Source organism: Loxodonta africana, chromosome 2 (assembly GCF_030014295.1).
Source record: "Loxodonta africana isolate mLoxAfr1 chromosome 2, mLoxAfr1.hap2, whole genome shotgun sequence".
NCBI classification, from domain to species: Eukaryota; Metazoa; Chordata; class Mammalia; order Proboscidea; family Elephantidae; genus Loxodonta; species Loxodonta africana.
In genome coordinates, this window is record NC_087343.1 from 205,066,825 (window position 1) to 205,138,913 (window position 72,089).

At 37.8% G+C, this 72,089-nt stretch overlaps 3 protein-coding genes across 3 annotated transcripts in view; 2 read left to right on the forward strand and 1 right to left on the reverse strand.

The window, feature by feature from the left end:
* Positions 1-15,876: 15,876 nt before the first annotated feature.
* On the forward strand, positions 15,877-18,286 carry LOC100666417 (olfactory receptor 2L13-like). Its single transcript, XM_003404963.3, has one exon. The coding sequence runs from the start codon at positions 17,348-17,350 to the stop codon at positions 18,284-18,286; it is 939 nt and encodes a 312-aa protein (XP_003405011.2). The 5' UTR covers positions 15,877-17,347.
* Positions 18,287-38,924: 20,638 nt separating this feature from the next.
* LOC100657979 (olfactory receptor 2T33-like) lies at positions 38,925-40,892 on the reverse strand. The gene has a single exon (XM_003404716.3). It carries the CDS (start codon positions 40,173-40,175, stop codon positions 39,240-39,242), a length of 936 nt encoding a protein of 311 aa, XP_003404764.2. The 5' UTR covers positions 40,176-40,892; the 3' UTR covers positions 38,925-39,239.
* A 19,829-nt stretch (positions 40,893-60,721) lies between these two features.
* LOC135230437 (olfactory receptor 2T6-like) overlaps positions 60,722-72,089 on the forward strand; it is a 16,686-nt gene continuing 5,318 nt past the window's right edge. The window contains exon 1 of the mRNA XM_064279733.1: positions 60,722-60,890. Coding sequence (XP_064135803.1) covers positions 60,722-60,890 — 169 coding nt within the window. The remainder of the gene's footprint in view (positions 60,891-72,089) is intronic.

The following is a 72,089-nucleotide window of genomic DNA, read 5'->3' on the forward strand; positions in this document are numbered from 1 at the left end:
TTATGGGCTAATAGAGATTCAGGGGCCATGTCCTCTGGGGTCTCAGTCAGACCATCAAGTCTGGTCTTTTTACTAGAATTTTGAATTCTGCACCTCACTTTTCTCCTGCTCCATCAGGGATTCTCTGTTGTGTTCCCTGTCAGGGCAGTCATTGGATGTGGCTGGGCAGTATCTAGTTCTTCCGGTCTCAGGCTGGTAGAGTCTCTGGTTTAAGGGGCCCTCTTTATCTCTTAGGCTCATATTTTCCTTGTGTCTTTGATGTTCTTCATTATCCTTTGCTCCAGGTGGGTTGGGACCAGTTGATGCATCTTATACGGCTGCTGGCTACCTTTTAAGATCACAGACACTACTCACCAAAGTGGGATGCAGAACATTTTCTTAATACACTTTGTTGTGGCAATTGACATAGATGTCCCCCGAAATCATGGTTTCCAGACTTCTGACCCTGCTTCTCTATCCCTCAAAATGTTTGGTTGTATTCAGGAAACTTCTTAGCTTTTGGTTTAGTCCAGTTGTGCTGACTTCCCCTGTATTGTGTGTTGTCCTCTCCTTCATCTAAGATGATTCTTATTCACTATCTAGTTAGTGAATTCCCTCTCTCTCCCCACCCCACCTTTGTAACCATCAAAGAATGTTTTCTTCTGTGTTTAAACCTTTTCTTGAGTTCTTATAATAGTGGTCTCATACAATATTTGTCCTTTTGTGACTGACTAATTTCACTTAGCATCATGCCTTCCAGATTCATCCATGTTATGAGATGTTTCACGGATTCATCGTTGTTCTTTATCATTGAGTAGTATTCCGTTGTGTGAATATACCATACTTTTTTTTATCCATTCATCCCTTAATGGGCACCTAGGTTGTTTCCATCTTTTTGCTATTGTAAACAGTGCTGCAATGAACATGGGTGTGCATATATGTATTCATGTGAGGGTTTTTATTTCTTTGGGTATATTCCAAGGTGTGGGATTGCTGGATCATATGGTAGTTCCTTTTCTAGCTTTTTAAGGAAGTTCCAAATTGATTTCCAAAGCAGTTGTACCATTTTACATTCCCACCAGCAGTGTATATATAAGTGTTCCAGTCTCTCCACAACCTCTCCAATATTTATAATTTTGTGTTTTTTTTGATTAATGCTAATCACTTTGGGGTGAGATTGTATCTCATTATAGTTTTGATTTGCATTTCTCTAATGGCTAATGATATTGAGCATTTTCTTATGCATCTGTTAGCCACTTGAATGTCCTCTTTGGTGAAGTGTCTTTTCATATCCATCACCCATTTTTAATTGGGTTATTTTTCTTTTTGTTGTTCATGTTTTGCAGCATCTTGTAGATTTTAGAGATTAGACCCTGATCGGATTTGTAGTAGCCAAAAATTTGTTCCCAGCCTGTAGCTTCTCTTTTTACTCTTTTGGTGAAGTCTTTGGATAAGCATAAGCGTTTGACTTTTAGGAGCTTCCAGTTTTCTAGTTTCTCTTTTGGTTTTTCTGTACTGTTTTGTTTTTGTATACTGTTTATGCCATATAGTTTGTATACTGTTTATGCCACATGTTTTTTTTTGGGTTTTGGGTTAGGACTCCTGGCATTTTCCCTATTTTTTCTTCCATAATCTTTATCATTTTAGATTTTATATTTAGGACTTTGATCCATTTTGAGTTAGTTTTTGTGCATGGTGTGAGGTATGGGTCTTGTTTTTTTGCAGATGGATATCCACTTATGCCAGCACCATTTGTTAAAGAAACTCTCTTTTCTCCAATTAAAGGACTTTGGGCTTTTGTCAAATATCACCTGCCCATAAGTGAATGAATTTCTATCTGGATTCCTAATTCTGTTCCATTGGTCTATGTATCTGTTGTTGTACCAGCACCAGGATGTTTTAACTGTTGTGGCAGTATAGTAGGTTCTAAAATCAAGTAACATGAGGTCTCCCACTGTGTTCTTCTTCTTCAGTAATGCGTTACTTATCAGGGGCCTCTTCCCTTTCCATACGAAGTTGATGATTTGTTTCTCCATCTCATAGAAAAAAATGCCATTGGAATTTGGATCCACATTGCATTGTACCTGTAGATCACTTTGGGTGGAATAGACATTTTCACAATGTTGAGTCTTCCTATCCATGAGTAAGGTAGGTTTTTCCACTTATGTAGGTCTCTTTTGGTTTCTTGCAGTAGTGTCTTGTAGTTTTCTTTATATAGGTCTTTTACATCTCTGGTTAGATTTATTCCTAAGTATTTTATCTTCTTGGGGGCTGTTGTTAATGGTACTGAATTGGTGATTTCCTCTTTGGTGTTCTCTTTGTTGGTGTAGAGGAATCCAACCGATTTTTGAATGTTTAGCTTGTATCCTAATACTTCGCTGAACCCGTCTATTAGTTCCAGTATTTTCCTTGTGGATTCTATAGGGTTTTCTGCATATAAGGGCATATCATCTGCAAATAGACAAACTTTTATTTCTTCCTTACCAATTTGGAAGCCCTTTATTTCTTTTTCTAGCCTAATTGCTCTGGCTAGGACCTCCAGCACAATGTTGAAGAAGAGCGGTGGTAAATGGCTTCCTTGTCTGGTTCCCGTTCTCAAGGGGGAATGCTTTCAGACTCTCTCCATTTAGGATAATGTTGGCTGTTGGCTTTGCATCAATGCCCTTTCTTATGTTGAGGAATTTCCCCTCTATTCTTACATTGCTGAGAGTTTTTATCTGGAATGGGTGTTGGACTTTGTCAATACCTTTTCTGCATCAATTGATAAAATCATGTGGTTCTTGTCTTTTGTTTTATTCATGTGATAGATAACATTGATTGTTTTTCTAATGTGGAACCATCCCTGCATACCTGTTGTGAATCCCACTTGGTCATGGTGAATTTTTTTTTGTTGTTGATATTTTGCTGAATTCTGTTGGCTAGAATTTTGTTGAGGATTTTTGCATCTAGGTTCATGAGGGATATAGGTCTGTAATTTTCTTTTTTTGTGAAGTCTTCCTGAATTTGGTATCAGGGTTATGCTCGCTTCATAGATTGAGTTTGAGAGCATTCCATCCTTTTCTATGCTCTGAAATACCTTTAGTAGTAGTGGTGTTAACTCTTCTCTGAAAGTTTGGTAGAGCTTTGCAGTGAAGCCATCTGGGCCAGGGCTTTTTTCGGGGGGGAGAGCAGTTTTTTGATTACCTTTCAATCTCTACTTTTGTTATGGGTCTATTTAGTTGTTCTACTTCTGTTTGTGTTAGTTTAGGTAGGTAGAGTGTTTCTAGGAATTCATCCTTCTAGGTACAATTTTTCAGAATAGTCTATCATTCTTTCAATTTCAGTTGGGTCTGTTGTGATATCACCCATCTCATTTCTTATTTGGGTTATTTGCTTCCTTTCCTGTTTTTCTTTTGTCAGTCTAGCCAACGGTTTATCAATTTTTAAATTTTTTCAAAGAACCAACTTTTGATCTTGTTAATTCTTTCAATTATTTTTGTTTTCTATTTTTTTATTTCATTTAGTTCTGCTCTAATTTTTATTATTTCCTTTCTTCTAGAGCCTGAGGGCTTCTTTTGTTGCTCTTTTTCTATTTGTTCAAGTTGTAGGGATAATTCTTTGATTTTGGCCCTTTCTTCTTTTTGTATATGTGCATTTATTGATTTAAATTGACCTTTGAGCACTGCTTTCTCTCTGTCCCAAAGGCTCTGATAGGAAGTGTTTTCATTCTCATTGGATTCTAAGAATTTCTTTATTCCATCCTTAATGTCTTCTATAATCTCATCTTTTTGAGCAGGGTATTATTCAGTTTCCAAGTGTTAGATTTCTTTTCCCTGCTTTTTCTGTTATTGATTTCTACCTTTATGGCCTTATGGTCAGAGAAGATGCTTTGTAGTATTTCAATGTTATGGATTCTGCTAAGGCTTGCTTTATGACCTAATATGTGGTCTATTCCAGGGAATGTTCCATGTGCACTAGAAAAGAAAGTATACTTGGCTGCTGCTGGGTGGAGTCTTCTGTATATGTTCTGTATGTGTCTGTGAGGTCAAGTTGGTTTATTGTGGCATTTAGATCTTCTGTGTCTTTATTGAACTTCTTTCTGGATGGTCTGTCCTCACCAAAAATGGTGTGTTGAAGTCCCATACTATACTTGTGGTGTTATCTCACTTTTCAATTCTGTTAGAGATTGTTTTATGTATCTTGCAGCCCTATCATTGAGTGCATAAATATTTAATATGGTTATATCCTCCTGGTATATTGTCCCCTTAACCATTATATAGTGTCCTTTCTTATCCTTTGTGGTGGATTTAACTTTAAATTCTATCTTGTCAGAAATTAATATTGCCACTCCTCTCTTTTTTGATTGTTGTTTGCTGTTATATATTTTTTCCCATCCTTTGAATTTTAGTTTGTTTGTGTCTCTACATCTAAGATGTGTGTCTTGTAGGCAGATATAGACCAATCTTGTTTTTTAATCCATTCTGCTACTCTCTGTCTCTTTATTGGTGCGTTTAGTCTATTTACATTCAGTGTAATTATGGATAGGTATGAGTTTACTGCTGTCATTTTGATGTCTTTTTGCGTGTGTGTGTGTTGTTGACAGTTTCTTTTTCCCACTTAATTTTTTGTACTGAGTAGTTTATCTTTATATGTTGTCTTTTCCTCGTATTCATTGATGATTTTGTTTCTGCTGAGTAGCTATTTTTTCTTGTATTTTATTTTGATGAGTAGAATTGTTTGTCTCCTTTGTGGTTGCCTGAATATTTACTGCTATTTTTCTCTGTTTAAACCTAACTTTTATTTGTTTATATCTCTTTGTCTTCCTGTCCATATAAAAGATGTATGACTACATTTCTCAGTCCCTCTTTGTTGTTTAATGTTGTCTTCTTTTACATAATGATATCTCTGTTCCCCTGTTTTGTGCATTTTTTTTTCTTGATTTATTTTTGTGATTTCCCTATCTGGGTTGACATTTGATTGCTCTGTGCATTGTTCTAGTCTTGGGTTGATATCGGACAGTATTGATTTTCTAACCAGAGAACTCCCTTTAGAATTTCGTGTAGTTTTGTTTAAGTTTTTATGAATTCCCTAAGCTTCTGTTCATCTGGAAATGTCCTAATTTCACCTTCATATTTAAGAGACAGTTTCCACTTATTTACTTTTTTGCTGGGTATATGATTCTTGGCTGGCAATTTTTTTTCCTTTAATTCTTTATACAAGTCATCCCACTGTCTTCTTGCCTTTATGATTTCTGCTGAGTAGTCCATGGTTATTCTTATTGACTCTTCTTTGTAGATGACTTCTCATTTATCCTTAGCTACTCTTAAAATTCTCTCTTATCTTTGATTTTGGCAAGTTTAATTATAATATGTCTTGGTGACTTTCTTTTAAGATCTACCTTATGTTGCATTCTGTGAGCATCTTAGATAGATATCTTCTCATCTTTCACTATATCAGGGAAGTTTTCTGCCAACTAATCTTTAACAACTCTCTCCATATTTTCTGTTATCCGTCCCTGTTCTGGTATCCCATTCACTCGGAGGTTATTTGTCTTGATAGAGTCCCACATGATCCTTAAGGTTTCTTCATTTCTTTAAATTCTTTTACCTGGTTTTTCTTCAAATATATTGGTGCCAAGTGCTTTATCTTCAATGTTCCCAGTTCTGCCTTCCACTTGCTCAATTCTGCTTCTCTGACTTTCTATTAAGTTGTCTACCTCTGTAATTTTATTGTTAATCTTCTGAATTTCTGATTGCTGCCTCTCTGGGGATTCTTGCAGCTTATTAAATTTTTCATTATGTTCTTGAATAACTTTTTAATTTCTTCTACTGCTTTATCTGTGTGTTCCTTGGCTTGTTCTGTGTATTGCCTGATCTCTTTCCTGATGATTTGAAGAGTTCTGTATATTAACATTTTGTATTCTGCATCCAGTAATTTCAGGAATGAATCTTCATCCAGAAGATACCTTGATCCTTTGTTTTGAGAGCTCGTTGAAGCTATCATGGTCTGTTTCTTTATATGATTTGATGAATGTTTCTGAGCCATCTATAAGTTATTTATTTTGCCTATTGTATCCTTGCTTCTTGCTTTGTTTTGTTTTGATATCTCCAAATAGGTTGATGAGTGAGGTATCTTATTTTCACCTTTGAACCTCTAATGTCCCTTCACCAGATGGCTAGAACTATTATCATGTATATGAGCCTAGGAGTCCATTCTGTTTTGTTGTATGGATTCAGCTCAGGTCTCCAGGTACTTGGTCATCTGCTGTGTGGTATACGTTCTGTCCTACAGTCTTAGAGGGGTGGGGTGATTGGTGTAGGTATTGGTATCTGGTTGCAGCAGGGGTTCATGCTCTGAACAAGGTAGGGGGCTGAGAACTGTCACCTGAGTGTCTGTAAGGAAAGCGCATCCCTGTTCCCTAGAGCGCACAGTTGGGTGTGTTCTGCAGATGAACCATGCACACCCAGTGATTTTGGTGGTAAGGACTGGGAGGTACCAGTTATCCTTTGACCCCTGTCACAGGTGGCTGGGTGACATGAGTGGAGCTACCAGTCCTTAGGCCCCTGATGTGGGTAGGTGAGGACCCTGTTTAATAGGCAAAGAGGTGTCAAACATCAAACACCCACCTCTCCACCACACAGCTGAAACAGGTGCAGTCTGCCAACAAGTGTTTATTCTCCTGAAATAGGCTCACACTGGTCCATGCAGAGGGGAAAGTTATTCAAAGCCCACAGACCTTTTATGCTTTGACAGGGCTGCTTCTGTCCTGAGCTCCCTGGTTTAGTAGACGTGGCAGATTATCTTTTCCTCAGTTGTGAATTTATTCCTTCTCCAAGGCTGGGAGAATGGCTCAGGGAATGCAGCAGGACCTATCTCTGTCTCAAGGAAATCAACAGCCACCGAAGCTGGCTTGGGGGCTGCTGACATGTTAAAATATACACAAGTATGTAGTTTCTTCTCTGGTTCTGGAGATGTGAGTAGGCTGCATGTATGGCTGTTTCTCCCTGAGGAAACTGCAGCCGAACGCTACAACCAGCCCACTGCAGCCTGAGGGGTCTGGGCGATTCAGGTCCGGCAACTCCTCTCCACTTCTGAACCGTCTTTCCCTTCCCCTGCCACTCGGTCTGTTTTCTAACTTTGCCTTTGATGTTCAAGGCTCCCAGCTTGTTATAAATATGATAGTTTCACTTTTTTTTTCGGGTCTTTGTTGTAAGAGGGTTCACCAGAAGCATCTGACTACTCCACCATCTTGGCCCCGCCTCCCTCATTGTTGTTTTGATTTGCATTTCTCTATTGGCTAGTGATAGTGAGTATTTCATCATATGTCTGTTAGCCTCCTGAATATCATGACCTTACCTTGTACAGGTTGTGCTGGCTTCCCCAGCATTCTGTACTGGCTTACTCTTCACCAAGGTTACTACTTATCTATTGCAGAAGCTTAATCTGAGCATATCTCAATTTGGCTCAGATTTAAAGTTGTTCTGGTGACACAGTAAGTAAACAAATGCATAAACCTAGTAAACTAACATCTCCCTACACTATATTCCTTACACAGAATCCTGGTGCCATCTAATATCCCTTCTACCTCAGACTCCACATAGAATATTCAGAACATGAGATAAAACAGCACAGACATGATGTTAGGAATACCACATGGGAACTGGGTTAGATGGATTAAAGAAGGTGGTTTCATGAACTAGGTGACTATGGTCAGGAGGGAGGAACACGTGAAGACAGCTTTGGCCTCATCTTTATCTGAAGTCATCTGGAGGATCACAGTGAATCTCACAACTCAAACATAGTACTTAAAGGGAGGAAAGAATGATGAGGGATTTAAAAAATACTGTTTTAAGATCTCTTTGCAAGCTGGAGATAAGCTATATGAAGTCGCCAAAATAAGATGCTCCAAGATCCAACAAGCAAAAGGTCAGAGTACAGAGAACAAACCTATCAAGTAATAAAAGGATCACTGATTCATGAAACAATACTTACTGATCTACCCTGTGGGAAGTCACTGGTGGTTCAGTGATAAAATTCTTGTCTTCCTTGTGGGAAACCTGGAATCAATTTCCAGTCAATGCACCTTACGTGTAGATATGCCCATCTGTCAGTGGGGGCTTACATGTGTCTATGATGCAGAATATGTTTCAGCAGGGTTTCCAGATTGAAAGGAAATAAGAAGAAACCCCTGGAAATCTACTCATGAATATCATTCAGTGAAAATTCTATGGATCGCAAAGGTCGGATCTGTAATAAAGCATGAGAATGGCACTGTTTCATTTGATTGTGCATTTGCTCAGTATGAGTTGGGACCAAATCGAAGGAAGCTAACAATAACATACCCCTTTGAGAGTCCTCAGAAATGTATGAGGGATGCTTGGTTGTCACAATGACAGGGAATAGGTGCAAGTTTAGTGGTTGTTGCTAAACATCCTACACATAGAACTATCCTATTCATAATTCTAAGTATTACTATTCTACTCTAGATCTCTTGGATTAGAAATTGGTAATTTTTAGCATTTATACATCTAAAAATTGAAAAACTAAGTTAAATGTCCCTATTATTCCAAACGCTTATATTTTTCCTTTTTTTTTTTAATAGGTAGTTAAAAAGCAAAATAGAGATATGAACAGAAGTGGTGATAGCGGATATGATTTTCTTGCTTCTATTAAAGAAAGTTTTTGAACTTAAAAATATTTAATTATCCATTTCTTCCAAAAACTCCTTTCCAACATTTTTTCTGATAAAATTTTAGTCATGTCTTATTTATTTAATTTATTTTATGTAGTCCATGTCTACTTTACTCTCTGGTTTTCTTAAGAGTATTTTGTCTTTGTGTTCATGTACCAAAGCTTCACTAGATTATATCTGGGTTCCGATTTATTTTTCCTTTGCCTTTTTGGGATATCTTTGACATCCCAAATCTAAGGTCTCAGATGTTTCATTACTTTTAGTCATGAATTCTTTGAATTTTCTCTTGTATATTTTGAAGACAGAATTCCTCCACACTTTTGAGAATATATGTACGTCATATTTAGAATCAAGTTCTGACGGATCATTTGTTTTTAGTAAATTGATTGTGCTTTCCCAACTGAGTATAAGAGTTGTGGAAGTATGTTGGAGTCTTTGGGAGAGAGAGGAGGTGAGGAGTACTAGTTAGGAAAGAGAACATCTACAGAGATTAAGAGCATAGAGTGGTATTTGAGAAGTGCCAATTTAAGACCTGTGGTCACGAACTGAGATTGAGATGAGTCAGCATGGCTGGGCTTTTCTCCAGCTTGTTTCATTGACCTGTGTGGTGCTTTCAGGTGTGGTAACTGGTTGGGAAAAGAGTTGTCAGGTCACTGCAAGGAGCTCCACACTGCAGGGGAAAATGTAAACATTATCAATAAAAAAGTGACAATATCAATGAAAGAATCTGCATGTGAGTATCACTTATTCTTTGCCAAAATTGAAAGCAATGGAACCAATCTGTTTAGTTTTGTATTTCATATATATATATATATATACATATAATTTGTTGTATGATTAGCTGTCATCCAGTCAGCCCCCAACTCATGGCGGGCCCATGCACAACAGGTGTAAATACTGTTTAGTTGTGTGTCAACCCTATGATCAGTTGTGGATGCAACAGTGGTGACCCATAGGGTTTACACTGATTGATTTTCAAAAGCAAAAGCAGATTGCCTGGACATTTTTTCCTTGTCCATCTTAGTCTGGAGGACTCTGCTGAAACCTTTTCAGCATCATAACAACACACAAGCCTGTACTGACAGAGGGGGAGTTGCTGCCCATGAGGTGTATTGATGACATGCATTGGCAGGGAATCAAACAGTGTCTCTCACATGGAATGAAAGAATTGTATCAGTGAACCACAACTGCCATACACACACACACACACACAGAAGGCACTAATATTTTATTGAATATAATCTTGTTAAATAATATTCTACCATCTCTTTCTGGGATAAGTGACAACATTTTAAATAAATACAAATGAAAGTGTCATGGATTGAATCATGTCCCTAAAATATATGTATATCAGTTTGGCTTGGCCATGATTCCCAGTATTGTGTGATTGTCCACCAGTTGTCACCTGATGTGATTTTCCTGTGTTGTCAATCCTACATCTGTAATGTTATTGAGGTAGTATTAGAGGCAGTTATCTTAATGAGGCCGGACTGAATCTACAAGATTAGGTTGTGTTTTAAGCCAATCTCTTTTGAAATATAAAAGATAGAGGTGAACAAAGAGACATGGGGACCTCATACCACCAAAGAAGAAGCACTGGGAGCATAGTGCATCTTTTGGATCCAGGGTCTCTGTGCAGAGAAGTATCTCAATGAGGGGAATATTGATGACAGAGACCTTTTCTCAGTACTGACATAGAGAAAGCCTTCCTCTGGAGCTGGCACACTGAATTTGGACTTCTAGCCTCCTAGACTGTGAGAGAATAAATTTCTCTTTGTTAAAGCCATCAGCTTGTGGTATTTCCGTTACAGCAGCAGCAGATAACTAAGACGGCAAGAGTCCAAAATTGGGAGTCAAAAATAGGTTTAAATATATGCTTCTCTGGTTTTGCAAATCTATGGTTTCAGCAGGATGGTAAGAAGTCTTAAAATTCTTTGAGCCCGTTCACTCTCTCAGATGCTATCTAAACATTTAACATACACTATCTCAGTTAATTCTTATAGTATACCTTAACCCAGGTTTGTAGGTATGGAAACAAACTAGAATATTAACTAATTTCCCTAAAATCACCTTTCCAATTAGTGTCGGATCAGTGCTCTTTAATCCTTAGTTTTCTAACATACAAAATGAGTTGATTTTAATAATATAATCTAATATCCCTTATAGCTCTCAAATAATATCCTGGAGTAATAAAGCCCATCGTCTTTTGTCTAACTGTAGGTACCACACAAATGAAACAGAGTTCTCCAAGTAGATTGCTTTGCTTAAAGTGCATGTCTGATGTGATCTCCAATAAACAGAGTCAAGAGAAATGACCAGAGTTTTGGCCCCCATGGACTTGGACATTGGGGGTTAATTAAAGGACAAAAAAAAAAAAACAAAAAAAAAACTAAGGCTTGAGGATGCAAGGCTCGAGAATGCAAGGCTCTACATATAAAATGTAGCAACTCACCCTTCTGTCTTTCAACAGTAGGACCTATGGGAATTTGGTTAGATTAGATGTGAAATGGCTTATTGTACTTTCACTGGAACAAGATAACAACAAAGCAAGATCTTGGAACTATAAGCAGTTCCCAGGATATGAACTTCTGCGGTATGTACAACACGTAGTTATGAACCAACTCCTAAATCCTATTATGTTAAAAATGTGAGGTATATACACAATGGTTCGTAATAACAAATGGGTGCTCCTTTGTGACGCTCATCAAAACATTATTATCATTACTGTATTATTGCATTAAAGATGTTTTGGTGCATCTAGAAGTGTTTCTTTAATTTTTTTTATGCCTAGAAATGTAGATTTTTTACTATATACTAAGGAAACATTTGACGAACTGATGGTGGATATGAATCATGCCTAACTGTTCTGACTAACATACAAATTTGACTCAAAGACACTCGGGAACAGAACTCGTTCTTAATCCAGGAATGGCCTATAGTCAATACATATGCAAATGTAGGAATATTGCAAAAAAAAAAAAAAGTTATTTTCTAATTCAAAAATTCCTAAAAAAAGAACCTTCAAATGTGGTCATAGGTTTTATGTTATAGAGTATGACCAGAGGTTTAGGTTATGACCAGTGATAGGAGGAGAAAGTTACAAAGTATCCATAAAAATTCCTTCCCTGTAAATTTTAGCTGATAAAGAAGAGATTCTCACATCAGAAAGAGGTTTCGATTTAATGCAGAGCATATTGATTAGTGACGTGATTTCTCAGTATAGTCTGAGAGTCTATGTGAGGAGAGTTTGATGCTTAAAGTTTTTTAAAGAGTTCAATGGATTCGCAATAGGAAGTTTTGCCATTATAAAACTACTTCCTCCCAAAATACAAACTCGAGCACTTTGAAAAAGGTGAGTCATCATGATGTTATTGAAGCTAGTTGATTTTGGTTAGCTCTAACCTCAAGGAGATAATTTGAGTATGCAGTTTTCCACTTTTTGCTGCACAGAGAAAAGATCAGTTCTACAGCAAACTGGAAAAGCTAAAAATGACTGTAAAGCGTAGAAAGAGGTAATCTGAACCTATGAAAATTCTACAATGTGCTGCTCTGGTGTGATGTGACCTTAATTAAGATAGTTAACCTTTCTGGGCCTGAAGCCACTTAATGGTTAAACGAATGGAATAGACAAATTGACAGCTACTGAGGAACTACTATGTGCTGAAAACTGTGCTCATCATGCACACAGAGCTCACTTACTTCCATCTTCATTAACCCCAACTTCCTATCAAGTTGTTGCAGTTGATTTCGCTGAGGCAAAATTACCAATTTGTTCATTGATCTTGGCCTGATTGACTGTGAGACTTTTTAAAAGTGTACATTATCTTTACCTTTTTCAAAATAAATTCAGAACACTGCAATTGCTGCACTTACATATATTACGCCCACTAGATTTTTTTTTTTTTTAACTCTAAAAATTTCAGCCATACGGTTCTTCTGATGATCAAGAGAGATGGTCATGTTAGTCCCACCTTGTAGCAACAGGGACAATATTCTATAGGTTATAATGTAACCCAGGGGGCCATGCTTCAGGTATTGACAGGGCTTCAAATAGGGCCCCATAACAATGAAGAAAACTGATGGCATCAATGGAAATAGACCCAAAACTCTAAGTTAACTCGTGTGTTTAATGTCCTTAAGCTTTCAGTCTTGGATTTATAGAATCCTGATAGTAACATTATCTTCCATTATCTAACAACGTACATATTTTCAATATAGAAAATAAAATATTCATTGTAACTAGCAACAAATAATCTCTACAATGCTCTCAGTGATGACGCAGCAGGGAATCAAACTAGAAGTATGTGTATCCCTCAAAATGATTGGCCCATGGCACGACATATGTCCAATGCTTGCTACTGGAAAAACACCACCAAATTGACTTAACACCTTTGTTCTTCATTTAAGCCTGATTTTTTTTTTTTTTTTTTTAAACAACAGAATGAGGAAAATACCCTGAGAGGTTTTTCATTTCTAATTCCTTGACAAGGTATGTCAAAGAGTGATTTTTGCATGGAACTAAAAACATTTTATCAGTGTGAACTATTGTTGATTAATTAACTTAGACAAATATTTTGTTCATTTCAGCAAGCAAACAAAATATTGAGAGCCTACTATATGAGTCATCAGAAGAGATATGAGAGGCAGATGAAATAGAATGATACATCAGATATGAACCTACCTCCAAATGTGTTGGCCAACTGTCCTGATTTGCCCAGTACTGACAGCTGGGGTTCTTGAGTTGTGAGAATTTCATTTTTAAAACCAAAACTGTCCCCAGAGTACCAGAACAAGCTGGTGATCCTACCCTCAAAGGTCAAGTGAGGAAGCCAAGCACGCAAATTCAATTAAATATGCAGTCGTTTCACTGACATTCCTATATCAGCACCCTTGTTCAAGGTTATAATAAACCAGTAAACAAGTTATCCTCGAGTTGACTCTGACTCATAGTTACTTCATGTGTGTCAAAGTAGAACTGTGCTCCAAAGAGTACCTCAGAAGAAAGTCTGGTGATCTAATTCCAAAAAGACCAGGCATTAGAAACCCTATGGAGCACAGATCTGCTTTGACACAATTGGGGTCTCCATAAATCAGAGCTGACTCAATGGTAACTAGTTTTAAGGTTATATTAAGGTTATCATAATGACAGTTAGGTTCCATGGAGGAAAAACCATATGCTTACTTGAAGAGTTTTACATTTATTACTTAATTCTCACAAAAAGAAGGATTAGCATCAAATGCCTGTGGAATCTGACCCCTGTGGATAACTGTGGTACTGGCACCTAGAAAAGCCACTGCTCCCTTCTCTTCCTGGGGCTGTTTCAGTTCCCTCCAATCCAGTCTCCTACAGGTGTATTTGCTTGAAACTCTCTGCTCACTTCAGAGTATCCTGTGTAATATCTAGAACATACATAAGATCAGTCCATACTCTAATGGCATCTCATTCACCCAGACGCAAATCTAAATCCTTATCATGGCCTGGCATTTGCCACACAAATGCCCGCATACCCTACCCCATTCCCACTTACAACCGGTGCTTTGGAACACTAGTTTCCTCATTGTTTTCCTGGGGTGGGGTTGGGGGGGTGGGGCGGTGATAAATGTGTTCTTACTTCAAGCCTTTTCACTCACTATTCATTTTGGGTAGAATATTCTTCAACCAAGCTTGTTCTAATATTGCTTCCTCATAGATGCTTTCTCTGAAATCTTTTATGTAGCTGAAAGTGCTCTATCTCCTTACTTTATTTTGTTCATTTTTACATAACATTATATAGTATTTATTAGTTTACTCTATCACCCATTAAATTTTAACTACATGATTACAGGGACCTGTATGTTTTAATCATCAGTTCATCCCAGTACCAATAGCACTGCAGTAAAAACGAACATTGACAAGTATTTTTTGAGTGAATGAATGTGTCATGAAGATGATGATGGCAATCTTTATCTGTTAGATCACCAATTTTTATTTCTATGAAGTTAAAAGAAATAGTTCATGACCCCATCTAGCTGCAACGATCCCAACTAGCAACCTCATCCTATGATATCAGTCATTTGTCATGTTCCCTGATGTTGCATGTTTTTCACTGTCAGTATTTGTCAAGAAGACAGGTGTAAAATGTTTCTATTCTTCCACCACAAACTCTCTCACAAATATACTCATGCTTTATCAAAGTTATATGAATTAGCAGTTGATTTTAAGTTACCAGATGTGAAGAATTATAACAAATCATAAGTTGCTGATCTTTTCTGTTTAAAAACCAGTAATCCAAGATTACTACTTGAGTTTATACCCTGGAGGGAATGCAGTATCAAAGTTCTCCATTCAGACAGAAGCATATAAACTAAGGCAGAAAATCCCACACCTAGGCTGGGTTAGGTCTGAAAGCCTATGTACATTAGAAATACAAAAAGGGTCACAGTCAAAATTTGTGTTTCTTTAGGAGACTGAGTTGAGGAAAAAACCAATGACCAGAATTGAAGTGACATAAATATAGAAAGAGAGGCTACAAAAAGTCGAGTTAACAGTATTCTCAACAAAGAGTTTGGGAATAAAATGCTAGAAAAATTCATCAGGAAGGAAAATTTCTTCGTTTTCATCTCTCTTGATTTCATTATTGTAAGTGATTAATCTTTGATTTAAATTTCATTACATAATGAGGTCCTAAGATGATAATTGCAAACATATGTAATCTATAAATCAGTTTAGAAACCAGATGACACATTTGCTCATACCTGCTTTTTTAGTTGAATAGCTTTGCAGCTGCCTGACTCTGCTGCCATCTACTATATGAAAACCAAACTAAAAAATATGAAAACCAAACTACACGGGGAGAAAATAGATGACCTCTTGACTGTCCACGTGGATCGCTGGGTGGTAAAAACAACTAAGGAGCTGGGCTGCTAATCCAAAATTCGGAGTTTCAAGTCTACCCAGAGGTGTGTCGAAAGGAAAGCCTGGTGATCTACTTCTGAAAAATCAGCCACTGAAAATCCTATGGAGCAGAGCACTACTCAGACACATGTGAGTCAGAACAGACTCCTTACCAAAACTTTTCATTTTAATCTCAATATGTTTTGACCTAGTTGGAAATATGGAGTAAACGCCAATCTGTTGCAAAATGTTAATTATTATGCAATTTAACTTGAAATGAATTAGGCACTAAGCACAGTTATTTAGAAAACAAGAATTAATCTTGGATGTGAAAATACTAGAAATTTGAAGCAAGAACAGATGTAAATTCAGATTACTGTGTTAACTGTATTCTTCCCATCTATGAATACTACTTTTCATATTCAAAAAATGGATATTTATGCATATATTTACAGAATTTGGGGGAGGTTATAACAAAGAAGGTAAAGTGAAAAAAAACTCTAATATAATTTATGTATCAAAAAGTTTCCAACTTATATTAGTTTTAACCTACCTACTCCTTGTTGTATTTCCATTATCATACTAGTTATTAATGGGGACAGTGGAAATAAAGTGAATAAATGTATATTATACAACCTGTGACTTTATCACACGCACTTTATCTACATAAGGAAATGAAAGTTGTGTAGAAAAATCCATGCATTTAATTTCAAGTCCTGCAGGGCTTCAGAAAATGAAAACGTCAGTACGGAAGAGATAATACTCAAATAATATTTTTTAAGTAGTGTGGATTTAGTAGGACGTGAAACAGCCCTGGTGGAACAATTGTTAAGTGCTTGGCTACTAACCAAAATGTTGGAGGTTCAACCCCACGCAGTGGCTCTACAGGAGAAAGACCTAGTGATCCGTCCCTGTAAAGATTACAGTCTAGAAAACCCTATGGGTCAGCTCTTCTCTGTCACATGGGGTTGCTCCGAGTTGAAAGCGGACTTAACAGTACCTAACAATGTAGGACATGCAGTACCTTTACAGTTCAAGGACAGTGATTTCAAATGGTGGGTGCATTTTAAGAAAAGGCACAAAAGTGATAAAGAACACGAGAGAGCAGTAAAGTAGGATCAAGGACTGTCTGGCTGGATTAGTGCCAGTTAGGGAGGGGAGACCAGAAAGTAGCAATGCAGAAAAAGGCTAGAAATAGAGGATGTAGAATTTCAGCATATAAATACTTATTGTTGTAATATTCCCTGTGCAATTCATAGATGCTGGGGAAATGTAGGATCTGGGTTGCGCAAACAGTTAAGCACTTGGCTCCTAACCAGAAGTTTGGCAGTTAGAGTCCACACAGAGGTGCCTCAGAAAAAAGGGATGGTGATCTACTTCAGAAAAAATAGCCTCTAAAAACCCTGTGGAGCACAGTTCTATTCTGACACACATGAGGTAGTGAAGAGAAGGGGTCGTAATTGACTTCACAGCAACTTTTTTTTTTTTTTTTAATGACAGTGACTCCTTGGAAAATCATGTCTACTGGGTCTGACCAGGAGTCATTCCAGGGGGGGAATCTTTTTGTTAACTTGTTTGTTGTATATGGTACTAGACTTTTATACTTAAAAGCCACATTTCTCTATGACTTACAGGCTTATCAGAGAATACATGGGGAAGAGGTAGGGACATTCAGTTCAGTTATTGAATTCAACAAAAATTGAAGATTTGGAAAAAAATAGATTCTAAACAAATATTTACAAATTCAAAATTCCTTATCTTATTTTGTCTAGCTTCATTTTTTTATTTTTATTTTTTCAAGGAAATTAAAGCAATAAGTTTTCATGGAGAAATGGAATCAAACTTCTAATGATTTCATTTTGTTGGGGCTTTTTCCCCCAAATCAAACTGGCCTGCTCCTCTTGCTCCTTATCATCCTTGTATTCCTTCTGGCCTTGATGGGTAACTCAACCATGATCCACCTCATCTGCACGGATCCCCATCTCCACACACCCATGTATTTTCTCCTCAGCCAGCTCTCCCTCATGGACCTGATGTGTATTTCTACCACAGTTCCAAAGATGGTGTACAACTTCCTCTCTGGCCACAAAGGCATCTCTTTCCCAGGATGTGGCACCCAAAGCTTCTTGTTCTTGACAATGGCTGGGTCTGAAGGCTTACTCTTGGCCTCCATGGCCTATGACCGTTATGTGGCCATCTGTCGGCCCCTCCATTATCCCAACCTTATGGGTAGAAAGATGTGTGTCCAGATGATGGTAGGATCTTGGATCTTGGGATCCATCAACTCCTTGGCACACACAGTCTACGCCCTTCATATTCCTTACTGCCGGTCCCGGGCCATTGATCATTTCTTTTGCGATGTCCCAGCCATGTTGCCTCTTGTGTGTATGGACACCTGGGTCTATGAGTACATGGTTTTTGTGAGCACTAGCCTCTTTCTCCTCCTTCCTTTCCTTGGCATCACTGCTTCCTATGGTAGAGTACTTTTGGCTGTCTACCATATGCACTCCAAAGAGGGAAGGAAAAAGGCCTTCACCACCTGTTCAACTCATTTAACTGTAGTTACTTTGTACTATGCACCATTTGTCTACACCTATCTTCGGCCCAGGAATCTCCGCTCACCAGCAGAAGATAAAATTTTGGCCTTTTTTTACACCATCCTCACTCCCATGCTCAATCCCATTATCTACAGCCTGAGGAATAAGGAAGTCCTTGGGGCCATGACAAGGGTGTTTGGAATATTCTCTTCCAATAAAGAATAGTCAAGACTCCCCGTACTCTTTTTTCTTTATTTCCTTTTCCATGTTGATTAGAATATCCTAGAGAAGTGCTATTCAATAAAAATATAAGACACATATGTAATTATAAATTTTTCTTGAAACACAAAAGTCGAATGAAAGTGAAATTAATTTAAATAACAAATGTTAACCAAAAACATTTGTAATATTACAAATAATATAAATTTTATCTACATTGATGTCTATTATTACTGTATATTGTATATATATACTACGCATATAACACATATGTATGTTCTATATTTTATATAGTATAGTATGTTTTCTGAGTATATTACTATTAACATAATAATGTTAATATAATATTAATATAGCTAATAATGTATAATACTATTAGTACAATAATATAACTATTTTTTTATTGAACTATTATCATTTGTACATTTAATCAATATAAAAATATTAATGTAACATTTTCACTTTGTTTTCGTTCTAAATCTTCACAATCTTGTGTGTATTTTATTCTTAAAGCACATTGTAATTTGGACTATACACATTTCAAGGCCAGTGATAACTGCCTTGGGCAGCACAACTTTAGAGCATCCTGTAAAATGTTTTAGAAATAATATATCTGTGGTGTATAAAAACCTAGGAGGTGCATAAAATATGTGTGATGGGACGTAAAGTAACCAACGTAAGCGTGCTAGTAAAGTGCTTATAAGAGTTTATTTGTTTTACTCCTTTTTAGCATATATATCTTGATTTTAATTGTCATCTGGAATCCATCCTGTCCTAGTCTCCTTTTACAAAACTATTTGGACAGCTCTTGTTTGATTTGGAGTCCCCCAGTGGTGCAAACTATTAACGTGCTTGGCTGCTAACTGAAAGGTTGGTGGTTTGAGTCTACCCAGAGGTGCCTCAGAAGAATGGCCTGGAGATCTACCTCTGAAAGACCAGTCACCGAAAACTCTATGGAACACAGTTTTACTCAGGAATTTTTGATTTCAATAGATACATTGAAGTCAAATGACTGGAATAGGGGCATGAGAATTATAGACAATTTATTCTATATTCAAATGAACAAAATTATGTTTGAAATGACCTTAAAGAAGTTATTTGTACTCACATATGTTATTTTTCTAGAGCCACTGGTGGCTACAGCTTGAAATAAAATCAAAACAGTGACTTCAGGTTTCAGCTATGATGTGTACAATCTGAATTGAACTTTGTACAGGTTGAAATTCTATGCTAATAAATCACTATTTTTGTTTAACAGAGGTTTTATTGTTGTTATTTTACTAATAAACTTAAGTTACTTCAAACCTACCTATGAAGTTGATTAAGAATAATTTTAATGATTGTGAGGGAAAAAAAATGAGAACTTAGAAGAGTCCATCCTTCCACAACTCTCTGTCCATTGACCAAGCTCACTTTCCCATTGTCTTTCCTTGGATCTTTTAATATTTTCCTATTTTTGGTGGCTTGAGTTGTTTTCAAATGTAAAATATATTGCCATCCAACTTATTTTCCTAAACTATTGATATGATCTTGTCATTCTATCTTTTTTAGACAATGAATCCCCTCTAGATTCACAAAAGTTCTAAACTTAAATTCATATTCGAATATTTCTAAAATCTAAATTATGTCTACCTTTACCTTTCTGGAGCTTTCATACAGTTGCTATGAGTCAGAATTGGGTTTACCTTTCTACCACTCAAATCACATAACTGGTGCTACGGATATATTGGACTTCTAGACTGTAAGGAGCCCTGGTGGCACAATGGTTAAACATTTGGCTGATAGACAAAGGGTCAGCAGTTCAAATTCACCAGCTACTCCTTGGGAACTCTGTGGGGCAGTTCTACCCTGTCCTATAGGGTTGCTATGAGTCAGAATCGACTCCAAGTGTTACCAAATCCTAGAAGGTAGGTCCTTGTCTGGTGCACTCAAATTGGCCAATTATCTGGTCATTGGCCTTTGAGAAAGTAATTTTATTGCAATGCACAGAGCAAGGTGTCAGGGAAGAAGTTCCCCAGATCCGGCTCCCTGAACTACAGGGAAGTGGGGCTTATATGAGATTTGGGCAGCAAGATGTTGGCCATCCAACTGTTCTGGGGAGGGAAAACTCTTGAACGCAGCCAGGTAACAGGAGGCAATGTGGTTTTTGTTAGACATCTGGCTTCGAAATAGGGTCCAGGTGATGATTTTCCTTCTGATTCATTCCTCCTGTTGGTGCATCCCCTGTTGAGATCAATTAGTAGTCACAGCTGGCCCTCTGCACGAGTGGAACATGCCAAATCTGATTTAGGCTAATTTAAGGACTAATGGAAACTTACTGGCATTAGTAATGTCAGGTTACAACCTCCCTTGAGTTGTAGCAATTCCTTAATCTTAAGGGATAAAGGCCAGTGACTCATCTGGCTACTTCCTGCTGACATGGTGGAGAGTTTTTAGGGATGTAGGAATAGACAGGAAATGGCTAACCCCAGAGGGTAGCAGGCAAAGGAGACTTAAGGTGGAAGAGGGTTACTTATCTGTAGGCTGTTTCTTAAAGTGTAGTCTTACGTATCCTAGTGGCTCATACTCCTGCTCGAGTTCGGAGGGTTGGCTATCTTTGTAGTCTGCACTTTGTTGACCTTTGCCTATAGGGTAAGACTTTAGAGGTACATCTGGGTCTATGGGTACATACTTCACCATGGTATAGTGGATCCAAGGTTTCACTCCGGCTATCTTCGCCAAGGAATGGGTGATGAGAAGAACTTCGTAAGGACCAGTCCACTTGAGTTGAAGCCACCTATAAGGATAATGCTCATCCCACTTCTTTATGAGAACTAGGTTTCCTGGGGTGAAAGGATGAAGAGAGGTACCTGTGGGAAAGAACATACAACTGGATGCATAATGGTTAATAGCTTTCAGAGTTACATATAGTGACCTAAGATACCTGGAAACACTAAGTTCCTGTACTACTTGAGGATGTATACCTTGATTTTAATTGTCATCTGAAGTACTACATCCCCAGGCTGCCTTAAGGAAAGGTCTCCCATGCAGCATTTCATAGAAGCCTGCATCTAGGGACCACCCAGACTCTCAATAGTGCAATATAGCAGCTTGATCCGGGACAGGTTGGTCTCTTAGAATACAACTATTCACCAACATTGCTCATATTAACTTAGGTTTCTAATCAGACCTTTTAAGCACACAGTCGTCAATACACTAGTTACTACGGTCTCTAGGGAGCATGTAGCTTCCACTGAATTCCTAAATGTCCTGACTTTGGATACAAACTCTCCTCTATCATGGCTTTGAACTGAATAAGGTAGGCCAAATCTATAAATAATCTCATTGAGGAGAGCTTTGCTTACCTCAGATGCTTTTTCCATTCAGAAGGGGAAGGCTTCTACCCATCTGGTAAAGGTATCCACAAACACTAAAAGATAATTGAAACCTCCTTTATAGCCACTGGCATAACTGTTAAGTCCTCTTGCCAGTCCTCTTGGGGTCCGGTCCCACAGGCTTGTACCCCAGGCACAGGAGGTGGTGGGCTTGGTTTTGGATTGTTCTTTGCACAGGTGACACATTGTTGAAACATACCATCCCAACCATAATGTTGCCTGATTAGGGTCCGTGCACTGGAGCAGGCGAGCCAATGAAACTTACTACAAGACAGAAAGACAGAGAAAATTTTATTTAGGAGGTGGCACCAAAGGAAAGTCCAACAGCAAAGCAGGCTGTCTTTATGGAGTTCCGAAAGGCAATTTTACATTAGAGCTTATATATGACTTTAACAGGGGTTAGAAGTGTCTTTTTGGCACATAGCCCACAGATGGCATGGCCAGATGAGTTATTCATTACAAGATAATTACAAAAGACACTTTATCAGACTAAGCAGGTACATGCCAGACAGCTCCTTATCAGGCTAAAGATATACATGCCAGGCATCTAGGCTCTAATCTTCATGTGGGGGGTTGTAAGTCACAGGTGGTTGGACAGAACAAAACAAAGTAACAAAAGCATGCAGAAAGAAGGCAAGCAGAAAAGAAAAAAACAAACTTATAGGTTCATCATGGCATTAGCTATGTAAAGCTCTTAATCACCCGTTTTGAAAAGGAGAAAACATGCTGTGGTGTATTATAGTCATAGTAATGTGTTCTCTCGTGTGCTGCTTTTATTTTCGGGTGCATCAGGTGTTCTGGTATTAATACCTGTCCTTGGAAATTGTATCCATCTTCTGTTCTGTTATTTAAGGTCAAAGCCCCATTCACATGTTTATCACTGGGGGTTTTCTGGTAGCTAAAGAGACTCTCCCTCTGGTCCCTAGGGCACTGTATAACTTCCACCTCTGTTGACCCTAATACATTATTCAAGAAAGGCATTCTCTAGTAGGTTTTCTTTCCTCCAGCTGAGATGCCCTTTCTGTCATGGTACTGCCACGGTTTGAGGCAAGGTAAGGATGTTGACCATCTTACCAGGCCTTGAAGCTGTTTGCTGCCTATGTCTGTGTTTGACAGCTCTCCAGCCTGCCAATGAAGCCAGCCGAGGGCTGGGACTGCAGACTTATACCTGCCTGGGGTGGCTGGAGTATCCCCTGTGTGCCTGGGACAGAAGCAGAGGCCATGTTCTCTAGCTCTCTGGTCTGTTGTGTAAGTTGTCTTTCCACTGTTATTGCAACCAGGGGGTCCTCGTGAGTTTCAGGGGAGTCCCTGGGCCCTGTCAGTTCGAGTCATTGGCTGACAGCTGCAGGGGCTGTGTTATGGGTTTCTGCTTGGACTGGGTTGGCTGCAAGGGGCCCTTCATTTCCAGTAGCCTTGTTTGCAGTAGGCAAACTGTCTGAGGCCTAGTTTTAGGAGGCCTTGGGTTGGCCACTGGCCCTTTTGGGGTCCATGACGACTTACCTCACATGAGGTTTGCCTGGCCAACAGTTTGCCAGGAGTTGCTGCCAGAAGCTCTGCATTTTTCCTTGTACCTGATCCTGATTATTGAAGACCTTAAAGGCAATCTCAACAAGTTGTAAAGTATTCATTCCTAGATGTACATACCAGAATTAGTTTCTAAGTCTCAAAGTAAAAGCTCCTCAGGCTGATCACTGCCTTGGTTAAGAGACCCACCTGATCCTCCTATACAAGGGGCTCGATGCATACTGAGGGTCAGTAGAGCTTCAGCTAGTGGTCAAGGAGGTGCTGGACTCCAGACAGAGACCCCACATTGAGAGACAAAATTGTTAACAAACGCGGGAAGGTGGGTGTAGGGCAATGCTATTCAGCTATATGCATCCCCTCCTAATGGAGGCAGCTTTGCTCTTCCTGAAGTATACTGGGGATGAACTTGGAATGGATTCGAGCTAAGGTACAAGGCTCTGGTGGGATTGGGCCAGTGGCCAAGGCCAAGGAATGCCTTAGCAACAAGAAGAAAAACATCTGGGCCTGGACATGAAGCCCCTGGGAATGCTGACTGCCCAAGGACTTGGGAGGAAAAACAATAAGCTTTAGCCCCAGCTGGAACAGCGTATAAGCTTGTGTTCCCTGGTAGGTGGTTATGGAGCATTAAACTGGTGGTCCAGCTGCCACCCTGGACGGACAGTCCCATAAATAAGCTCTCCCAATAAACCATATGTCATGAGCACTCGTTCCAGAGTCTTTCTTCAGTCTCTTGGAGGCATAGCCAACCTTGGGTCCAGTGCTGCTGGCCTGTTACATAACAGTGGGTCATTGTCCAATGCACTCAGACTGGCCAATTATCTAGACACTGGTCTTTGAGAAAGAGACAGTAACTTTATTGCAATATGCAGAGCAACGAGCCTGGAGGAAGTTCCTCAGATCTGCCTCCCTGAACTACAGGGAAGCAGGACAAATATGTGATTTGGGCAGCAAGATGGTGGCCACACAGGTGTTCTGGGGAGGGAAAAGTCTAGAAGATGGCCAGAAAACAGGAGTTGATGTGGTTCTTGTCAGACCTTTGGTTTGGAAATAGGGTCCAGGTGATGATTTGCCTTCTGATTCATTCCTCCTGTTGCTACGTCCTCTGTTGAGGTCATTTAACAGTCACATTTGGCCCTTCTGTGCATCCAGTGTGGGCCAAATCTGATTTGGGCTAGTTTAAGGACTAATGGAAATTTAATGGCATTAGTAAGGTCAAGTTACACAAGGCAACAGGTTTTTGTTTTTTTTTTTGCTAAAAGCCTCCATATCCCCACACATCTGAAGCTTTGCTAAAGCCATTTTCCACTTATGAAAATTTCGACTCCACATTTTCTTATGTCTGCCAATCTCAGCAGTCTTTTTTAAAGAAGTAACTAACAATTAACTTCCCATCTTTTCACATAAACAGCTAAGCTCTCCTTCCCTAAACCTCCACTTGTGTATATATATATATATACATATTTACACATAAGCCATATTTAAATGTATACATGTTTAAATAACATAGTTAACTGACATTTATTCATGTTTATGTCTGTATTTCCTTTCAAATCAAAGTCCATGGCAGATAGTAATAATTAGGATGCTAATGCCACCTAATGTTTACTAAGTGTAAATGTGTCTCCTGGATATGCAAATTAGAGTTCCCTACAAAACTGCGGTTCTCATATTTGCTCAATTTTGTGGTAAAACTTACCTTGGGTCAGAGTGCTGGGAAGACTAGCACTAGATTTGGAAGCCAGATATTTTTCTTTCTCTCTTTCCTTTTATTGTGCTTTATGAAGGTTTACAGAGCAAATTTGTTTCTCTTTAAGTAATTAATACACATATTATTTTGTGACATTGGTTGCCAACCCCACAACTGTCAACTCTCTCCCCTTCTTGACCTTGGGTTTTCCAGCTTGGTAGTTGTGGTCCATTAGTCCTTTGGACTAATCTTTCCCATGTGTCTTTGGTTTTCTTCATTCTCCCTTGCCCCAGACAGGGTGGGACCAGTGGAGTATCTTAGATGGCCACTCGCAAGCTTTTAAGACCTCAGATGCTTCTCACCAAATAGGATGTAGAACATTTTCTTTATAAACTATGTTATGCCAATTGAGCTAGATGTCCCCTGAGACGATGGTCCCCAGCCTTCAGCCTAGTAACTCTGTCCCTCAGGGAGTTTGAATGTGTCTATGAAGCTTCCATGACCTCACCTTGGTGAAGTTGTGCTGATTCCCCAGTACTGTGTACTGTCTTACCCTTCACCATAGTTACCACTTATCTATCATCTGGTTAGTGTTTTTCCCTCCCCAAACCTCCCCTCACTTGTATCCGTCAAAGATTGTTTCTTTTTATGTGTGAACCTTTTCATAAGCTTTTATAATAGTGGTCTCATACAATCTTTGTCATTTTGTGACTGACTTATTTCACTCAGCATAATGGCCTCCAGATTTATCCATGCTGTGAGATGTTTTGCAGATTCATCATTGTTCTTTACTGCTGCACAATATTCTATTGTGTGTATATACCATAGTTTGTTTATTCATTCATCTGTTGATGGACACTTAAGTTGTTTTCATCTTTTTGCTATTGTGAATAATGCTACAATGAACATGGGTGTGCATATGTCTATTTGTGTGATGTCTCTTATTTGTCTAGGATATATTTCTAGAAGTGGGATTGCTGGATCATATGGTATTTCTGTTTCTAGCCTTTTAAGGAAGCATCATATCATTTTCCAAAATGGTTGTACCATTTTGCATTCCCATCAGCAGTGCATAAGAGCTCCAATCCCTCCAAGGCCTCTTCAACATTTGTTATTTTCTGGTTTTTCTTGATTCGTACCAGTAATGTTGGAGTGAGATGGTATCTCATTGCAGTTTTGATTTGCATTTCTCTAATGGCGTATTTCCTCTTGTGTCCTTTAGCCTCCTGAAAGTTGCCTTGATGAAGTGTCTGTTCATATCCTTTGCTCATTTTTTAGTTGTATTATTTGTCTTTTTGTTGTAGAGGTGTTGGATTTTCCTATAAATTTTAGAGGTTAGAACTTTGTTGGATTTGTCATAGGCAATTTTTTTTTTTTTTTTTTCCTGAATTCTGCACCTTCTCTTTTTACTCTTTTGGTGAAGTCTTTGGATGAGCATAAGTGTTTAATTTTTAGAAGATCCCAGTTACTAATTTATCTTCTGGTGTTTGTATATTGGTAGCTATGGTTTCTCTCCTGTTTATGCCATGTATTAAGTCCTTAAGACATGGCCCTATTTTTTCTTCTATGATCTTTGTCGTTTTTGTTTATATAAAACTTAGTAGTTTTATATTTAGGTCTTTCATCCAATTTGGAATTAGTTTTTGTGTATGGTGTGAGGTATGGCTCCTGTTTCATCTTTTTTTTTGGCAGATGAACATCCAGTTTTGCCAGCCCCATTTGTTAAAAACACTGTCTTTTCCCGATTTAATGGACTTTTGGCCATTGTTGAAGATCAGGTGGCTGTAGGTGGAAAGATTTACATCTGGGCTCTCAGTTCTGTTCCATTAGTCAATGTGTCTGTAATTGTACCAGTACCAGGCTGTTCTGACTACTATAGATGTATAGTAGGTGCTGAGGTCACGTAGCACAAGTCCTACTTTATTCTCCTTCTTCAATAGTGGTTTACTTATCCGGGGCCTCTTTCCATTCCATGTAAAGTTAATGATTATTTCTTCCATCTTGTTAAAGAATGCTATTGGTATTTGGATTGGGATTGCATTATAGATTGTTTTGCGCAGAATCGACATGTTGACAATATTGTGTTTATCTATCAATATGCATGGAATGTTTTTCCATTTTATTTTGGGTTTTTTAGGTCTTCTAGTCTTGCAGTAGTGTTTTTTTAGTTTTCTTTGTATAGGTCTTTTATGACCCTGGTTAGATCCTAAGTATTTTATTTTATTTTTTAGTGGCTATTATAAATGATATTACTTTCCTTATTTCCTTTTAGTAGTTCTCTTTATTGGCGTATAGGAATCCAGCTGATTTTTGTGTGTTTGTCTTGTATCTTGCCATTCTGCTGAATCTTTCTATTAGTTCCAGTAGTTTTCTTGTGGAGTCATTTGGATTCTCTATGTATAGTATCATATCATCTGCAAACAGGGATAGTTTTACTTCTTCATTACCAATTTAGATAGCCTTTATTTGTTTTTCTTGCCTTATTGCTCTAGCTAGAACTTCCAGTATTAAACAGAAGTGGTGATAACATCCTTGTCTTATTCCTGTTCTCGAGGGAAATGTTTTCAGCCTCTATTAAGCATGATGTTGGCTGTTGGTTTTGTATAAATGCCCTTTATTATTTTGAAGGATTTCCCTTCTATACCTATTTTGTCAAAAGTTTTTATTGGGAATGGATGTTGGACTTTTCTGTATTGATTCAGATGATCATGTGATTATTATTATTTTTTATGTGGTGTGTTACATTGATTGATTTTCTAATGTGGAACCATCCTTACATAAAAAAACCTAGCGTGAATTCCACTTGATCATCGGGTGTATTACAATATTTGGTATGGTGTTGAATTCTATTAGCTAGAATTTTGTTGAGAATATTTGCATCTATATTCATGAGGGATATGGGTCTGTAATTTTCATTTTTTGTGGTATCTTTGCCTGGTTTTGGTATCAGGGTTGTGCTGGCTTCATAGAAAGAATTTGGAAGTAACCCTTCCTTTTCTATGTTCTGAAACAGTTCGATTAGTATGGTGCAAGCTCTTCTCTGAATGTTTTGTAGAATTATCCAGTGAAGTCATCTGGATCAGGGCTTGTTTTTGTTGGGAGTTATTATTGCCTTTTCAACCTCTTCTCTTGTTATGGGTCTGTTCTAATTTTCAACCTCTGTTTGTGTTATTTTAGGTAAATAGTGTATTTCTTGAAATTCATCCATTTCCTCTAGGTTTTCAAATTTGTTGAAGTATAATTTTTCATAGTACTCTATTATAGTCCTTTCTATTCTGTTGGGTCTGTTGTAATACCCCCATTTCAGCTTTTATTTGGTTTATTTGCATCCTCTCCTGTTTTTCTCTTGTCAGTTTGGCCAGTGGTTTGTTGATTTTGTTGATTCTTTCAAATAACTAACTTTTGGTTTTGTTGATTCTTTCTATTGTTTTTTTATTCCCTAAAAAAAAAAAAAAATTTTTTTTTTTTATTTCATTCATTTCTGCTCTGATCTTCATTATTTCTTTTTTCCTGTTGGATGGGGACTTCTTTTGCTGTTCTCTTTCTATTTGTTCAAGTTGTGTAGCAAATGTTTTGATTTTCTCCTCCCCACCCCCCCCTCTTTTTTTTTGGATGTGTGCATCTATTGGTATGAATTGACATCTGAGCACAGCCTTTGCTATGTCTCAAAGGTTTTGGTATGATGTATTTTCTTTCTTGTTTGATTCTAGGAATTTTTTTAATCACATCTTTGATTTCTTCTATTACCCAGTGTTTTTTTTTTTTTTTTTTTTTAAGCAGGACGTTATTCAGTTTCCATGTATTTGATTTATTTTTTTCTTGTTCTTCCTGTTATTAACTTCTACTTTTATGGCATCATGGTCAGAGAAGATGCTTTATATTATCTCAAGGTGACTTATTTAACCTCTTGATGAAGATTCCAATAGTATTGAGGTTTCTCACTTCTTGTAACCCAAAGATAGTAGCCCAGGGCAGAAAAAAATGCTGTCATGGACCAATCTTCTTGGAGGGACAGGTAGTTGTTAAAAACTATATTCTGCCCTTTCTCCAAAGGTATAGAAAGTCCCAAGACATTTTAATGTACATGTCAAAACTTTTGTAATAGATTCTGGGCCAAATTGACAATTACTCTCTGAATCAGAAGTCCACTTTTTCGATGCAATCAGAAGACGTCCCATTCAATATTACTATTCCCAACCTCATCTTAGGCAAAGGAAGCAGAGTTCTGGCTCCCTGTGGGATTAATTATCTGTGTTCCTAACCCATGGTAAGCATGACATTATGAACCAGAGTCAGCATAAAGTTGTTTTCTTATGAACCCATAAAAATCCTGTTGCCGATGAGTTGATTCCCACTCATAGTGATCTTATAGGACAGAGAAGATCTGCTCCATAGGGTTTACAAGGAGTGGTTGATGGATTCAAACTGCGAACTTTTGGTTAGCAGCCTGAGCTCTTAACCACTGCACCACCAGGGCTCAAAACACCAAACCAACACCATTGCTGTTGAGTCGATTCCTACTCGTAGTCAACCCAATAGGACAGCATAGAACTGCTCCATTGGGTTTCCAAGGAGTGGAATATGAGATGGAAGTCAAATGTATCTTTACCTTCCCTCTTCTCCATTATTTCACTTTCTATTTGTGGGCTCATAATGCATTGTAACAGTCTCAAGGAACTCACAAGAACTCACAGACTATACTCACACTTGTAAGGTTTCATAGGTTATCAATGCAGAAGTAATATGATACAATTCAGGGTAAACATGAGGAAATTCATGAAACAACTCAGGAAATTATGTGAGTGAGGTCTGTAAAGGTCCCCAAAGCAGAGAGCTCATCCTTCACCACTAGTGCAACTTCAGATGAGTTCCCCAGTACAACAGTTATTTCTCAGGGTGACTGTGGGTTGCTCTTCTCTCTAACAAGATAACTTTGCCTTCAGGTTTTAAGGTTTTCATAGGCTAGCTCATGTACTCCTTGTCAATTGCAAGTGAGGCTTCCTAATCAATCTGGGTAAATGTCAACTACTGGGCAGGATTCCCCAGCGAATTCTGGTACGGCTCAGAATGGGGTAGGAAAATGTCTTTCAGCCAATCCCAATAAATGTCAACTACAGTGTGGACTATAAACTGATCAGTCCTTTGCAATTGGCTTAGGCAGATAGTAAACTGAACAATTCTTTGGAAGCCCCTTATGCAGATAATAAACTGACCAATTCCTGCAAGTTGCTTATGCAGCTAGTAAACCAACCAATTTCTTGCAAGATGGTGGCATGACCAATCATTTTGGGAGAATTACAACCACAGGGTAAAAAAGGTCAAGTAAGGGAAACTCATTGCACCATACTGCCTCTATTTGGTTAGATTTTTATTCCAATTATCTTTTTCTCAGTGAGACTTTTCTTAGATTCACTGTTTAAAACTACAAGTGCAACCACTCTCCAAATTTACTAATTTCCTTTACTATATTACTTTTCTGTACAGCACGTTTATCCTCCTGGTGCTTATGATGTTACACTTTATTTATGCATCCACTTTATTGTCCATTTTCTGTAAAACATCATAACTACCATCAGGGTAGAGATTTTTGTCTGTTTTGTTCACAGCTATGCCACCAATGCCTTGTTGTTAGGAGCTGTCGAACTGGTTTCAACTCAAATTGACCCTATGTATAACAGAACTAAATGTTGTCCAATTGTGCACTGCCCTCACAATCTTTGATGTTTTTGAGCCCATTACTGCGGACACAGTGTCAGTTCATCTCGTTGAGAGTCATCCTCTTTTTCGCTGACCCTCTATTTTACCAAGCATGACTACCTTCTCTAAGGATTGATCCCTTCTGATAATTTATCCAAAAAAGTGAGACAAATTTTCTCCATCCTCGATAGCACCACTTTTTTTACTTTTTCTCTTTTCTAAGGGGCACTTTGCTGTACTTCTTCCAAGACTAATTTGTTTGTTCTTCTGGCAGTCCATGGTATATTCAATATTCTTCGCAACATCATAATTCAAACGCATCAATTCTTCTTCAGTTTTCCTTGTTCGTTGTTCAGCTTTCCATGCATACGAGATGAATGAAAATACCATGGCTTGAGTCAGGCACCTCTGTTCTCAAGGTGACATCTTTGCTTTTTTACACTTTAAAGAGGTCTTTTGGATCAGATTTGCTCAATGAAATATGTCTTTTGATTTCTTGGCTGCTGCATCCATGGGTGTTGATTGTGGATCCAAGTAAAATAAAATCCTTGACAACTTCAATATTTTCTCTTTTATCATGGTGTTGCTTGTTGGTCCACTTGTATAGGCTTTTGTTTTCTTTATGTTGAGGTATAACCCATACTGAAGGCTGTGGTTTTTTCTCTTCATCATTAAGTACTTCAAGTCTTCTTCACTTTAACAAGCCAGGTTGTGTCATCTGCATATTAAAATAAAAAATTCAGGTTGTTAATTAGTCTTCCTCTACTCCTGATGCTAGGTTCTTCTTCATATAGTACAGCCTCTCGTATTATTTGCTCAGCATACTGATTGAAAAGGTACGGTGAAAGGACATAGCCAGTGCTAATATCTGACAAATAGTAGGAGCTGGATAAAGTGAATCAATGCATTCCATCCCTGTTTTACAACTGATTAATTCATAAATAGGCATATAAGCCATTTATGCTAATGAGTATGAGGATAAGAATTCCTGATGTTAGGAAAATAGCTATATTCCTGCTTACTTGCTGAGAAGAGGAGAATGTAAGACTAAACTGCTAGCAGCCATCTAAGAATTGAGCTGGAAGATGATAATAATAGTCAAGACATATATGTATACAAATATCTAAATAAAATTACAGGAAAACACAGAGCAAAGTAAGGGGCTGGGAGAAGGACATTGGAAGAGAGGCTCAGTGTGCCGTTTAAAGGAGAGTAAGTTTTTTTTCTTTAAAAAATATGGATTATTATAGTGAGTATGAGATCCCTAGGTCACAAAAATGGTTTATGTTCAACTGCTGACTTAAAGGTTGGTGGTTTGAACACACCCAGAAGTACCATGGAAGAAAATATGTGGTCATCGGCTTCCGTTATGATTACAACCAGGAAACCTTTTGGAGCAATTCTACTGTGTAGCAGGAGGTATTGTCATGAGTTGGAAATGACTTGATGGCAACTAACAAGAACAATAACAGCAAAAATATACAGGGTATGAATGAAGAAAATTTTTAATTTTAATCAATTTTCAAATTTAATATGATTCTTCTAATATGTCAACATATAACTTCAAGCATTTAAGCTATTTTTTGAAGTTCATTATATTCAAAATTAACATGCCAGAAAAGCCAGGAAAATTCTACAAAAACAAAACAAAAAGATGACTACTATTTTTTTACTGATATAGAGAATTAGTATTTTAAAATATATTCTAAAGATATATGAATTAAAATTATACAATGAGTGCATAAATATACAGAGAGTTCAATTTAGTAGATGGTAGTCATGAAATAGACTATTAAGCTGAGACTATAGTGTATGATAAAATTAGCACTTTATACCAAAACAGAAATAAGGACTTCTTTAATATGACTAATCAATACCAAAAAAACAAAAACTAATTTGAAGGCTGAATTTAAGATATGCACCCAATTATAATCCAAATGGATATTATATTTAAATTAATAGAAAAGCAAACCTTTTCAACCTACTGCTTGGGAAAAAGTCTTTGGGAACAATATTTCTGATATGTGGCTAATATCCAAAATATTTATAAATCTTCTACAACTTAACAGCAAAAAAGACAAATAACCCAATCAAAAAAATGGGTAAAGAACATGAACAGACACTTGACCAAAGAGGACACTGAAGAGCCAACAAGCAAATGAAAAGATGCTCATTGTCATTATCCATTAGAGATTTGCAAATCAAAACTACAATGAGATATACCACCTAACCCGCGCTATAATGGCATTAATCAAAAAAGAACCAGAAAACAACAAATGTTGGTGAGGTCAAGGGGAGATTGGAACCCTTACCCACTGTTGGTGGGAATGTTAAATGGTCCAACTGATGTTTAAAACATTATAGCAAATCCTTAAAAATTAAAAATGGAATTACCAGAGGACTCAGCAATTTCACTTCTAGGTATGTACCCTAATGACCTAAAAGCAATAACAGAAACAGACATAGGTACAGTGATGTTTATTGCAGCATTATTCACAATAGGAAAAAGCTGTAAACAACCCGTGTCCTTTACCAGATGAATGGATAAACAAAATGTGATACACACATACAATGGAATACCACCGGAACTTGAAGAAAAAATTAAGTCCTTATACATGCTACAACGTGGATATACCTCAAAGGCATTGAACTGAGTGATATAAGACAATCAAAATAACAGAATTATTGTACGTTCTTCTATGAAATGACTAGAATAAGTAATTATACATAGACCAGTGGTTACTAGTGGTTACCAGGAGGGGAGGTGGGAAGAAGGAGGGCCTAGGGAAATCACTCACTGGGAAGCAGTAAATTTTCATCTATGGTAATGAGAAAGTTGGCATGGACTAAAAGCAATGGTTACACGGTCAGATTAATGTAGCTGTCAGCATTAAGCTGTGTACCAGGGGAAAAAAGGGGAGGGGTGCAAAATGGCAAATAAACTGTTTTATTTTAAACTACAATAGCAGCAAATTCAAAAACAAGCACAAAAATCTGTATGTGTTGATACTACTTAGATACAACTACACATTTCATGCCATTATTCTTCTTGGTTTGAAGGTTTCATATCATGGCTTCATGTGTCTATCCAGTCAATTGGCCTAACATTGTCTTTAGAGTTTCTGTTCTACCTCCTAGTTCAGTGAGTAGTGCCTGGGGTCTGAAAAGCTTGTGTGTGTTCACTCGAGATACAACAATTGATCCTATTTGCCTAGAAACAGCAGAGGAAGAAGACGACCCAGGAAGCAGAGAAGGAAATGGACTACATGTCTAACTACCTACAAAAACTACTACTTCCATTAACATGAGAACAGAAGAAATGGATGGTTCTTGGCTTCCATTACTGAACGTTTTGATCAAGGACCCAAAAGATGAATGCTGATCAGAAGGAAAAAAAGTGTGGAACAGAACTTTAAACTCATGCAGAAATCAGACTTACTGGATTAATTGAGGCTGGGGGAACCCCCAAATCTAATGCCTGGAAATAATCTTTAAACCTTGCACCAAAACTATCCCATGAAATCATCATTAAAATGAACAAGAGTTTAACTTAATTAATAACGTCTGCTTTGAGAAATGCACTCTTTTAAAGAATTACCTACATGAGTTTAAAATGACAACACTTAATTTAAAGCACAGTTGAGAACTTAAAGGGCCAAAACTTAAATGGAGATGAAACGACATGTGTAGACAGTGAGAATGGTGACATGATGTGAAATATGTAACTAATGTCATTGAACTGTTCATGTAGAAATTGTGAATCGATGTATGTTTGGTTGTGTATATTGCTACCAAAAAGAAATTAAATACATAAAAATTTTTTAAAAAGCAAACTTTTTGGAGCAATCAGGAAAAAAATTAAAAATAATTTTAGAACTAAAAAATCTTTAAAATATGACACAAAAATCATAATTTCTAAAAATATGTTGATAAATTTGACTACTTCTAAACATCTCTAGATGGCAGTGATAATTATAAAAAAAGACAATAGCTGAATGAAACTTATAAGAAAATTGAATCATGTTACACAGACATGGGGACCCTTGAAATATAAAGGTTTCAAAAAATAAATAGAGAAAAAATAAAACCTACTTTGTAATTAAATTGAGTAACAGTTCAAATAAATGGAAATACAAATGGCTCTAGAAAGTATGAAAAGATGTTCAACCTCACTTATGCAAATAAAACTGCACTGAAAAAGCACTAACAACAACAACAAAAGTTGCCTTCGGTCGATTCTGACTCATAGAAACCCTGAAGGACAGAGTAGAACTGTCCCATAGGGTTTCCAAGGAGCAGCTGGTGGATTTGACCTGCCAACCTAAAAAATCAATATTCATCTAGAAAGCTAGTGTCTCAAAATGCTTTAGAACACAGAAGATCATGTTGCTACGGGATGGGAGAAACACATTCTCACAAATTGTTATTGTATGTAAATTTGTATAAACAATAGTGTGAACAATTTTGGTGTTGCCAAAATGAAAAAAAAAAAAAATTCCCTTTAGCTTAATAATATACTTCTGGAAACATCCTTTACAGATAGATATACCTACTGTAAAGTAAAATATCTTACGTAAACTAGTAATATTTTGTAATATGCATTCTGTATGCGCTTGAAGGGGACAATTCTAAGACACATTAAATAAAAAAAACAAGATGGAGATTTGCGTCTCTAATAATCACAAATTAGTCACTTCTGGTAAACCTTCCAGCTCAAAGCAACTAAAAAACTAGAAAAAAAAACATTATGAAGTATCTTCATAAAAGTGTTGAAACCTAAACAGACACTGTGGACTTACTGTGTCAATATCCTGGAGAAGATGGAATCGAGTAAAGTGAGCTTTACTTTGGGGCTAAATGGAAAGAGCTCTGCTTTTAATACCGTTTTGAGAAGTCTCAGGAAGGGACTGGAGAAAAAGAATGTGACAAACACAATACTGGAAAAGGTAGCTAATAAGAATGCCCCAAATTGACGAGAAATGTTTATAAACACATTAAGAAATTCTGGTAAATTATAGAAAGGATTTAAAAAATTCTACTACCAAGGTACATGACACAGCAGAGTGAAAAAGAAGGTCTTTGCAATGAAGGGTCCCCCAGTGGCAGGAGTTGTTAACCATTTGGCTACTAACCCAAAGGTTGGAGATTCCAGTACACTCGTAGGCACCTTGGAAGAAAGGCCTGGCAATGTACTTCCAAAAAATTAGCCATTGAAAACCCTGGGAAGCACAGTTCTACTCTGACATATATGGAGGTGCCAGGAGTTGGAACTGATTCTACAGAAACTATTTTCTAATTGATTTGCAAGAGAGGAGGTGGTGTCAATTTTATCACTACAGGAAATATGTAAAATGACACAAACTTCCCAAGAGAAACAAAAAACATTTCCAGGTAGATCTGAATATAAAATATAAATTTATAACAGTTCTAGAAAGTGACACGGTAGAACTTCTTCATTACCTAGAGGTAGGAAGAATTCCTTAAACAGAACACAAACATGTTATTAGACACTTCTCAGGTTTCCCCTCCAGTTCCAGGCTCTACTGTCTCCCAGAGCCTCACCCAATTTCTCTGCCCAGATCACAACTGTAGATGATCGGCTCTCCTTCGGCCTGCACGGCTCTGCCTCCTGGAATCAACCAGCTGCTTGCCTGGGAAAGCTGGGCACTCTGCCCTGCCCACCGTCACACAGCCATGACTTAAAAGCCACATGTTCTGAGTGTGTAGCCCCCCGGCCACTTCCATACATGCATGGAATATTACAGCCCAGGACATGGGGTCTGGCTTTCCTAGCACCTCTCAAAGGGGTCAGATGACTCAGCAAGCAGTTGAGGAGAAAGCAGGAAGTCAGACACAATTTACTTCTTATCCAGGGCTCATGACTTCCATCCTGCCTGTCTGGATAGGGCTCTTGTTGTCAGGGGGATCCTCCTGTTGAGGGCCCTGCCTTCATAAAGCTCACTGGGCAGCTGTGGCCAGCATGGTGACACATTACCATTCCTAGCTTTACATTTTCACCACCTCTCCTATTCTTCATTCTCCTGACATAGAAAGCATTTAAATTAAATTAAATAGTTTCCTAATATTTTATTGAGTTTTTGGTGAAAGTTTACACAGCAAATAAAGTTCTTATTTAACAATTTCTATACATATTGTTCAGAACCCTGGTGGCGCAGTGGTTAAGAGCTTGGCTGCTAACCAAAATGTTGACAGTTCAAATCTACCAGGTGCTCCTTGGAAACTCTGTGGAGCAGTTCTACTCTATCCTATAGGGTCACTATGAGTCGGAATCAACCATACAGCAAGCGGTTTGATTTGATTTTGGGTACATATTGTTCAACGACATTGGTTATATTTTCTATATGTGTCCACAATCTCCATATTTCCATCTTATTGTGAATTTTTGTGAATAGTCCTGCAATGCACATTGGTGTTCATGTATCTGTTTGTATTTCTGCCTCCTATTATTAGGGGTATATACCTGGGAGCAGAATGGCTGGATCATAAGTAATTCTATGTTTTACTTTTTAAGGGAATACCAAAATGTTTTTTCCACAGCAGCTGTACCATTTTACAGTCCCACCAGTGAAGGATGAGTGTTACAATTCCTCTGCATCTCAATAACACCTATTATTTTGATAATAGATTTCTCAGTTTTTATTTGCATTTCCATATTGACTAAGGAAGGAGGCCTGGTAGCACAGTTGCTAAAGGCTTTATTGCTAACAGAAAGATCAGCTAGTCAAGTCCACCACCTGTTGCACTGGAGAAAGATGTGGCAATCTGCTTACTTAAAATTACAGCCTCGGAAACCCTATGTGGAAGTTTTACTCCGTCATGTAATTCCCTGGGAATATGAATCAACTTGACTTGATGGAACACAACAACGACAACAACAATGACTAATGATGTTGAGTATGTTTTTACGTGATGTTGAACATTTGTATTTCTAATTGGTGAAACGTCTATTCCAGTCCTGTGCCCATTTTTCGATGTAGTTGTCTGTTTTTTGTTTTAAGTTTTAGGAGTATTTAATATATCCTGGTTTTTAAACCCTTATTCAATATATATTTCCACATAATTATTCCTAATCTGTAGATTGTCTGTTCACTTTGCTGATAAAGTCCTTTGATGTACAAAAGTTGTTTTTTATTTTATTTTTTTTTTGATGAGGTATCATTTGTATCTTTTGTCTTTTTTTGCTTGTGCTTCTGATGTCATATCTGAGAATATTTCTATTCTGTGAGCAATGATGTAGTACAATTTTGAGGTACATAGATTTTTAAGATAATTCAAAAGCTTGTTTAATTATGACATGTAAGTTAATGAATGCAAAGATGGATTTTATCAATTTTAAAAAGAGGAGATAGTTATTACAAAAGGTGTAAAATAGTAATAATTTTAGGAATTTCCACAATGTTATTAATACCACATGCAAATAAAATTTTGCTAAAGATACTTCAAAGAATGTTGCAGCATCGAAAAGGAACTGACAGAAATTCAAGCAGGATTCAGGACGGGACATGAAATGAAGAATATCATTGCTTAGGTCACATGAATCTTGGTTGAAATGGAGAACACCAGAAAGCTGTTCACTTGTGTTTTACTGACTCTACTAAGGCGTTCAACTGTGTGGATCATAACAAGTTATGGATAACATTGTGAAGAAAGGGAATTCTGAAACTCTTACTTGTACTCATGTGGAAACTACATAGACTAAGATGCAGTCCTTTGAACAGAAAAAGGAGATACTACATGGTTTAAAATCAGGAAAGGTATGCATGAGGGTTGTATCCTTCCACCATAATTTATTCAATCTGTATGCTAAGCAAATAATCAGAGAAGCAGCACTATAGAATGGGATGAAGACTCATTAACAACCTGCCATATGCAGATGACACAACTTTTATTGCTGAAAGTGAAGAACTTACTGACCAAGAGTGAAGGCTAAAGCCTTCAGTATGTATTACACCTCAACATAAAAGAAAGCAAAAATACTTACAACTGAACCAATAAGTAAGATCATGACAAATGAAGAAAATATTGACATTTTCAAGGATTTCCTTTTACTTGGATCTACAATTAACACCCATAGAAGCAGCAGTCAAGAAATCAAACAACATATTCCATTGGGCGAATCTGCTACAAAAGACCTCTTTCAAGTGTTAAAAAGCAACGATGTCTCTTCAGGATTGAGGATGCCTGATCCAAATAATGATGTTTTCAGTCACCTCATATGAATGCAAAAGCTGGACAATGACTAAGGATGACAGAAGAATTGATGCTTTTGTTGGTGAAGAATATTGAACATACCGTGGACTGCCAGAAGAGCAAACAAATTTTTCTTGGAAGAAGTACAGTCGCAATACTTCTTAGAAGGGAGTATGATGAGACTTTTCTGGACATGTTTTCAGGAGGGACCAGTCCCTGGAAAAGAACATCATTCTTGGTAAAGGAGAGGGTCAGTGAAAAAGATGAAGACCTCAAAGAGTTGGATAGACACAGTGGCTGCAAGACGGGGCTCAAACATAGCACCTGTTGTGAGGAATGAGGTAGGACTGGACAGAGTTTTGTACTGTTGCACATAGGGATGCTCTGAGTCAGAAACTGCTTGAAAACACTCAGCAACAACAACACAAGTTTGACATTGGATAACTCTAAACCATGGGACTAAGTTTTATTGATGTTTTATGTTAATACATTTCCCAAGCCACCTTTTCAAGGCTTCTTTCACCTCATTGTTCTTCAGACTGTAAATGAGGGGGTTCAACGCAGGAGTGAAGATAGTATAGAAAGCTGACACAACCTTATCGTGGTTAGCTGATCTGTAGGACTTTGGTCTCATATAGGTAAAAATGGCAGCCCCATAAAAGAGTCCCACCACAGTCAAGTGTGACGAGCACGTGGCAAAGGCCTTCTTGCGGGCTTCTGTAGACTTGTGGAGAACTGCAGCTAGGATGAGACTGTAGGAGGTCAGGATGAGAAATAAAGGCACGAGGAGCATTACCACACAACAGATGTACATGACATGTTCGAAGATTGAAGTGTCAGCACAAGCCAAATGCAGCAGTGAGGGGGCCTCACAGAAGAAATGATCAATCTCATGAGCACTGCAGAAAGGGAAGCTCAGGGTAGCAACTGCCTGTACGAGACCATCAGCTGCCCCCAGAAACCAAGACCCTAAGGTCATTCTCAGGCACAGTTGCCAGTTCATGAGAATGTTATATCGTAGTGGATGACACACTGCCACATAGCGGTCATAGGACATGGCTGCCAAGAGGAAGCACTCTCCACCACCCAAGGTGAGGAAGGCAAGGATCTGTAACCCACATTCAGCAGGGGAGATGGACTTCTTGCCTGTCAGAAAGCCAGATGCCATTTTGGGCACAATGGTGAAAACCAGCATCGTGTCCGTGAAGGAGAGTTGGCTCAGCAGTAAGTACATGGGTGTGTGAAGCCGGTGGTCCCTGTGAATCAGGAGGATCATGAGGGCATTCCCCATCAGGGAAGCAATGGCTATTGTCAGCAGCACAATGAAGAGGAAGAGGTGGAAGCTAGTGTGCTGAAAGAGTCCCAAGAGAATAAAATCTGAAGTGGCATTTCTGTTCTCCATGATTTCTACTGGAGTAACACTGCCTACAGAAAGTTAAGAAGAGGAGTTCCATTATTTAAAAATCTTAGTTTGACTGTATAACTTTCTAGATATGTACTGTGTTTGGAATCCAGCGTCCTGATTCAAAGCCCTAGCCTCCCAGTTAAAATGTTCCATCATAGCCTATCATTCTACTTCTCAATAGCTCAACTCTTTAAGGTATCAACTGGGATCAATATACCCCTTCACACCATGGTATATTGACCACATTTGATAATAGATCAGAACAGATCAAATTAGGTACTAGGCGAAAAGTATGCTGTCAATTGTTAAGGACTAAAGAACGCTAAATAGTCCCATTGGCCTTTTCAATAACAACGATTATATTGTAATTATTTTGGGGTTTTACTATATATACTGATATCAAAATTAACCATTTCGGAAAAGAAAGTCTCAGAAGTCTGTCATTTAGATTTTTCTCAATCACAGATAATTTACATCCAACTCTTGGAATTATAAACATACTCACTGGTTTTTAAAATAAAAATTTAGAGTTGATTCATGATGAGTTACAAAGGTCATAAAATGGAAGATATGATTGAGAATTAAATGAAATATAATCTCCAAAATAATGGATGAAAACATTATTTTGTTCCTCTCATAAAGTAACAGTTTTTATTCTAGTTAAACACTCCCTGCCTTGAATCTCTGGTATCCACCCATTATACTTGGAATAAAATCAAAATTCTTTCCTCAGGCTTCGAGGATTTGTTGGCATGGCTTATACACAATTTCCACCCACACAATTAGAGGAGAGTTAGAGGGGCCAGGCCCAATGTCCAAGGGCAATCATGACAGGAGTTTTGATATGATAATAAGACCAGTATCTATAAAAAGGAGAGAGGTGATTAAAAGGACAAGAAATAATTAAAAAAAAAAAATTAAGATGATTTCATTTCCACCAAGCGTAATTATCAGTCACAGGGAAAGTATTAAGTAGATTTGGAGAGGAAAACACCCTGGTTAGTTCGTTTTTAAAAATTCCCAAATTAGGTATGTGTTCTGTCTTTCCAAGATAGTTTTAGATTTTAATGTATACAGTATTTTTACACAAAAAATACTCACCTGTTACATTTTTACATCTGTTTGCAGCTTTTATTATGCTAATATTTTAAATTAAAAAAAACTGTGCTTTTTTTTTTTAGAGCAACATTCTTTTCTTAGTAGATGCAATTGAAATGATTGAACCTACAGAAATGCGTGTAACTTCTTTCTGAAGTGGCTGCAGTTGGGAGCTGTCATACACTGAGTACAAGAAAGATTTTCGAGGGTTGCAATTCTTTAAATCCATACTAAGAACAAAACTTGTAAACTCATAAATTGAGGAAGGCCAGAGTAAGCTAATCCCCTCTTTCCTTAATACAAATGATGTCTATGTAGTGCCTTGGTACATATGGAGGATGTAGACCTCTTTATTTCCAGTATGAACAGTCCAGACTGATTTAATCCAAATCTTTGATCTAGTGCTTTTCTGATCGTAGATGAGCGCAGACACAGAAATGGGGATGACAGTTTTTAATCTGTAGGGTCTGATCTCGTAAATACACTACTGCTACAAAAATTAGGTGGCAGACAGAGTCCTTCTCTTGCACAGCCATCTCATGAGCGGGTGGTCTCTGACATGCATATCCTGGCTTGAACCGACACAACACATAATAACACCAGTGTCTTTGAGATGGCTGTTTAAGCTCTGAAAATCAGGGGAATAAACAGTTTACTCTACCTAATCAAGATTTTCCCAATCCTTGTTAATTAGCACCATTGTCTCTAGTATATCCAGCTCCTCTTTTTATATACCATTGAATGCACCTTTCCCCTATAACTACCCTAGGTCCCTAACCCCTTGACTGCAGGTTTCCCTGCCTCAATTATGTCTTCAAACAGATTCATCCTATTGATGTGGGGATGCATGGAGAAGAGAACACTGGACATGGGATAAGAAGAAGTCCTGGTTTAAGATTCATTCCTGTCATTTTTTTCTCTATGGAATGAGGGAGAAGTTAATTGCCTTCTTTTTCCTTAAAAAGACTCATAACTTTTAAATCATAAACCTTCTAAGAAGATTGCTCTAAGAATTAAAAACTATTTTGTGTGTGATATAGATTTGAAATAATTTAAGAATACTAGTTGAAATATTCAAACATAATTTTTTTTATTGTAATTTACCATCCTAGATCATATGCTGCAATTTTTTCCACATAAGAAGCAGCATGAAAGTCATAGCATAAAATACCAACATGATCATTTGATCTAATGTTACAAATATGAATGTGAAACTCTAAGATTGCTAAATCTAAGTGGCCATCCTGTTTTAGAATTTGAACAGGCATAACAATACATAATAAGGGCAGTGTCTTTGAGCTATATATAAACTCAGCATTTAAGGAAAGTGAACAGATGCTTAATAGTATTTCTTCTGTAGGTAAACTTAAAAAGTGAATTAAAAGTAAGCTGTTAAATAGGATAGCTGAAATTGAATTTTTTAAAAACTAAATTCATTTTACATAAAATATATTTAGTTTAAAATATATATATATATAGGGGGAGAGAGAGAGAGAGAGAGATGGCTGTTTCAGCACTGGAAATCGGGAAAATTGAGTGGACTTTACCAAATCAAGTCTCTGCCAATCCTTGCTGATTTACACCACCTTCTACCTTGTATGATATTGTATTGTACGGTTAAGATAATCTAAACAGTTATCAGTTTCAGTAATAAATATTCTATAGGCATAAGGAGATACATAGATGATGAAGATACACATACACTTCCATGTCTAATCAAAATGTCATTTCAATTTGAAGCCATGACTTTTACTTTAAAATGAAAAGTTAATGAGTAAGTAGGTAGATAGATAGGTAGATAGATTGATACATCTGTGTTATTCTGTGCTGTGAAAAGCTATGCTGTATAATATTGTATCAAATTTGACTTCTCAACACATTATATCAGTCAGATAATCTAATAAAGCCATCAGTTTAAATATACTCCTTAAAACTCTCATACATATAAGGCTAAGGAAGTTTTTTTTTTTTTTTTCATCAAATATATATGCAGGATGTTTAATTTGTTTCTTTTAATTTATGGATATACAGCTACATTTACTTACTAACTGAAATATTTAGACCATAGTATAAAACCTATATATACTCAGCATTTACGGAAAAGTGAACAGGTGCTTAATAGTAATTCTTCTATAGGTAAACTCATAAAGTGAATTAAAAGTAAGCTGTTAAACAGGATAGTTGGAATTGAGTTTTTTTAAACTAAATACATACTACATATAAAATGTATTTAGTTTAAATATATATATATATACATATTTCCCCCTCCTCCCCAAGTGGAAGAAATCTTCCCCCTCCTGGAATAGGTTATGTATAATTTTTCAAATTCTTCATGTATGTATCCTTCAGAGACATGGAAATTTCATTATATTTAAAGTAATAGTATTACTTGCCCGGTTTTTTCTTATTTATTCTATGTCTTTTATTTGAAAAATATCTAAGCAATTTTGTGCCTATTAACCTCAGGCTATGCCCTTTGTGATGAGTGTAGGGAAACATGATTATCCCCTTTTCTGTACTCACACTTACTTGTAAGCACAGGTAGAGAACCATTGTCCTGGACTATGTGCATTTCATTCCACACTCTCCTTTTTCCTTCCTTCTGCCATCCTGCCCTCCACAACCACAGTGTCTCTATGTCCACAAAATACTGAAATAACAAGGTTAATTTCTTGAAAAGGCCTCTCTTCAGTGAAAAATTCTGCTAATATGAGCTCAATTGTTTGACTGAATTGACTTCTTATTTAACAAGAGTTTTGGCCTGCTGACTGTGTAGACATAGTCCATGTCTTACATCTTCGGAATATCATGTGGACAATAGGGAGGCTTTTGTGTTGTATTATTTGTGGCTGGGATTTTACAGAGGTTATCCTATAATTCAAACTTCACATGCAAGATTCCAAAACCATAATAGATATCAGTAATTTGAAAGGATAACCTAAAATAATGGAATCATAATTCTTAACAAAAGTAAACTCACCTCCGTAGTAGGGAATCATAGTCAAGGAGACATATATATGGTACCAAATCCTTTTGATAGGTTGACTGCACCTGTTTGCTTACACCAGTGTTGAAGGTACTGCTTTCCACCCTTGGCTTCATGCCATATTTAATTAAAGGTCCTATAGGACCACCGAAATTTTCTTACATCTAAAAATATCTTCCCTAGAGCAATGCCACTTTAAATGACAAACCACCTTTGGCAAGGGAACACAGACTAAAATGTAAGTGGTAAATGAATTCAATGAACTAATTTACTTTCCAGGCTTTTATAACAGTTAAAGCACCACGAGTGGGGGGATGAAGAGATGGGGCATTGTTAAAGGTAAGGAATGCAAAAGAGGCTGGGATGGAAGAAGGCAAAAACTGGTGTTCTGCTCAGTGATCCTCCTTGAACTGACCAAAAGTGAATTAAATACCTCAAATAAACAGATTGCTTATTTTTTTGCAATTATGTGATAAAAAAATTATGTGATACATGTAAACAGACGATCTATGAACTTATACTGTTTATGGTAAACAGCATTAAGAATCCTAGGAAACATGCTTATATTTAGCCATTCTGAGATATCATAGTAGAAGAATTTTAATGTTTAAATAGCATTACATCTGTGGTTTTCAAACATTATGGAACATCTGAAGCTCCCAGAAGGATTGTTAAATACAGATGCTGGGCTCATCCCAGTTCCTGATCAGTAGGCATGGGGTGGGGCCTGAGAATGTTTGTTGCTAATAAGATCCCAGGTGGTACTGATGCTGCTCCTCTAGGTATTACACTTTGAGAATAACTGCCTTAAATAAGCCACCAAAAAGTGGTTTTGGCTCTGCCTTAAATAAACCACCTAAAAGTGAAATTTGGTCTATTCTGTATTGAATTTCAGTGCTCTGATAAGCTGTAAACTAACTGAGTCCTAATTTTGGGCAATTACACTTTGTTTTTAGCCTATTTTACTCTTTACCCATTCTGTGAATAACCACTATCAATGATTTTCATGTTCCTCTGCATAAAGTATTCACAATAAAATTACTGACTTTCATAGGCAAATGCATAGTGACCAAGTTTATTAGTGGTTACCAGAGGCTGGGGGAAGAGTGGAACAGGGAAATCATTGCTTAAGGGGTTCTGAATTTCCATTAAGGAAGGGCAGTAAAAAATTTTGGAAACGGATAATGGTGATGGTTGCACAACACGGTGAACACAATTAATGTCACTGAATTTTACATGTAAAAAGGTTGAAATATCTAATATATTGTTATTTATATATATTGTCTCAATAAATAATGTCAGAATGATTAAAACAGCAAATTTTTGTGTTATATAATCAAAACTAAAAAGAAATATTAAAAATTGAGGAGAAATGAAAGTGTCCACATTAGGAATTTAGATTTTTTACCAAAATAAAGCAAGGAAAAAAAAAAAAAAAACTTTACATCGAGTCAGATGATTATGATTTAAAATACAACCCAGCAACTGTGTCCTTATAAAAGCCCTATAATCTGTCTGAGGTTAACTTTAACAGTTAAAAGAGATTAAACAACCTCATAAAACTGACAACCTCATGGGATAGTCAATCTCATAGAATAAAAAAAAAAAAAAAAACCCGTGTCGTCGAGTGGATTCCGACTCGTAGTGACCCTATACGACAGAGTAGAACTGCTCCATAGGGTTTCCAAGAAATGCCTCATGGACTCAAACTGCCGACCTTTGGGTTTACAGCTGAATTCTTAACTACTACGCCATGAAGGTTCCCTCTCATAGGATAGCCCATCTTTAAAAAAAAAAAAAAAAACACTCTTTAGGAACGTGATTTAGAATCTGCATTGTTTTCCTCAGATATTGTTTATAATGTTGAAGCTCCAGTTAAGAAGCTATTAAAGAGACAGGACCAACACTGGAATCTCAGGCTTATTCCTCTCCATCGTACAGGTTTGGTTAGGGCCTGGCACTGCTTGGATCCACTAGTTTTCCTGTGGGGCTAAGTGTGGCTTGGAGTGATCACAGCTCATAGGCCAGTTGGCTCTGTCAGTAATCAGCCTTTCCGCTTTCCCCAATGTCCTGTACAGATTATAACCTTTATAACTTGTGCAGTGATCAGAACATAGTTAGAGAGTACCCCTCTCTTCAACCTCACTGATGGCCTGTGCTGGTACCACGTACTTTTTGGGGGTTAAAGTTAGAACCTTCACAGGGTTTTAGGTAGGGAATTGTAGCCCTGAAGCTACCGGCCAGAGGCAAAGCTGTAGAGCCCTTTGGAGTCTCTGAAGCCTGCTGATGGCCTCAAAAATCTTTGCAGCAGTTATGCTGTGCTTGGATGGCACGAGGCTATAGTGTGCTTGAGTTTCCCATGGAAATTCTAGTATGTGTTGCTTTGATTGTTACAACAGTAAAAAGCCAAAGCGTTCCGAGGGAAAGATAAACAACCAAGTGAATTTTTCTCCATGTTGAAAAGTTCATAAACTCCGAGAGAAAATTAAACAGAATCCTTAAAAGCCTTTGTGACACCTGTGGTGGAGGTCGGTTTTCTAAATTTAAAGAGTCTGTGTTTGATAGCACTGAATAAAGATGAGAACAGATCCACCTCTTCTCTGTGGGGTACGGTAGACCTTCTTCACAGAGAGCTGACAAGTAAGTACCCTCAAATTTTGTTTCACAGTGATGATGGCTCCTCAAGAAGGACAAACAGTCACTAAAAGAGGCATCACGACCCTCCAATCAAGTGACTTAGAGCAAAAATATCTTAAAGGCATCTCAGGAGAACATAGAACAATTCAGAGGAAATAGTTAATGGTTTGGATGACAATATTGAGCTTCAGGAAAGCTGACACTACTTTTCCAAGAAGATAGTGAGTGGGAGAGATGGGTCAGGGGCTGAAAGAACAGAAGACAGTGCTTGAAAACTTCCACATGACCGAGGTGCTTTCAGTTCCAATTCAAAGTCTCCATGTAGAGCAAATCTTTACAGTGTGACCTTGCACAGGGTGAAAGTTTCAGACGAAACTACAGATATTGCCTGAACTATACAAACAGTATGAAATGTAACCACAAAGAAAATCAGTGAAGAAGAAGGGTTATCACTCATAAACAGAGAAGATACATCCAAAACTGTATGAAAAATCAGCCTTACACATCAGCACTGTTGGTCCTACCTGAATATGGCTGAAGACCTGGAGAAGCAATTGGGAAGCACCATATCCTTCCGTCAAAGGTAGATCAGCCATTGTGAGAAAAGCACTCAAGAAAGTTGGTTGGTAATTGTTCTGACCAACAGAAACTTCAACCACCTAAAAAAGAAAAAAAGTTGTTATAATTAGCATTCGAAATCCAAGGTTTTCCAAATTGTCCCTTTGTACCTCGTGTTCCACATGCAGCTTAGGGTAGTGGTCAAGAGGTTCAGGGCATCCCCTGAATCCTTATATGCCCAGGGGAGCAGAAGGGGTGAGCTTCGAGGGTGCGAGAATCCAGGGGGATGGCTGGTTTGATTCGAGTTTATGGCAGCCAGCTCCTGAACATCCATATACACAGCAGGACATCTGATTTGTTTTTGTTCTTTAGTCCTGACTGATATCTTTTTAGTTTAACTTAATTGATGCTGCATCTGTTCTTCAAGAAGTTTTTAAAAAGTACTATTACTACTGTTTATAAAACATAGTTTTAACATAATTCTTAAGTATATATATATATCCAAAACCCTGTGCCTATAGTTCTTATTTATCTCTTACAGTGAACTTCTAGAATTAGATCATTTAAGCATTACCTTTTGATTTAACTAATTGGTCCCCTATACTTAAAACATATTTGAAGTTCAACATCACTAAGTGGAGTCATTTGAAACATTAGATATCATTCTTCAAACTGATTAGGCTTAGTTCAGTCATGTTCGACAAAGCAGATTCAAAACACTGCTCGTCTATGTGCTTGAAGGTGGACAGGAAATTTGTACAAGTAACTTCATACTTACCTCAATAAATGTTGATTTGTTATAAAAACAACTACAAAGCGAAAAACCAAGTCAATGACAACCACATTCCCAGCTGAAGTTGTTAGTAATGTTTATTAGTTTATCCTAAATTTCAGGTGTTGACAATTGACAAACATTTCTTCATTTTTTCCCTCCTTTTCAAACTTTATATATATGTGTATATTTTGTTCTTTAACTGAAAGTTTACAATTCAAGTCAGTTTCTCCTACAAGAACTTACACACACGATGTTATGTGACCCTAGTTGCTCCCCCTACAATGTGACAGCACGCTCCTCTTCACCCTGTATTTCCTGAGTCCGTTCAACCTGCTCCTATCCCCCTCTTCCTTCCCCTCTCGCCTCCAGACAGAAGCTGCCCACATAGTCTACTGTGTCTTTGAAGAGTTGGCTTTGAGAGTGGTTTTAGTTCTGGGCAAACAGAAAGTCTGGCGGCCATGCCCTCTGGGAGTCCTTCCAGTCTCAGTCAGACCATTAAGTCTGGTCTTTTTACTAGAATTTGAGGTCTGAATCCCACTTTTCTTCTGCTCCATCAGGGATTCTCTGTTGTATTCCCTGTCCAGGCACCATGTAGTTCTTCCAGTCTTAGGCCGATAGAATCTCTGATTTATGCGGCCTTATCTTTTTTTTTTTTTTTTTCTGGGTTTTATCTTTTTCTCATGCTAATGTTTTCCTTGTATCGTTAGTGTTATTCATTCTCCTTTGCTCCAGGTGGGTTGAGACCAATTGATGCAACATGCATCTCACATGGACACTTGCTAGCTTTCTTTTTTTAATTTATTTTGCTTTAAGTGAGAGTTTACAAATCAAGTCAGTCTCTAACACAAAAACTTATACCTACCTTGCTATGTATTCCTAGCTGCTCTCCCCCTGTCTTAGTCATCTAGTGCTGCCATAACAGAAATACCACAAGTGGATGGCTTTAACAAAGAGAAATTTATTTCCTCATGGTAAAGTAGGCTGAAAGTCCAAATTCAAGGCATCATCTCTGGGGTAAAGCTTTCTTTCTCTGTCGGCTCTGGAAGAAGGTCCTTGTCCTCAATCTTCCCATGGTCAAGGAGCTTCTCAGGAGCAGGGACCCCAGGTCCAAAGGATGTACTCTGCTCCTGGTGCTTTCTTGGTGGTATGAGGTCCCTGATTCATTGCTTGCTTCTCTTTGCTTTTATCTCTTGAGAGATAAAAGGTGGTGCAGGCCACTCCCCAGGGAAACTCCCTTTACATTGGACCTGAGTAAGGATGGTGTTACAATCCCACCCTAATCCTCTCAACATAAAATTACAATCACAAAATGGAGGACAACCATCAATACTGGGAATCATGGCCTAACCAAGTTGATACATACATTTTTGAGGGGACATAATTCAAACCATGACACTCCCTAATGAGACAGCACACTCCTCCTCTCCACCCTATATTCCCCCTGTCCATTCAACCAGCTCCTGTCCCCATCTGCCTTTTCATCTTGCCTACAGACAGCAGTTGCCCACATAGTCTCATTTGTCTACTTGAGCCAAGAAGTTTACTTCTCATCATATCATTTTCTATATTATAGTCCAGTCTAATCCCTCTCTGAAGGGTTGACTTTCAGAATGGTTCCAGTCTTGGGCCAACAAAGGCTCTGAGAACCATGACCTCACGGGCCCCTCTACTCTTAGAGCACTAAATCTGGTCTTTTTATGAGGATTTGAGATCTGCATCCTACTGTTCTCCTGCTCCATCAGGGGTTCTCTGCTGTGTTCCCTATCATGGCAGTCATTGGTGGTAGCCAGGCACCATCTAGTTCTGGTCTCAGGCTAATGGATTCTCTAGTTTATGTGTCCCTTTCTGTCTCTTAGGCCCATCTTTACCTTATGTCTTTGGTATTGTTCATTCTCCTTTGCTCCAGATGGGTTCAGACCAATAGATGCACCGAAGATAGCCACTTGCTAGTGTTTAAGGCCCTAGACACAACTCACAAAGTGGGATCCAGAACATTTTCTTAATACATTTTGTTATGCCAATGGATCTAGATGTCCCCTGAAACTATGGTCCAGAAACTCCCATCCCTGCTACCCTGGCCTTTGCAGCATCTGGTTGTATCCAGGAAACTTCTTTGCTTTTGGTTTAGTCCAGTTGCGCTGCCCTCCCCTGCATTGTGCTGTGTTTTCCTTCACCTAAAATAGTTTTTGTCTACTATCTAAATAAAGAATACCCCGTCCCTTCCTTCCCACTGCCATAACCATCAAAGAATAATTTCTCTTGTGTTTAAACTTTTTCTCAAGTTCTTATAATAGTGGTCTCCTACAATATTTGTCCTTTTGCAACTGAGTAATTTCACTCAGCATAATGCCTTCCAGATTCCTCCACCTTACGAGATGTTTCACAGATTTATCATTGTTCTTAATCATTGTGTAGTATTCTATTATGTGAATATAAACCAAAAACCAAACCCACTGCCGTCGAGTTAACTCTGATTCATAGTGACACTATAGGGTCACTGTGAGTGAGTATGTGAATATACCACGATTTATTTATCCATTGATCCTTTGATGGGCATATTGTTTGCTTCCAACTTTTTGCTATTGTAAACAGTACCACAATGAACATGGTTGTGCATATATCTGTGTGATGGCTCTAATTTCTCTAGGATATATTCCAAGGAGTGGGATTACTGGATCTCATGGTAGTTTGTTTTTTTTTTTTTCTAGCTTTTTAAGGAAGTGCCAAGTTGATTTCCAAAATGGTTGCAGCATTTTACGTTCCCACCAGCATTGTATAATGTTCCAGTGTCTCCACAACCTCTTCAACATTTGTTATTTTGTGTTTTTTGGATTAATGCCAGCCTTGTTGGTGAGATGGTTTTGAATTGCATTTCTCTAATGGCTAATGATCATAAGGATTTCCTGAAGTATCTGTTAGCTGCCTGAATGCCTTCTTTGGTGATATGCCTATTCATACCCTTTGTTCATTTTTAATTGTGTTATTTGTCTTTTTGTTATTGCGTTTTGACAGTATCATGTAGATTTTAGAGATCAGACACTGTTGATCGGATTTGTCATAGCCAAAAACTTTTTCCCAGTCTGTAGGTAACCTTTTTACTCTTTTGGTAAAGTCTTTGGATGAGCATAAGTGTTTGATTTTTAGGAGGTCCCAGTTGTCTAGTTTATCTTCTGGTGTTTGTGCATTGTTAGTAATGTTTCGTATACTGTTTAAGCCATGTATTAGGGCTGCTAGCGTTGTCCCTATTTTTTCGTCCATGATCTTTATTGTTTTAGATTTTATATCTAGGCCTCTGATCCATTTTGAGTGTGTTTTTGTGCCTGGTATGAGGTATGGGTCTTGTTTCATTTTTTTGCAGATGGATATCCAATTATACCGGCACCGTTTGTTAAAGAGACTGTCTTTTCCCCATTTAAATGACTTTGGGCCTTTGTCAAGTATCAGCTCCTCAAAGGTGGATGGATTTATGTCTGGATTCTCAATTCTGTTCCATTGGTCTATGTATCTGTTGTTGTACCAGCTCCAGGCTGTTTTGACTACGGTGGCAGTATAAAAACTTCGAAAATCTGGTAGTGTAAGGCCTCCTACTTACTTATTTCTTTCTTTTTTTTTAGTACTGCTTTGCTTATCCGAGGGGCCTCTTTCCTTTCCATGTGAAGTTGGTGATTTGTTTCTCCATCTCATTGAAAAATACCAATGGTATTTGGATAGGGATTGCATTGTACCTATAGATTCCTTTGGGTGAAATAGACATTTTTACAATGTTGAGTCTGCCTATCCATGAGCCAGGTATGTTTTTACACATATGTAGGTCTCTTTTGGTTTCTTGCAGTAGTGTCTTCTAGTTTTTTTGTTACAATTCTTTTATATCTCTGGTTAGATTTATTCCTAAGTATTTTATCTTCTTGGGGGCTACTGTAAATGGCATCGATTTGGTGATTTCCTCTTTGACATTCTCTTTGTTGGTATAGAGGAATCCAACTGTTTTTTGTACATTTATCTTGTATCCTGATACTTTGCTGAAATCTATTTTTTTTTTAATAATTTTTATTGTGCTCTAAGTGAAAGTTTACAAATCAAATCAGTCTCCCACACAAAAACCCATATACACCTTGCTACACACTCCCAATTACTCTCACCCTAATGAGACAGCCTGCTTTCTCCCTTCACTCTCTCTTTTACGTCCATTTCACCAGCTTCTAACCCCTTCCACCCTCCCATCTCCCCTCCAGGTAGGAGATGCCAACATAGTCTCAAGTGTCCAGCTGATCCAAGAAGCTCACTGCTCACCAGCATCCCTCTCCAACCCATTGTCCAGTCTAATCTACGTCTGAAGAGTTGGCTTTGGGAATGGTCTCTGTCCTGGGCCAACAGAAGATCTGGGGGCCATGACCACCGGGGTCCTTCCAGTCTCAGTCAGACCATTAAGTCTGGTCTTACGAGAATTTTGGGTCTGCATCCCACTGCTCTCCTGCTCCCTCAGAGGTTCTCTGTTGTGTTCCCTGTCAGGGCAGCCATCGGTTGTAGCTGGGCACCATCCAGTTCTTCTGGTCTCAGGATGTTGTAGTCTCTGGTTCATGTGGCCCTTTCTGTCTATTGGGCTCATAATCACCTTGTGTCCTTGGTGTTTTTCATTCTCCTTTGATTCAGGTGGGTCGAGACCAATTGATACCTCTTAGATGGCTGCTTGCTAGCGTTTAAGACCCCAGATGCCATTCTTCAAAGTGGGATGCAGAATGTTTTCTTAATAGATTTTATTATGCCAGTTGACTTAGATGTCCCCTGAAACCATGGTCCTCAGACCCCTGCCTGTGCTACACAGGCCTTCAAAGCATTCAGTTTATTCAGGAAACTTCTTTGTTTTTGGTTTAGTCCAATTGTGCTGACCTCCTGTCTTTCCCTTCATCCAAAGTAGTTCTTATCTACTACCTATTTAGTGAATGCCCCTCTTCCACCCTCCCTCCCTCTCCCCTTTCGTAACCACAAAAGAATGTTTTCTTCTCAGTTTAAACTATTTCTCAAGTTCTTATAATTGTGGTCTTATACAACATTTGTCCTTTTGCAACTGACTAATTTCACTCAGCCTAATGCCTTCCAGGTTCCTCCATGTTATGAAATGTTTCACAGATTCCTCACTGTTCTTTATCGATGCTTAATATTCCATTGTGTGAATATACCATAATTTATTTATCCATTCATCCGTTGATGGGCACCTTGTTTGCTTCCATCTTTTTGCTATTGTAAACAGTGCTGCAATAAACATAGCTGTGCATATATCTGTTTGTGTAAAGCCTCTTACTTCTCTAGAATATATTCCAAGGAGTGGGATTGCTGGATCGTGTGGTAGTTCTATTTCTACCTTTTTTTTTTATTATTAAATTTTATTGAGCTTCAAGTGAACGTTTACAAATCAAGTCAGTCTGTCACATATAAGTTAATACACATCTTACTCCCTACTCCCACTTGCTCTCCCCCTAATGAGTCAGCCCTTCCAGTCTCTCCTTTCATGACAATTTTGCCAGCCTCCAACTCTCTCTATCCTCCCATCCCCCATCCAGACAGGAGATGCCAACACAGTCTCAAGTGTCCACCTGATATAATTAGCTCACTCTTCATCAGCATCTCTCTCCCACCCACTGTCCAGTCCCTTTCATGTCTGATGAATTGTCTTCGGGGATGGTTCCTGTCCTGTGCCAACAGAAGGTTTGGGGACCATGACCGCCGGGATTCCTCTAGTCTCAGTCAGACCATTAACTATGGTCTTTTTATGAGAATTTGGGGTCTGCATCCCACTGATCTCCTGCTCCCTCAGGGGTTCTCTATTGTGCTCCCTGTCAGGGCAGTCATCGCTTGTGGCCAGGCACCAACTAGTTCTTCTGGTCTCAGGATGATGTAGGTCTCTGGTTCATGTGGCCCTTTCTGTCTCTTGGGCTCTTAGTTGTCGTGTGACCTTGGTGTTCTTCATTCTCCTTTGATGCAGGTGGGTTGAGACCAATTGATGCATCTTAGATGGCCGCTTGTTAGCATTTAAGACCCCAGATGCGACATTTCAATGTGGGATGCAGAATGTTTCCATAATAGAATTATTTTGCCAATTGACTTAGAAGTCCCCTTAAACCATGGTTCCCAAACCCCCGCCCTTGCTCTGCTGACCTTTGAAGTATTCAGTTTATCCCGGAACCTTCTTTGCTTTTGGTCCAGTACAGTCCAGTTGAGCTGATCTTCCATGTATTGAGTGTTGTCCTTCCCTTCACCTAAAGCAGTTCTTATCTGCTAATTAATCAGTAAAAAACCCTCTCCCTCCCTCCCTCCTTCCCCCCTTCGTAACCACAAAAGTATGTGTTCTTCTCAGTTTATGCTATTTCTCAAGATCTTATAATAGTGGTCTTATACAATATTTGTCCTTTTGCCTCTGACTGATTTCGCTCAGCATAATGCCTTCCAGGTTCCTCCATGTTATGAAATGTTTCAGAGATTCGTCACTGTTCTTTATCGATGCGTAGTATTCCATCGTGTGAATACACCACAATTTATTTACCCATTCATCCGTTGACGGACACCTTGGTTGCTTCCAGCTTTTTGCTATTGTAAACAGAGCTGCAATAAACATGGGTGTGCATATATCTGTTTGTGTGAAGGCTCTTGCATCTCTAGGGTATATTCCGAGGAGTGGGATTTCTGGGTTGTATGGTAGTTCTATTTCTAACTGTTTAAGATAACGCCGGATAGATTTCCAAAGTGGTTGTACCATTTTACATTCCCACCAGCAGTGTATGAGAGTTCCAATCTCTCCGCAGCCTCTCCAACATTTATTATTTTGTGTTTTTTGGATTAATGCCAGCCTTGTTGGAGTGAGATGGAATCTCATCGTAGTTTTAATTTGCATTTCTCTAAAGGCTAATGATTGAGAGCATTTTCTCATGTATCTGTTAGCTGCCTGAATATCTTCTTTAGTGAAGTGTGTGTTCATATCCTTTGCCCACTTCTTGATTGGGTTGTTTGACTTTTTGTGGTTGAGTTTTGGCAGAATCATGGAGATTTTAGAGATCAGGTGCTGGTCGGAGATGTCATAGCTGAAAATTCTTTCCCGGTCTGTAGGTGGTCTTTTGACTCTTTTGGTGAAGTCTTTAGATGAGCATAGGTGTTTGATTTTTAGGATCTCCCAGTTATCTGGTTTCTCTTCATCATTTTTGGTAATGTTTTGTATTCTGTTTATGCCTTGTTTTAGGGCTCCTAGGGTTGTCTCTACTTTTTCTTCCATGATCTTTATCGTTTTAGTCTTTATGTTTAGGTCTTTGGTCCACTTGGAGTTAGTTTTTGTGCTTGGTGTGAGGTATGGGTCCTGTTTCATTTTTTCGCAAATGGATATCCAATTATGCCAGCGCCATTTGTTAAAAAGACTATTTTTTCCCCAATTAACTCACACTGGGCCTTTGTCAAATATCAGCTGCTCATATGTGGATGGATTTATATCTGGGTTCTCAATTCTGTTCCACTGGTCTATGTGCCTGTTGTTGTACCAATACTAGGCTGTTTTGACTACTGTGGCTGTATAATAGGTTCTGAAATCAGGTAGAGTGAGGCCTCCCACTTTCTTCTTTTTCAGTAATGCTTTGCTTATCCGAGGCTTCTTTCCCTTCCATATGAAGTTGGTGATTTGTTTCTCTATCACCTTAAAAAATGACATTGAAATATGGATCGGAAGTGCATTGTATGTATAGATAGCTTTTGGTAGAATAGACATTTTTACTATGTTAATTGTTCCTATCCATGAGCAAGGTATGTTTTTCCACTTAAGTATGTCCTTTTGAATTTCTTGTAGTAGAGCTTTGTAGTTTTCTTTGTATAGGTGTTTCACATCCTTGGTAAGATTTATTCCTAAGTATTTTATCTTCTTGGGGGTACTGTGAATGGTATTGATTTGGTTATTTCCTTTTCGATGTTCATATTGTTAATGTAGAGGAATCCAAGTGATTTTTGTATTTTTATCTTATAACCTGAGACTCTGTCAAACTCTTCTATGAGTTTCAGTAGTTTTCTGGAGGATTCCTTAGGGTTTTCTGTGTATAAGATCGTGTCATCTGCAAATAGAGATAATTTTACTTCCTCCTTGCCAATCCGAATGCCCTTTATTTCTTTGTCTAGCTTAATTGCCCTGGCTAGGACTTCTAGCACGTTGTTGAATAAGAAGGGTGATAAACGCATTCTTGTCTGGTTCCCGTTCTCAAGGGAAATACTTTCAGGTTCTCCCCATTTAGAGTGATGTTGGCTGTTGGCTTTGCCCTTTATTATGTTGAGGAATTTTTCTTCAATTCCTATTATGGTGAGAGTTTTTATCATAAAAGTGTGTTGGACTTTGTCAAATGCCTTTCTGCATCAATTGATAAGATCATGTGGTTTTTGTCTTTTGTTTCATTTATGTGGTGGATTACATTAATGGTTTTTCTGATATTAAAATAGCCTTGCCTTGCATACCTGGTTTAAATCCCACTTGATCGTGGTGAATTATTTTTTTGATATGTTGTTGAATTGTATTGGCTAGAATTTTGTTGAGGATTTTTGCATCTATGTTCATGAGGGATATAGGTCTGTAATTTTCTTTTTTTTGTAATATCTTTACCTGGTTTCGGTATCAGAGAGATGGTAGCTTCATAGAATGAGTTGGGTAGTATTCCATCATTTTCTATGCTTTGAAATACCTTTAGTAGTAGTGGTGTTAACTCTTCTCTGAAGGTTTGGTAGAACTCTGCAGTATAGCCATCCGGGCCAGGGCTTTTTTTTGTTGGGAGTTTTTTGATTACCATTTCAATTTCTTTTTTTGTTATGGGTCTATTTAGTTGTTCTACTTCTGATCGTGTTAGTTTAGGTAGGTAGTGTTTTTCCAGGAATTCATCCATTTCTTCTAGGTTTGCAAATTTGTTAGAGTACAATTTTTCGTAATAATCTGAAATGATTCTTTTAATTTCATTTGGCTCTGTTGTGATGTGGTCCTTCTCGTTTCTTATTCGGGTTACTTGTTTCCTTTCCTGTATTTCTTTAGTCAGTCTAGCCAATGGTTTATCAATTTTGTTAATTTTTTCAAAGAACCAGCTTTTGGCTTTGTTAATTCTTTCAATTGTTTTTCTGTTCTCTAATTCATTTAGTTCAGCTCTAATTTTTATTATTTGTTTTCTTCTGGTGCCTGATGGATTCTTTTGTTGCTCACTTTCTATTTGTTCAAGTTGTAGGGACAGTTCTCTGCTTTTGGCTCTTTCTTCTTTTTGTACGTGTGCATTTATCGATATAAATTGGCCTCTGAGCACTGCTTTTGCTGTGTCCCAGAGGTTTTGATAGGAAGTATTTTCATTCTCGTTGCATTCTATGAATTTCCTTATTCCCTCCCCTCCTTGATGTCTTCTATAACCCAGTCTTTTTTCAGGAGGTTATTGTTCATTTTCCAAGTATTTGATTTCTTTTCCCTAGTTTTTCTGTTATTGATTTCTAGTTTTATTGCCTTGTGGTCTTAGAAGATGCTTTGTAATATTTCGATGTTTTGGATTCTGCAAAGGTTTGTTTTATGACCTAATATGTGGTCTATTCTAGAGAATGTTCCATGTGCGCTAGAAAAAAAAGTATACTTTGCAGCAGTTGGGTGGAGAGTTCTGTATAAGTCAATGAGGTCAAGTTGGTTGATTTTTGTAATTAGATCTTCCGTGTCTCTATTGAGCTTCTTACTGGATGTCCTGTCCTTCTCCGAAAGCGGTGTGTTGAAGTCTCCTACTATAATTGTGGAGGTGTCTATCTCACTTTTCAGTTCTGTTAAAGTTTGATTTATGTATCTTGCAGCCCTGTCATTGGGTGCATAAATATTTAATATGGTTATATCTTCCTGATCAATTGTCCCTTTTATCATTATGTACTGTCCTTCTTTATCCTTTGTGGTGGATTTAAGTCTAAAGTCTATTTTGTCAGAAATTAATATTGCTACTCCTCTTCTTTTTTGCTTATTGTTTGCTTGATATGTTTTTTTCCATCCTTTGAGTTTTAGTCTGTTTGTGTCTCTAAGTCTAAGGTGTGTCTCTTGTAGGCAGCATAGAGACGGATCGTGTTTCTTTATCCAGTCCGAGACTCTCTGTCTCTTTATTGGTGCATTTAGTCCATTTACATTCAGCGTAATTATAGATAAATAAGTGTTTAGTGTTGTCATTTTGATGCCTTTTTATGTGTGTTGTTGACTATTTCATTTTTCCACACACTTGTTTGTGCTGAGACTTTTTTCTTAGTAAATTGTGAGATCCTCATTTTCGTAGTGTTTGACTTTATGTTTGTTGAGTCGTTACTTTTTTCCTGCCTTTTATCTTGAGTTGTGGAGTTGTTATACCTCTTTGTGGTTACCTTATTATTTACCCCTATTTTTCTAAGTAAAAACCTAACTTGTATTGTTCTATATCGCCTTGTATCACTCTCCATATGGCAGTTCTACGCCACCTGTATTTAGTCCCTCTTTTTGATTATTGTGATCTTTTACCTATTGACTTCAATGATTCCCTGTTATGAGCATTTTTTTTTTTTAATTAATCTTAATTTGTTTTTGTGATTTCCCTATTTGAGTTGATATCAGGATGTTCTGTTTTGTGACCTTGTGTTGTGCTGGTATCTGATACTATTGGTTTTCTGACTAAACAATATCCTTTAGTATTTCTTGAAGCTTTGGTTTGGTTTTTGCAAATTCTCTAAACTTGTGTTTATCTGTAAATATCTTAATTTCGCCTTTATATTTCAGAGAGAGTTTTGCTGGATATATGATCCTTAGCTGGCAGTTTTTCTCCTTCAGTGCTCTGTATATGTCGTCCCATTCCCTTCTTGCCTGCATGGTTTCTGCTGAGTAGTCTGAACTTACTCTTGTTGATTCTCTCTTGAAGGAAACCTTTCTTTTCTCCCTGGCTGCTTTTAAAATTTTCTGTTTATCTTTGGTTTTGGCAAGTTTGATGATAATATGTGTTGGTGTTTTTCTTTTTGGATCAATCTTAAATGGGGTTCGATGAGCATCTTGGATAGATAGCCTTTTGTCTTTCATGATGTCAGGGAAGTTTTGTGTCAGGAGTTCTTCAACTATTTTCTCTGTGTTTTCTGTCCTCCCTCCCTGTTCTGGGACTCCAATCACACGCAAGTTATCCTTCTTGATAGAGTCCCACATGATTCTTAGCGTTTCTTCATTTTTTTTAATTCTTTTATCTGATTTTTTTTCAGCTATGTTGGTGTTAATTCCCTAGTCCTCCAGATGTCTCAGTCTGCATTCTAATTGCTCGAGTCTGCTCCTCTGACTTCCTATTGCGTTGTCTAATTCTGTAATTTTATTGTTAATCTTTTGGATTTCTACATGCTGTCTCTCTATGGATTCTTGCAACTTATTAATTTTTCCACTATGTTCTTGAATAGTCTTTTTGAGTTCTTCAACTGTTTTATCAGTGTGTTCTTGACTTTTTCTGCAGTTATCCTAATTTCATTTGTGATATCTTTAAGCATTCTGTAAATTAGTTTTTTATATTCTGTATCTGATAATTCCAGGATCGTATCTTCATTTGGGAAAGATTTTGATTCTTTTGTTTGGGGGGTTGGAGAAGCTGTCATGGTCTATTTCTTTATGTGGTTTGATATGGACTGCTGTCTCTGAGCCATCACTGGGAAACTTGTTTTTCCAGAAAATTCCCTAAAAAAAAAATGCAGTCAGGTCCCTACCAGAACTGCCTTTGGATTATAACCGCCACCTTGTTCTCTGTAAGGATGAAAGTCTGAGATTTGGATCATATATGCTTGGCTGTAGCTGGTTCTGTGTTTTTAGTCCAATTAGGTATGGATTTTTGGTCCCTGTTTTTTTTGTGGTTCCTTCTCTCAGGCTGGAAGAGTGGGTTAGGAAAAGACCAAAAGAAAAAAAAAAGGGGTGGGGGAAGCAAAGCCGCCTCGGAGCCGGAGCCTTTCTCCCTCTGGCTCAGGAAATTCCAATTTTAATGAAGCAGCCTGGGGGGGTGGTGGGGGAGGGATCAGAGAGATAGGAGAGTAGCACCTCGGAATATAGCCAGAGTTGCTTATCTTGCTTGGAATGACTATTTTATCTGAGATTCCCGAGGGGCATGTCGCCTATGTGTGCTGGCTGTGTGGAGATTGCCCCCGGGGATCTGGGCCGCTGAAGCCGCGGTCAGATCCTCCACTGCCAGTCCAAAGCTCAGCGTCAAGGTTCCCCTGCTGGGACGCTGCACTCCCAACTCCAAAATCAGTCCCTGCCTCCTGAGGACTTCTTGTCCTGCCACCCGCATCGCCGCGCTGCCACCGTGGACCGGCTGGGCCCCCTCCCGGGGTTAGTTCAGGGGAGTAGAGCTGCGCCCCGTGCTTGCGCCGTGACAGCGCCCAGTCAAAAGCCCGGCGCCAAGGTTCTCCAGCTGGGACGCTGCGCTCCGGCTCCAAAACCAGTCACTGCCTCCCGGGGACTTCTCCCACCAGCTTTTTGTCGCCATGCCGCCTGCGTGGACCGGCTGGGCCCCCTCTCTGGGTGAGTTCAGGGGGATAGGGCTGCGCCCCTTGTTTGCACCATCAGCTCCCCTGGGCCCTGACCTAAGCCGGGCGCCGAGGTTACCTGACTGGGACGCTGGCTCCAGGCTCCAAAAACAGTCGCTGCTTCCCCGTATTTGTTCGTTTTCCATCTCTAAATTTGTGTTTGTTGTTCAGGGTTCACAGATTGTTATGTATGTGATCGGTTCACTTGTTTTTCTGAGTCTTTGTTGCAAGAGGGCTCCGAGGTAGCAGCTACCTAGTCCGCCATCTTGGCCCCGCCTCTGAAATCTATTTTTTCCAGTAGTTTTCCTGTGGATTCTATAGGGTTTTCTGTGTATAAGATCATATCATCTGCAAGTATTTTTACTTCTTTCTTACCAAACTGGATGCCCTTTATTTCTTTCTCTAGCCTAATTGCTCTGACCAGGACCTCCAACACAATGTTGAATAAGAGTGGTAATAAAGGGCATCCTTGTGTGGTTCCCATTCTCAAGGGGAGAATGTTTTCAGACTCTCTCCATTTAGGATGATGTTGTCTTTTGGTTTTGTCTCAACTCCCTTTATTATGTTGAGGAATTTCCCTTCTATTCCTATTTTGCTGGGAAATTTTATTATGAATGGGTGTTGGACTTTGTCAAATGACTTTTCTGTACCAATTGATAAGATCATGTGGCTCTTGTCTTTTTTTTTATTTATGTGCTGGATTCCATTAATTGTTTTTCTGATGTTGAACCATCCCTGCATACCTGGTATGGATCCCACTTGGTCATGGTGAATTATTTTTTTGATATGTTTTTGAATTCTATTGGCTAGAATTTTGTTGAGGATTTTTCATGTCTATGTTTCTAGGGGTTATAGGTCTGTAATTTTCTTTTACTTGGTGTCTTTTTCTGGTTTTGGTATTAGGGATATGCTGTGCTTCATGGAATAAGTTTGGGAGTATTCCACCCATTCTATGCTCTGAATACCTTTAGTAGTAGTGGTGTTAACTCTTCTCTGAAAGTTAGGTAGAGCTCTGCCGTGAAGCCATCCGGGCCTGGTTTTTTTGTTGTTGTTGTTGTTGGGAGTTTTTTAAATTACCCTTTCAATCTCTTCTTTTGTTATGGGTTTATTTAGTTGTTCTACTGTTTGTGTTACTTTAGGTAAGTAGTGTGTTTCTAGAAATTCATCCAGTTCTTCTATGTTTTCAAACTTGTTAGAGTACAATTTTTCATAGTAATCTGATACGATTCTTTTAATTTCAGTTGGGTCTGTTGTAATATCACCCATCTCATTTCTTATTCAGGTTATTTGCTTCCTCTCCTGTTTTTCCTTTCTCAGTTTAGCGAATAGTTTATTGGATTTGTTAATATTTTCAAAGAACCAGCTTTTCATCTTGTTAACTCTTTGAATTGTTTTTCTTTTCTCTATTTCATTTTCTTCTGCTGTAATCTTTATTATGTGCTTTCTTCTGGTGCCTGAAGGTTTCTTTTGCTGGTCCCTTTCTATTTGCTTAAGTCGTAAGGATAATTCTTTGATTTTGACCCTTTCTTCTTTTTGTTTGTGTGCATTTATTGATAGAAATTGGCCTCTGAGCACCGCTTTTGCTGTGCCCCAAAGGTTCTGATAGGAAGTGTTTTCATTCTCATTGGATTCTATGAATTTCTGTATTCCAACCTTAATGTCTGCTATAACCCAGTCGTTTTGGAGCAGGATATTGTTCAGTTTCCAAGCATTTGATTTCTTTTCCCTGCTTTTCCTGTTATTGATTTCTACTTTTTTGGCCTTATGGTCAGAGAAGATGCTCTGCAATTTTTCAATGTTTTGGATTCTGCTATGTCTCGCTTGTTGGAAACCCTGGTGGTGTAGTGGTTAAGTGCTACAGCTGCTTACCAAAAGGTCAGCAGTTCAAATCCACCAGGTGCTCCTTGGAAACTCTATGGGGCAGGTCTACTCTGTCCTATAGGGTCCCTATAAGTCAGAATTGACTTGACGGCAAACAGTTTGGTTTCATTTGGTTTAAGTCTTGCTTTATGACCTAATATGTGCTCTATTCTAGAGAACGATCCATGTGTACTAGAAAAGAAAGTATACGTTGCAGCCGTTGGGAGGAGCGTTCTGTATATATCTATGATGTCAAGTTGGTTGATTTTGGCATTTCTCTCTTCCATGTCTTTATTGAATTTCATTCTGGATCTTCTGTCTTTCACCGAAAGTGTTGTATTGAAATTTTCTAATGCAATTGTGGAGCTGTCTATCTCACTTTTCAATGCTGTTAGAGTTTGTTTTATGTATCTTGCAGCCCTGTCATTGGGTGCATAAATATTTAATATGGTTATGTCCTCGTGGTATATTTTCCCTTTAATCATTAGATAGTGACCTTCCTTATCCTTTGTAGTGGATTTAACTTTAAAGTCTATTTTGTCAGAAATTAAGATTGTCACTCCTGCTATTTTTTTATTGTTATTTGATCAATATATTTTTTCCATCCTTTGAGATTTAGTTTGTTTGTGTCTCTAAGTCTAAGGTGTGTCTCTTGTAGGCAGCATAAGACAGGTATTTTTTTTTTATCCATTCTGCCACTCTCTGTCTCTTTATTTGTGCATTTAGTCCATTTACATCCAGCGTAATTACGGATAGGTATGAGTTTAGTGCTGTCATTTTGATGTCTTTTGTGTGTGTGTGTTGTTGAGTTTCTTTTTCCCACTTAATTTTTTGTGCTGAGTAGTTTATCTTTAAATATTGTGGTTTTCTCTTATTTGTTATTTTCAATTTTGTTTCAGCTTAGTCTTTATTTTTTTCTTCTTGTATTTTATTTCGATGAGTAGGATTGTTAGTTTCCTTTGTTGTTACCTTAATATTTACCCCTATTTTTCTAAGTTTAACCTAAATTTTATTTCTTTATATCACTTTGTCTTCCTCTCCATAGGGAAGATCTATCATTACATTTCTTAGTCTTTACTGTTTTATTGTCTTCTTTCACATAATGACATCACTGTTTCCCTGTCTGTTTTTTTTTTTTTTAATCTTGATTTATTTTTGCGATTTCCCTATCTCGGTTGGCGTCTGGTTGCATCTGTCCAATGTTCTAGTCTTTGTTGATATCTGATATTATTGATTTTCTGACCAGAAAACTCCCTTTAGTATTTCTTGTAGTTTTGGTTTAGTTTACACAAATTCCCTAAACTTCTTTTTATCTGGAAATGTCCTAGGTTCGCCTTCATATTTGAGAAACAGTTTTGCTGGGTATATGATTCTTGGCTGGCAATTTTTTTCCTTCAATGCTTTATATAAGTCATCCCATTGCTGTCTTGCCTGCATTGCTTCTGCCGAGTAGTCTGAGCTTATACTTATTGACTCTCCTTTGTAGGTGACTTTTTGTTTATTCCTAGCCACTCTTAAAATTCTCTCTTTATCTTTGGTTTTGGTAAGTTTGATTCTAATATGTCTTGGTTACTTTCTTTTGAGACCTTCCTTATGTGGATTTCGATGAGCATATTGGATAGATATTTTCCCATCTTTCACGCTATCAGGGAAATTTTCTGCCAACAAACTTCAACAATTCTCTCTGTATTTTCTGTTATCCCTCCCTGTTCTGGTACTCTAATCACTCATAGATGATTTCTCTTGAAAGAGTCACACATGATTCTTAGGGTTTCTGCATTTTTTTTTAATTCTTTTATCTGATTTTGCTTCAAACATAGGGTTGTTACAAGTCGGAATCGACTCGAAGGCTATGGGTTTTTGTTTGGATATTGGTGCCAAGTGTTTTTTCTTCAATCTCACTAATTCTGCCTTCCACTTCCTCAGTTCTGGTCCTCTGACTTTCTATTAAGTTGTCTAATTTTGTGATTTTATTGTTAATCTTCTGAACTTCTGATTGCTGTCTCTCTATGCATTCTTGCAACTTATGAAATTTTTCATTATGTTCCTGAATAATCGTTTTAATTTCTTCAACTGCTTTATCTGTGTGTTCCTTGGCTCATTCTGCATATTGCCTTGTTTTCTTCCTGATGTTTTGAGGGGTTCTGTATATTAACCTTTTGTATTCTGCCTCTGGTAATTCCAGGAAGGCACTTTCATCTAGAAGATCCCTTGATTCTTTGTTTTGAGAGCTTTTTGGTGCAATCATGGTCTGTTTCTTTATGTGACTTGATATTGACTGTTGTCTCCGAGCCATCTATAAGTTATTGTATTAGTTTATTTTATGTTTGCTTACTGTGTTGTAGCTTCTTGCTCTGTTTAATTTTGATATGCCCAAATGGGTTGCTTGAGTGAGCTAGCTTATTTTTGCCTTTGGAACTCTAATGTCCTGTCCCCAGATAGCAAGAGCTGTTATCAGGTATATCAGTCTAGGAGTCCCTTTACTTTTCTTGTATGAATTCAGCTCAGGTGCCCAGGTAACTGATCATCAAGTGTGTGGTACAGGCTATGTCCTATAGTCTTAGAGGGGCAGGTGTGATTGGTATAAAAAAAAATGAAATGGTTACCATCGAGTCGATTCCAAGTCATAGCAACCTCCAAAAGCAAAGATGTCACTTTGAGAACTAAAGTGAATCTGACCCAAACCAAGGTATTTTCAATTGACTCATATGCATGTGAAAGCTGGAGAATGAACAAGGAAGACTGAAGGAGAATTGGTGTCTTTGAATTATGGTGTTAATGACATATTGAGTATACCATGGGCTGCCAGAAGAACAAAGAATCTCTTTTGAAAGGAAGTGCAGCCCAAATGGTCCTCAGGAGCTGGGATGGCAAGACATCATCTCAGTTACTTCAGAAATGTTACCAGGAGGAACCAGTCCCTGGAGAAGGGCATCATGCTTGGTAAAGTAAAAAAAAAAAAATGGTCAGTGAAAAAGAGGAAGACCCTCAGCAATATGGATTGACATAGTGGCTAGAATAATGCGCTCAAACATGGCAAAAATTATGAGGATGGCACAGGACCAGGCAGTATTTCATTTTGTTGTACATAGCATTGCTATGAGTTGGAACAGACTCAAGGGCGCATAAAACAAAAACAAAAACTGACAGAATTTTGCATCAGCATTAATTTTAATATATAAAGGAGAAAATTGTTAGTAGGAATATATCCATCCAAAGTTACATAGTGGGTGGGAGAAAAATCGTTAGCCTTGTCCCTAGTCTGTTATTGCCATCTCTACCCAGTATCCAGGGCATATGTCAGGAACTGTGTCACAACAAGAATAAGCTTCAGAGGGCATTCAGATTTGGTAGAATTTACGTGGTGATCCCTGCATTGTTAGCTAAAAAGATAGCCTCATTATTCACTTTATGAGCGGTAATGAATCAGAAGGAAGGGTGGTTCACTTTTTAGCCATCCAAAATTTCCATTAAAATATCTATTTAAGCATGAATCCTTTATTGATGGTAGGTGGTAGACGGTAGAAAATGTATTTGAAAAGTTATTTTTTGTCCAAATTGAATGGTTTTAGTGCTTAAAGCTTACACATTTCAACAAGTTCTCCTTAGAGATGTTTCCTCATGTCTCCAAGCTTTAACGATTTTTCTCTGTTTCCATGCAACAACCCAATATTTCCCAATCCAGCCCCTAATGAGCAGGGGAAGAGAGCCTCACGTCACCACTCACACATCTAAATGTAGTCCAACTCATGTGCTGCTTACAATCACAACCTGTCCCTACCTAGAAAGACTTGCTTACAAAGGAACACCCATACTGTCTCTGTAAATCAGGTTGCAGAAGTCTGTCATCTGTCATAAAGAGGAAAACCCTCCAATTGCAGCTCCAGTTTGGAAATGACTTCCACGTTACCATTTCCGTAACTACTTTCCTTGCAGAGGCATATATTATTTATCCCTATCTTTAGACGCTTAGAATTGAAATACTGAGATAATTTGATCCGGTTTTAGAATTCATGCATTTATTGTTGATATGGATATTTAAAATGTATTCCCATTATTACACAGAGAAAAAACAAAAAAATCAAAGATTCGAAGTCATATATCCAAGACCACACAGTGGCTTGTTGATGCAGCTGAACTGAATTCAGGTTTTTCTGATTTCGAATTCAGAATTTTGCCCTCCAGCCAAAAATGTTCCAAAATTATGCTTCCCTTCTTTTCTTCAGTGACCTTTCAGGCTAGCAATAATGCTTACCAGGAAACATGAAGCTAAGGCAGAAATAAATTTTGTTTGGAAATCCTTAAGATGTTCTAGCATTTCTAACCAAACAAGGCTCAGATGTAGGTGCCAATCATCCTACCTCTCTTGCCATGTCCTCCTTTTTAATTCTGAAGAAGACCCCTTATTTCACTACAGCTTTCCTCAACCTATTCCAAGACAGGAGAGACAAACAAGAACCTTATATTGTGTCTTAGTTGAGAGATTTAAACATTTAATTACTTTATTTTATATTTAAACAAATGACATTTTTAATTACTAGGATACAATATGAGAAATTGTATTTGTAAATAAGTTAATGAGTTTCAAAAAATTCCACAAATTAAAATCACTATACATATATTGGAAAACCTGGTGGCATAGCTGTTAAGACCTACAGCTGCTAACCAAAAGGGCAACAGTCTGAATCCACCAGGCACTCCTTGGATACCATATGGGGCAGTTCTACTCTGTCCTGTCAGGCTGCAGTGAGTCGGAATTGACTCAACAGCAACAGGTTTGGTTTGCATGCATATATATGCACAGTAAATATAAATATAATGCAAAAGCAAAGTAAATGTAAATATAAATGTAATTATCTATATAATATATATACACACATACACATAAATATGACTTTTATTAAATTAATTTAGTTATTAATTATATTATATACTTAATTGATAGGGCTGTCATTAATCCTTCACACAATTAGTATCATTCAAATGTTTAAGTACAAGGCTACAAGGTAATGCACATCTTATAGTTTTGTTTTTTCACATAATATAATGTGTATCATTATTACAGGTAAAGTATTTACTGTAGTTTGTGATATTTTGAAAATATGCACTAATACAATTTTTATTCCACATAATACCTAATTGTCCTTAGCGTCCACATGTCTCCAATAATGAAATTAATTGTAACATAGATGCAATGTGAAAGTTTTTATTGTTTTAGATCGAAGTTTACAGAACAAACTAGCTTCTCATTAAATAATTAGTACACATTGTTTTGTGACATTGGTTACCAACCCCACAACATGTCAGCGCTATCACTTCTCAACCTTAGGTTCCCTATTACCAGCTTTACTGTGCCCTCCTACCATCTAGTCCTTGCCCCTGGGCTGGTGTGCCCCTTTAGTCTCATTTTGTTTTATGGCCTGTCTAATCTTTGGCTGAAGAGTGAACCTCAGGAGTGACCTCATTACTGAGCTAAAAGGGTGTCGGGGGCCATATTCTTGGAATTTGTCCAGTTTCTGTCAGACCAGTAAGTCTGGTCTTTTTTGTGAGTTAAAATTTTGTTCTACATTTTTCTCTAGCTATGTCCAGCACCCTCTATTGTGATCTCTGTCAGAGCAGTCAGTAAAGGTAGCTGGGAACCATCTAGTTGTACTGGATTCAGTCTGGTGGAGGCTGTCCTAGCTGGAGAACATCAGTCCTTTGGGCTAATCTTTCCCTTGTGTCTTTAGTTTTCTTCATTCCCCCTTGTCTCCAAAGGGATGAGACAGTGGAGTATCCTAGATAGAAGCTCACAGGCTTTTAAGGCCTCAGATGCTACCTACTAAATTAGAATGTAGAACATTTTCTTTATAAACTGTTATACCAATTGAGCTAGATGTTCCCTAAGACCATGGTTTCCACAGCCTTCAGCCCAGCAATTCAGTCCCTCAGGGAGTCTGGATGTGTCTATGGATCTTTCAGGACCTTGCCTTGTACAAGTTTTGCTGGCTTCACCAGTATTGTGTACTGTCTTACTCTCCACCAAAGTTAGCACTTATCTATTGTCTATTTAGTGTTTTTCCATCCCTACTCATCCCTTTCCTTGTAACCATCAAAGATTGTTTCTTTTTGTGTGTAAAACTTTTCATGAATTTTTATACTATTGGTCTCATACGATACCTATCCTTTTGTGATGGACTTATTTCACTCAGCCTGATGCCCTCCAGATTCATCCATGTTTTGAGATGCTTCACAGATTCAGTATTGTTCTTTATCTTTGTGTATTACTCCATTGTGTGTAGGCACCATAATTTGTTTATCCATTTGTCTGTTGATGGGCATCTAGATTGTTTCCCTTTTTTTGCTATTGTGGACAATGCTGCAATGAATGTGGGTGTGCATATGTTTATTCGTGTGTTGGCTCTTAACTCTAGCACATATGCCTAGGAGTGGGATTGCTGGGTCATATTGTATTTCTATTTCTAGCTTTCATATAGGAGGTGCCATATCATTTTCCAAAATGGTGTTATCATTTTGCATTTCCACCAGCAGTGCATAAGAGTTGCAATCTCCCACAGCCTCTCCAACTTTTGTTATTTCCTGTTTGTTTTTTTTTTTTTTTTGATTCATTCCAGGGGGTGAGATGGTATCTCATTGTGGATTTGATTTGCATTTCTCTAATGGCTAGTGATTGCTAATGTGCTCTTTGGTAAAGTGACTGTTTATATCCTTTTCCCATTTTTTAGTTGGATTATTTGTCTTTTTTGTTGCAGAGGTATTGGATTTTCCTGTAGGTTTTAGAGATTAAGCCTTTGTCAGATTTGTAATAGCCAAAAACTTTTTCCTTGTCTGTAGATTCTCTTTTTACTCTTTTGGTGAATTTTTTTGATGAGCATAAGTGTTTAATTTTTAGAAGATCCCAGTTACCTTGCTTATCTTCTGGAGTTTGCATGTTGTTAGTTATGGTTTGTATCCTGTTAATGTGGGTGTTATTAGGGCCTGTAGCATTGATCCTATTTTTTCTTCTGTGATCTTTATAGTTTTTGGTTTTATATTTAGGTCTTTGATCCATTTTGAATCAGTTTTTTTGTATCGTGTGAAGTATGGCTCCTGTTTCATTTTTTTTTTGCAGATGGACATCCAGTTTTGCCAACACCATTTGTTAAAAGGACTCTATTTTCCCTATTTGATGGCCCTCTTCAAAGATCAGGTGACTGTAGTGGACGGATTTACAACCAGAGTTCTCAGTTCTGTTCCATTGTTCAATGTATCTGTTGTTGTTCCTTTACCAGGCTGTTTGGACAACTGTAGCTGTGTAGCAGTTTCTGAGGTCAGGTAGTGTGAGTCCTCCTACTTTATTCTTCCTCTTCAATAGTGCTTTACTTCTCAGGGGCTTCTTCCTTTTCCACATAAAGTTAATGATAAGTTTTTCCATCTCTTAAAAGAATGTAGTTGGTATTTGGATCAGTATGGCACTGTATTTGTAAATCACTTTGGGTAGGATTGTCATTTTCACAATGTTGAGTCTACCTATCCATGAGCATGGTATGTCTTTCCATTTATGTACATCTCTTTTGGTTTCTTACCGTAGTGTTTTTTAGTTTTCTTTGTATAAGTCTGTTACATTCCTGGTTAGATTTATTCGTAACTATTTTATTTCTTTAGTGGCAATTATAAACAGTATTGTTTTCCTGACTTTCTTTTTGTCTCTCTCTTTACTGGTATATAGAAATCCAACTGGTTTTTTGTATGTTGATCTTGTATCTTGCTACTCTGATGAATATTTCTATTAGTTCCACTAGTTTTCTCATAGAGTCCTTTGAGTTTTCTGTGTACAGTATCATATCATCTGCAAATAGGGACAGTTTTACTTCTTCCTTACCAATTTGGATGTCCTTTTTTTCTTTTTCTTACCTTATTGCTCTAGGTAGGACTTCCAGCGCAAGATTAAAAAGGCATGGTGATAAACAACATCCTTGTCTTGTTCATGTTCTTGAGGGGATTATTCAGCCTCTCTACATTAAGGATGATGTTGGATGGTTTTGAGGAATTTCCCTACTATAGCTATTTTATTGGGAGTTTTTTTTAATCAGGAATGGGTGGTGAATTTTGTCCAATGAATTTTCTGCATAGATTGAGGTGATTATGTGATTCTTTTACTATGTGGTGGATTATATTGATTGGTTTTCTAATGTTGAAACATCCTTGCATAACTGGTATGAGCCCTACTAGGTTGTAGTAAATTATTTATTTATTTTGTTGAGAATTTTTGCATCTATATTTGTGAGAGATAGATATTGGTGTGTAATTTTTTTCTGTGTGTGGTGTCTTTGTCTGGTTTTGGTATCACAGTTATACTGTCTTCAGTGAATGAATTTGGAAGGATGCCTTCCTTTTCTATGTTCTGAAATAGTTTGAGTAGTACTTGTGTAAGCTCTTCTCTGAATGTTTGGTAGAATTCTCCAATGAAGCCACCAGACTAAGGTTTTTCTGTTGTTGTTGTTGGGGGCTTTTTTTTTTTTTTTTTTAATGTTTTCTATCTCTTCTCCTGTTATGGGTCTGTTCAGATTTTAAGCATCATTTTGTGTTAGTTTGGGTAGGTAGTGTGTTTCAAGAAATTTGCCCATTTCATCTAGGTTTTCAAATTTGTTGGAATACAGTTTTTCAGAGTACTCTGTTATGATCCTTTTTTTATTTCAGTCAGATCTGTTTTAATGTCCCTGATTTTATTTCTTGTTTGGGTTATTTGCATCCTCTCCTGTTTTTCTTTTGTCAGTTTTTCAAGTGGTTTGTCAATTTTGTTGGTCCTTTCAAAAAACCAACTATTAGCTCTGTTGATTCTATTTTTTTTTTTTTTTTCTATTCTCTATTTCATTTATTTCTGCTCTGATCTTTATTATTTCCTTCTGGTGCTGTGGGCTTCTTTAGCTGTTCTGTTTTTATTTCTTCAAGTAGTATAGCTAATGTTTTGATTTTGGGCCTTCTTTTTTGTTGTCTGTGTCTATTGCTATAAGTTCACCTCCGATTTCTTCCTTTGCTGTATCCCAAAGGTTTTGGTATGATGTGTTTTCATTCTCATTTGATTCTCTTGAGTTTTTTTATTCCATCACTGATTTCTTCTATTACCCAATGGTTTATAAGCAGGGTATTATTCAGTTTCCATGTATTTCATTTTTTTTTTCTTTGCTCTTCCTACTGTTAGTTTCTACTTTGATGTCATTGTGATCAGAGAAGATACTTTGTATTATCTTAGTGCTTTGGATTTTGTTGAAGATTGCTTTGTGGTCCAATCTGGAGAACATTCCATGTGCACTGGAAAAGAATGTGTACTTTGTAGCTGTTGGGTGAAGTGTTTGATATGTGTCTATGGGGTCAGGTTGGCTGACTGTGGGCTTTAGATCTTCTGTATCTTTGTTGAGTTTCTTTCTAGATGTTCTGTCCTTTACTGAGAGTGGTTTGTTGAAGTCTCTTACAATTATTGTTGAAC

Excerpts from the sequence above, each read along its gene's own strand:
- LOC100657979 (XM_003404716.3), bottom strand. The coding sequence starts at position 40,175 with ATGGAGAACAGAAATGCCACTTCAGATTTTATTCTCTTGGGACTCTTT.
- LOC100666417 (XM_003404963.3), top strand. The coding sequence starts at position 17,348 with ATGGAGAAATGGAATCAAACTTCTAATGATTTCATTTTGTTGGGGCTT.